Below are 72089 nucleotides of genomic sequence, written 5' to 3' on the forward strand. Positions count from 1 at the left end.
TTTTTCTGTTCAACGTGTTGACGGATCAGTATTTAACGAATATAACTGACCCAGGCCGTTAAGTGGCGGATCCGTGGTCTTGAGATAACACACTTGACTATCAATCCAGGGGTCGCAGGTTCGATCCCCCGTCGCATCTCTAAAACACTAATCGTCTTCCGAGAGGGACGTTAAATGGGGTCCCGTGTGACAGTGCTATACAATGGTGCACGTTAAAGAACCAGGGTGGCTCTAACCAGGGTAACATTCTGTCTATGCACTATGCTTCAAAAACCTAAAATGACTAACAATCTTAACGGAACACTCGCCGAATGGACAAGGCCCGAGTGCGAGTGTAAATAAGCTTACACACACACACACACACACACACAGGCCGTTAAGTAATGTCCCTTCGTTGAGTGAAAAATGACCTTTTGAAAGTTGATCAAGGGTTATATTCACTATTTAACTTCAATCAAATGGTGTTACATTGCATTTAAACGCTGGTAACGGATTTGTGTATATTTTTGTGTAGAAGGGAGTTAATTTTTCCTGTTTAATTTGTTTCTTTTGGTAAAGTTAACCTGGTAATCTTATAATTACTTTCGCGAGCTTTAAATCAGTCACGTGTTTGAAGGTGTTTGGTCATTTTAGAGGGAAAATTTAAACTGAAAGTCAAATGTTCAGATTGAAGAATATCTTACTTGTACTTGCTTTATCCAATCTTCGGAAAGTAAGTGTTCGTTATTTTAATCATTTATGTCATTATTTCTAATCGCATTGATGTAAATGTGATGTGCATTTGGCAGATTTTAATTTATTTTCCATGATTTGAGGCAATGAATTAGCAGTGGTTTCTAAAAAGCTGCACTCTGACAGATTGAACGTTTTGACAGCTTTTTTATTTTTGTCTTGGAACGAGCCAATTTTTGCGGAAATCCACTGAAACCAGTTATATAAGACTGCTGACAAAAATTAAGATAGATCATAGATTTTTATATTTAAATTCAAAAATTGATGTTTTACGCATTTTTCTTAAACCGTTAGTAGCCATAAAACATTATTTTTCGAACGGAAATACGAAAATCTACGATCTGATTTTATGTCAGCAATCTAATATCACTGGTTTGTAGATATTTACGCAAACATTTGCTCTTTACAGGACAAAAAAAAGTTGTAAAAATGGTAAATCTGTGAGAGTGCAGCTTTGATAACTGAGTTATACTGCCTAACATATAGGTAATGCAAGGCACAAGTGTAAATAAGAAGGACGAGAGATGTTCGAGCAGGGAGCAACATAGTTCCATAAACTGGCACGCCAATCATCCTCTTATACATTGTACATATTAAGTTGAAATACATATTTATTAACTATTAGATATAAGGTTTTACTAGAATTAAACATACATGTTCATGAGTATAATCTGTGATTTATTGTATAAAAATGTTGAAGGTCTGGTTTTAAATGAATTTAAAATTACTAAGTAGAAGTATCATCCTTTATCTTTTTCAGAAGATCTGGGTATTTCTGCACAAGGGGCACATTGGTGGTAGCAGTGACGTCTGGCGTCCAGTGAAATGTTCTTGCGTATTAGATATACAGTTTTCAACAGATATGTGAGTAAAACAGCCTATTGTAATTGATCAGGATTCAAAAATTGCAGTCAACTTTTAAATTTATTTTATTTCCTTGTGTCAATTTTGTTCTTGAAATACCTGCAGTTTTGTTATATCATTTGTACATGGATGTTGATCTTATTTGAGAAGTGCAGTTGTTGTTTTTTCAGAAAGACGAAAACGACAATATATTTAATAATACACGTAATACACATTTCATGAAGACATATATATTCATATATGTATGTGTTTTGTACTGCTGTATGTACTCTGATATACTCGCGTTAATTTCCGATGTTGAAGTGGTGGGACATTTTATTTGCTTTAACCAGTCAACACCAGGTTCGAACCCGGGATCTTTGTACGGACGTATGCACCTTGTGTTATCATTTGTCGATGCCAAAGTGGATACCATTAGAGACTCACTCGCAAGACTTTGGGTTTATATGCATTTGTGGCAGTAACAGAGAAAAACAGTGACTTATTGTGTAAGGACTTGGCAAATGAAAATGGATTTTAAGGTGGTGGAAAATTCCATTCGTTTTAACCATCCCGTTGGTTATGCTATACAGAGACTCCCATTTTGGCCATATCACAATTAAAGTGGTCACCAGATTCGAACCCGGGCTCGTTGTGCGGACGTTCGACCGATGCATTACCATGGTAACCATGCCGAAGAACTAAAAGTACGAGTACATTTTCAACAGATATGTGAGCAGAAATACCCTTCGTTTGTTACTTATTAAGAAACTGTAGTTACCTTCTTTGCTAGTTTTTAATTAGAGTTTTTAGATAACTGCAGTTGTACACGGACGGTGAGATATTTATTACAGAATTTGAGGATATCGTCCATAAAAAGGAAGAAATTTACAATTGCATGATTTCTCCCTGGTAAAGGTACTTAACCAACTTGACTTCCTGGTAGTGGAACATTATATTTGCCATTTTCAAATGTAAAATATATATACCGTACGGTACTCCACAGATATGTGAGTAAAATCACAATTTCCCTTTTAAATAAGTTGCAAGTATCCAAATTTGTCACGTAGGCATCTTCACACATGACATTTGTGTATTTAAGTCAACCTTATGAACATATATATAGTACAGGTTCTTGAGGCGGGTAATCAACGCCAGTTAAGTCATATGGATTTCACAAATTTAGTGTACTGTAGCCTTTTACAGTTATGCCCCTTAAAAAGTGTAATCAGTCTGGGGAAAAAAGGACACAGTCATATGTAATATGCAAAAGCACAAAGATAAACCGGTAAGTTCACGTAGAAAATGATACTTTAGCATACAAACATAAAGGACCATTATCAAAATGGTCTTTTTAACATCTTTTGTGATGTTGTTTTTGTTGTTAACCAAAAATAATCATTAGACAATGATTTACAGTTACTTACTGATTGATCAAAAATTCTCCGACCGCTCTGTTTAGAGCATGTTGGAGGTTAAAAGGGAAAATTTATTCTTTATTAAATGATGGAGGGGATTCAAAATCAGATCATGTAGAAAATGACTAATTTGTTAAATACTGGCTTTATGCATTATGCACCAGTCAATTGTAACCACCGCCCCCCAAGGTCCGGGGGTATACCGGGGATAGCCAGGGAAATGGGCAGTGTATTTACTTTTCAGGTGGCCCCGCAGTGCCAGGTGAATGCGGTGGTTTTGTCTTCACGCCAAATATAGCGGGAAATTGGCCTTACCTAGGGTCCCTGGGGTGTGGGGGCGTTTGGCGGGGGTTTTACCAGCAGTTCATCTCTGCAGGGCGGAGATTTTACCTGGGCTTGGCTGGACCGAAAATCAAAGTCCCTGCTATTCCCCGGACCGTGGGGGGCCGTGGTCACAATTGACTGGTGCATAACTATATGGGATCCAGTTTTGATATCTCTAAAGCCATGAACACATATTGAATAATAGTCTTAAAGAGATCCAATTTGGGTAAAAATATCATTTTCCATACATTAAAATGGAACCAGTTTTGATAACTTGATTTTAAAAAATCCAATTTTGGTTTATTGCTTGAAAGAACACAACATTTACGTATAAGATCCATTTTTTATGACTCATACATGCCATATCCCCCAGTGGGGGGGGGAAAACCATCCCGCTGTCCCCCGGAATTTACAATAAAATAATAATGCATGAGATGAAATATTTTTCATGCAAGTGAATCATATGACATATACTAATAAATGTCTCATAGAAATATATATGCCTTGAAATATGCAGTTCACTTACAGGGATTCAGTTTTCTGGTAAAAATATATAGTACTATAGTATAAGGAACCCTGTCTCCAAAATATGAGTCATATTATCAGAGGGTTGATTAAAAGGGGGGGGGGCTGCAAATGACATATAATACACTGGAACATCAACTGGCAGCTTTTTAATTCAGAGATACCTTTAATGTTAAACATTTGCAGGTGGATTATAAATTAAATTGTGGTTTTTATACTGACAAAAGAGTTGATGTATAAGAAGTGAAAGGCGATTAATTAGCCTTTGTGATATATAACTAGATATAACCAGTATTGTGTTAAAATCTATGATGCAATTCTTATGTCATATGTGTTTGTGTGGATAATAAGTTATTTTTTTATATGTGATTAGATTATGTTTGACTTCAAGTGGAGTTTCTAAAGTGATTGAAATTAGCACAACCCTTTAAGCCCGATGTAAAATGCCTGTTAAGGGCTTGTTCATTTTCAAATAAAGCAAGCCCATCTGGATAATTGACCTGGCTGAGATTAAAATTCCATTTTTATCCATTTTCCTGTCTTTTTAATCTTGTTTATAACTTTCAACAGTTACCATTTTACAATATTACTAAACAGGCTACCTCAGTATTTGATATGCCTCAAGTGTTTTCTTTTCAATTTACCATAGTTGAATTAGTCATGATTCCTCTCACTAGTTTCTGTGATTTATCTTTGACAATTTTTGATTTGGGATTGATGATTACAAAGGCCTGAAACAGTATTTGTTTGCATTTTGAAGTTACAATATTTAAAAAAGCTCGGACCTGCAGTTTGTGTTATGACAGAAATTGGTGGACAGCATTTTAGTACTGTCTGATTTTATCGAGTGGTGAGTTTGAAAAATTTGATGTTGGAAGTTTGAAATAAACTTACCGGTATGTATCAATTAGGTGGAAGTTGTTGATTACTTTTGCTAATTGAGTTAAAGCCTCATTATTGTGTACAAATAGAAACATAATACTTGTGTTATGTGTATCATAAATTGAATTGTGGTACTGATACTTAGAAACAACTTCATGTATTAGTGGTTTTGAATTGACATAGTGATTTAGTGATTTAGTGATTGAAGATGGCAGTTTTAACAGTTTCTGCTTGCATTGGGAGTTGGAAGTTTGAAAAAAAACTGTTACAGTATATACATGTATATCAATGAAGTGGAAGTTGTTGATTTCTTTGGCTCATTGTTAAAACCTCATTATTAAGTACAGAAAGGAAAGTAATACTTGTGTAATGTGGATCATAAATTGAATTGTTGTACATGTACTTATACTGACAAACAACTTGATTTATAAGAGGTTTGGACTTTACATAGTGATTTAGTGATTGTGGGCGGCAGTTTAAATAGTTTCTGCTGATATTGGGAGTTTGAAGTTTGAAAAAACTGTTATATATCAATGAAGTGGAAGTTGTTGATTACTTCTGCTTATTGAGGTAAAACCCCATTAGTGTGTACAAAAAGGAACATAATACTTGTGTTATGTGTATTATAAATTAAATTGTGGTACTTATACTGACAGACAACTTGATGTATAAGAGGTTTGGAATTTACATAATGATTGTGGACGGCAGTTTTAATAGTTTCTGCCTATATTAGGAGTTTGAAGTTGAAAAAATCTGTTACCGGGTATATATCAATGAAGTGGAAGTAATTTTTTATTACTTTTGCTAATTGAGTTAAAACCCAATTATTGAGTACAAATAGGAACATAATACTTGTGTAATGGGTATTATAAAATGAATTGTGGTACTAATACTGACAAACAACTTGATGAATAAGCGGTTTGGAATTTACATAGTGATTGCGGACGGCAGTTTTAATAGTTTCTGCTGATATTGGGAGTTGGAAATTTGAAAAAACTGTTACTGTATATATCAATGAAGTGGAAGTTGTTGATTACTTTTGTTAATTGAGTTAAAACCCCATTATTGTGTACAGATAGGAACACTATACTTGTGGTATGTGTATTATAGATTGAATTGTGGTACTAATACTGACAAACAACTTGATGTATCAGAGATATTGGGAGTTGGAAGTTTGAAAAAACTGTTTTTTATTAATAAAGTGGAAGTTGTTGATTACTTTTGTTAATTGAGTTAAAACCCCATTATTGAGTACAGATAGGAACACAATACTTGTGGTATGTGTATTATAGATTGAATTGTGGTACTAATACTGACAAACAACTTTATGTATCAGAGATATTGGGAGTTGGAAAAAACAGTTACTGTACATATCAATGAAGTGGAAGTTGTTGATAAATAAAATTTGCTTATTAAGTTAAAACCCCATTATTGTGTGCAAATAGGAACATAATACTTGTGTTTATTTGTGTATTATAAATTGAATTGTGGTACTTACAGTGTTCTCAATAAGAACCGGCTGCCGGCCAAAATGGATGGTTCAAATGGCAATTGGGCCGGTTAAAATTTTGAAAAATAAATTAATTTTAAATAGAATAAGTAGAAGCAGGTCGGTTACTTTACTCTTTGAGACGGTTCAACTGAAACTTATTGAGAACCCTGACTTATACTGACAAGCAATTGGATGTATAAGCGGTTTGGAATTTACATAGTGATAAGTGAATGCGGCAGTTTTAATAGTTTCTGCTGATATTTGGAGTTGGAAGTTTGAAAAACTGTTACGGTATATACATGTATATCAACGAAGTGGAGGTTGTTGATTACTTTCGCTAATTGAGTTAAAACCCCATTATTGTGCACAAATAGGAACATAATACTTGTGTAATGGGTATTATAAATAGAATTGTGGTACTAATACTGACAAACAACTTCATGTATAAGAGGTTTGGAATTTTAATAGTTTCTGCTGATATTTGGAGTTGGAAGTTTGAAAAAACTGTTACAGTATATATCAATGAAGTGAAAGTTGTTGATTAATTTTGCTAATTTAGTTAAAACCCCATTATTGTGTACAAATAGAAACACAATACTTGTGTTATGTGTATTATAGATTGAATTGTTGTACTTATGCTGATAAACAAATTGATGCATAGGAAGTTTGGAATTTACATAGTGATAAGTTATTGTGGAAAGCAGTTTAAATAAGTTTCTTCTTATATTGAATGTTGGAAGTTTAAAAAAAACTGTTACAGTGTTTACATGTATTTCAATGATGTGGAAATAGTTGTTGATTACTTCTGCTTATTGAGTTAAAACCCCTTTATTTAGTACAAAAAGGAACGTTATACTTGCAAGTGTTATGTGTTTTATAAATTGAAGTGTGGTACTTATAACTGACAAAAAATTTGATGTATAAGAGGTTTTGAATTTACATAATGAGTACTGATTGCGGGAGGCAGTTTAAATCGTTTATGCTTAAACTGGGAGTTGGAAGTTTGAAAAAACTGTTACAGTGTATACATGTATATCAATGAAGTGGAAATATATGTTGATTACTTCTGCTTATTAAGTTAATACTCAATTATTGGGTATGTATAGGAACATTTTACTTGTGTTTTGTGTATTATAAATTGAATTGTGGTTCTTGAACTGACAAACAACTTCATATATAAGAGATTTTGAATTTACATAGTGATTTAGGGATTGTGGACGGCAGTTTTAATAGTTTCTGCTGATATTGGGAGTTGGAAGTTTGAAAAAACTGTTACTGTATATATCAATGAAGTGGAAGTTGTTGATTACTTTTGCTAATTTAGTTAAAACCCCATTATTGTGTACAAATAGGAACACAATACTTGTGTTATGTGTATTATAGATTGAATTGTTGTACTTATGCTGATAAACAAATTGATGTATAAGAAATTCGGAATTTACATAATGATAAATTATTGTGGAAAGCAGTTATAATAGCTTCTGCTAATGTTGGGAATTGGAGGTTTGATAAAACTGGGTTTAAATGTATCAACTTGATGTAAAAGCATTTTGAATTAACATAGTGATTAGTGATTGTGGACAGCAGTTTTAATTTAATTTAGATTCTGCTAAACTGCTCAAAAAATTCAATAAAGTGGGAGTTGTTGATAACTGTTTTAACAGTTTCTGCTTATATCGGGGGTTAGAGGATTGAAAATACTGTACAGTATATATATCAATAAAATGAAAGTTATTGATTACTTTTGCTCATGTATTGTTATGATAACAGAATATGCCTGGGTTTGTTATAGAATGTGCATGGGCCGGGGTTTTGTTACTTAGTGTTATTCACTTTTAACCATGTATTGTTATGTTTACAGAATATGCCTGGGCCAGGGTTTTATTGCTTAGTGTTGTTCTCTTTTAACCATGTATTGTTATGTTTACAGAATATGCCTGGGCCAGGGTTTTATTGTTTAGTGTTGTTCTCTTTTAACCATGTATTGTTATGCTTACAGAATGTGCCTGGGCCAGGGTTTTATTGTTTAGTGTTATTCTCTTTTAACCATGTATTGTTATGTTTACAGAATGTGCCTCGGCCAGGGTATTAGTGTTTAGTGTTGTTCTCTTTTTATCATGTATTGTTATGTTTACAGAAAGTGCCTGGACCAGGGTATTATTGTTTAATGTTGTTCCCTTTTAACCATGTATTGTTATGTTTACAGAAAGTGCCTGGATCAGGGTTTTATTGTTTAGTGTTGATCTCTTTTAACCATGTATTATTATGTTTACAGAAAGTGCCTGGATCAGGGTTTTATTGTTTAGTGTTGATCTCTTTTAACCATGTATTGTTATGTTTACAGAATATTTCTGGACCAGGGTTTTAGTGTTTAGCGTTGTTCTCTTTTAACCATGTATTGTAATGGTTAAGGAATGTGCCTGGGCTTGGGTGTTGTTACTTAGTGTTATTCACTTTTAACCATGTATTGTAATATTTACAGAATATAACTGGGCCAGGGTTTATAATTTTAGTGTTGGTTGCTTTTTACGATGTATTGTTATGTTTAAAGAATGTGCCTGGACCAGGGTTTTATAGTTTAGTGTTGTTCTCTTTTAACCATGTATTGTTATGTTTACAGAATGTGCCTGAATCAGGGTTTTATTATTTAGTGTTGTTCTCTTTTAACCATGTATTGCTATGTTTACAGAATGTGCCTGGGCCAGGGTTCTAGTGTTTAGTGTTTTTCTCTTTTAACCATTATTGTTATGTTTAAAGAATGTGCCTGGACCAGGGTTTTATTGTTTAGTGTTGTTCTCTTTCAACCATGTATTGTTATGTTTACAGGATGTGCCTGGGCTGGGTTTTATTGTTTAGTGTTGTTCTCTTTTAACCATGTATTGTTATGTTTACAGAATGTGCCTGAATCAGGGTTTTATTGTTTAGTGTTGTTCTCTTTTAACCATGTATTGTTATGTTTACAGAATGTGCCTGGGCCAGGGTTTTAGTGTTTAGTGTTGTTCTCTTTAAACCATGTATTGTTATGTTTACAGAATGTGCCTGGACCAGGGTTTTATTGTTTAGTGTTGTTCTCTTTTAACCATGTATTGTTATGTTTATAGAATGTGCCTGAATCAGGGTTTTATTGTTTAGTATTGTTCTCTTTTAACCATGTATTGTTATGTTTACAGAATGTGCCTGGGCCAGGGTTTTAGTGTTTAGTGTTGTTCTCTTTAAACTATGTATTGTTATGTTTACAGAATGTGCCTGGACCAGGGTTTTATTGTTTAGTGTTGTTCTCTTTTAACCATGTATTGTTATGTTTACAGAATGTGCCTGGGCCAGGGTTTTAGTGTTTAGTGTTGTTCTCTTTAAACCATGTATTGTTATGTTTACAGAATGTGCCTGGACCAGGGTTTTATTATTTAGTGTTCTCTTTTAACCATGTATTGTTATGTTTACAGAATGTGCCTGGGCCAGGGTTTTATTGTTTAGTGTTGTTCTCTTTTAGCCATGTATTGTTATGTTTACAGAATGTGCCTGGGCCATGGTTTTAGTGTTTAGTGTTGTTTTCTTTTAACCGTGTATTGTTATGTTTACAGAATGTGCCTGGGCCAGGGTTTTAGTGTTTAGTGTTGTTCTCTTTAAACCATGTATTGTTATGTTTACAGAATGTGCCTGGACCAGGGTTTTATTGTTTAGTGTTGTTCTCTTTTAACCATGTATTGTTATGTTTATAGAATGTGCCTGAATCAGGGTTTTATTGTTTAGTGTTGTTCTCTTTTAACCATGTATTGTTATGTTTACAGAATGTGCCTGGGCCAGGGTTTTTGTGTTTAGTGTTGTTCTCTTTAAACCATGTATTGTTATGTTTACAGAATGTGCCTGGACCAGGGTTTTATTGTTTAGTGTTGTTCTCTTTTAACCATGTATTGTTATGTTTACAGAATGTGCCTGGGCCAGGGTTTTAGTGTTTAGTGTTGTTCTCTTTAAACCATGTATTGTTATGTTTACAGAATGTGCCTGGACCAGGGTTTTATTGTTTAGTGTTGTTCTCTTTTAACCATGTATTGTTATGTTTACAGAATGTGCCTGGGCCAGGGTTTTATTGTTTAGTGTTGTTCTCTTTTAGCCATGTATTCTTATGTTTACAGAATGTGCCTGGGCCAGGGTTTTAGTGTTTAGTGTTGTTTTCTTTTAACCGTGTATTGTTATGTTTACAGAATGTGCCTGGAATAGGGTTTTAGTGTTTAGTGTTGTTCTCTTTTAACCATGTATTGTTATGTTTACAGAATGTGCTTGGGCCAGGGTTTTAGTGTTTAGTGTTGTTCTCTTTTAACCATGTATTGTTATGTTTACAGAATGTGCCTGGATCAGGGTATTATTGTTTAGTGTTGTTCTCTTTTAACCATGTATTGTTATGTTTACAGAAAGTACCTGGATCAGGGTTTTATTGTTTAGTGTTGTTCTCTTTTAACCATGTATTGTTATGTTTACAGAAAGTGCCTGGACCAGGGTTTTATTATTTAGTGTTGTTCTCTTTTAACCATGTATTGTTATGTTTACAGAATTTGCCTGGACCAGGGTTTTATTGTTTAGTATTGTTCTCTTTTAACCATGTATTGTTATGTTTACAGAATGTGCCTGGTCAGGGGTTTTATTGTTTAGTGTTATTCTCTTTTAACCATGTATTGTTATGTTTAAAAATATATGCCTGGGCCGGGGTGTTGTTCCTTAATGTTATTCCCTTTTAACCATGTATTGTTATGTTTACAGAATGTGCCTGGACCAGGGTCTTATTGTTTAGTGCTGTTCTCTTTTAACCATGTATTGTTATGTTTACAGAATGTGCCTGGAACAGGGTTTTATTGTTTAGTGTTGTTCTCTTTTAACCATTTATTGTTATGTTTACAGAATGTGCCTGAATCAGGGTTTTATTGTTTAGTGTTGTTCTCTTTTAACCATGTATTGCTATGTTTACAGAATGTGCCTGGGCCAGGGTTTTAGTGTTTAGTGTTGTTCTCTTTTAACCATGTATTGTTATGTTTACAGAATGTGCCTGGGCCAGGGTTTTAGTGTTTAGTGTTGTTTTCTTTTAACCATGTATTGTTATGTTTACAGAATGTGCCTGGATCAGGGTTTTATTGTTTAGTGTTGTTCTCTTTTAACCATGTATTGTTATGTTTACAGAAAGTACCTGGATCAGGATTTTATTGTTTAGTGTTGTTCTCTTTTAACCATGTATTGTTATGTTTACAGAAAGTGCCTGGACCAGGGTTTTATTATTTAGTGTTGTTCTCTTTTAACCATGTATTGTTATGTTTACAGAATGTGCCTAGACTAGGGTTTTATTGTTTAGTATTGTTCTCTTTTAACCATGTATTGTTATGTTTACAGAATGTGCCTGGTCAGGGGTTTTATTGTTTAGTGTTATTCTCTTTTAACCATGTATTGTTATGTTTAAAAATATATGCCTGGGCCGGGGTGTTGTTACTTAATGTTATTCCCTTTTAACCATGTATTGTTATGTTTACAGAATGTGCCTGGACCAGGGTTTTATTGTTTAGTGCTGTTCTCTTTTAACCATGTATTGTTATGTTTACAGAATGTGCCTGGAATAGGGTTTTATTGTTTAGTGTTGTTCTCTTTTAACCATTTATTGTTATGTTTACAGAATGTGCCTGAATCAGGGTTTTATTGTTTAGTGTTGTTCTCTTTTAACCATGTATTGCTATGTTTACAGAATGTGCCTGGGCCAGGGTTTTAGTGTTTAGTGTTGTTCTCTTTTAACCATGTATTGTTATGTTTACAGAATGTGCCTGGGCCAGGGTTTTAGTGTTTAGTGTTGTTCTCTTTTAACCATGTATTGTTATGTTTACAGAATGTGTCTGGGCCAGGGTTTTATTGTTTAGTGTTGTTCTCTTTTAACCATGTATTGTTATGTTTACAGAATGTGTCTGGGCCAGAGTTTTATTGTTTAGTGTTGTTCTCTTTTAACCATGTATTGTTATGTTTACAGAATGTGCCCGGACCAGGGTTTTATTGTTTAGTGTTGTTCTCTTTTAACCATGTATTGTTATGTTTACAGAAAGTGCCTGGGCCAGGGTTTTATTGTTTAGTGTTGTTCTCTTTTAGCCATGTATTGTTATGTTTACAGAATGTGCCTGGGCCAGGGTTTTATTGTTTAGTGTTGTTTTCTTTTAACCATGTATTGTTATGTTTACAGAATGTGCCTGGGCCAGGGTTTTAGTGTTGAGTGTTGTTCTCTTTTAACCATGTATTGTTATGTTTACAGAATGTGCCTGGGCCAGGGTTTTAGTGTTTAGTGTTGTTCTCTTTTAACCATGTATTGTTATGTTTACAGAATGTGCCTGGGCCAGGGTTTTATTGTTTAGTGTTGTTCTCTTTTAACCATTTATTGTTATGTTTACAGAATGTGCCTGGGCCAGGGTTTTATTGTTTAGTGTTGTTCTCTTTTAACCATGTATTGTTATGTTTACAGAATGTGCCTGGATCAGGATTTTATTGTTTAGTGTTGTTCTCTTTTAACCATGTATTGTTATGTTTACAGAAAGTGCCTGGACCAGGGTTTTATTATTTAGTGTTGTTCTCTTTTAACCATGTATTGTTATGTTTACAGAATGTGCCTGGACCAGGGTTTTATTGTTTAGTATTGTTCTCTTTTAACCATGTATTGTTATGTTTACAGAATGTGCCTGGTCAGGGGTTTTATTGTTTAGTGTTATTCTCTTTTAACCATGTATTGTTATGTTTAAAAATATATGCCTGGGCCGGGGTGTTGTTACTTAATGTTATTCCCTTTTAACCATGTATTGTTATGTTTACAGAATGTGCCTGGACCAGGGTTTTATTGTTTAGTGCTGTTCTCTTTTAACCATGTATTGTTATGTTTACAGAATGTGCCTGGAATAGGGTTTTATTGTTTAGTGTTGTTCTCTTTTAACCATTTATTGTTATGTTTACAGAATGTGCCTGAATCAGGGTTTTATTGTTTAGTGTTGTTCTCTTTTAACCATGTATTGCTATGTTTACAGAATGTGCCTGGGCCAGGGTTTTAGTGTTTAGTGCTGTTCTCTTTTAACCATGTATTGTTATGTTTACAGAATGTGCCTGGGCCAGGGTTTTAGTGTTTAGTGTTGTTCTCTTTTAACCATGTATTGTTATGTTTACAGAATGTGTCTGGGCCAGGGTTTTATTGTTTAGTGTTGTTCTCTTTTAACCATGTATTGTTATGTTTACAGAATGTGCCCGGACCAGGGTTTTATTGTTTAGTGTTGTTCTCTTTTAACCATGTATTGTTATGTTTACAGAATGTGCCTGGGCCAGGGTTTTATTGTTTAGTATTGTTCTCTTTTAGCCATGTATTGTTATGTTTACAGAATGTGCCTGGGCCAGGGTTTTAGTGTTTAGTGTTGTTTTCTTTTAACCATGTATTGTTATGTTTACAGAATGTGCCTGGGCCAGGGTTTTAGTGTTGAGTGTTGTTCTCTTTTAACCATGTATTGTTATGTTTACAGAATGTGCCTGGGCCAGGGTTTTAGTGTTGAGTGTTGTTCTCTTTTAACCATGTATTGTTATGTTTACAGAATGTGCCTGGGCCAGGGTTTTATTGTTTAGTGTTGTTCTCTTTTAACCATTTATTGTTATGTTTACAGAATGTGCCTGGGCCAGGGTTTTATTGTTTAGTGTTGTTCTCTTTTAACCATGTATTGTTATGTTTACAGAATGTGCCTGGACCAGGGTTTTATTGTTTAGTGTGTTTCTCTTTTAGCCATGTATTGTTATGTTTACAGAATGTGCCTGGGCCAGGGTTTTAGTGTTTAGTGTTGTTCTCTTTTAACCATGTATTGTTATGTTTACAGAATGTGCCTGGGCCAGGGTTTTAGTGTTTAGTGTTGTTTTCTTTTAACCATGTATTGTTATGTTTACAGAATGTGCCTGGATCAGGGTTTTATTGTTTAGTGTTGTTCTCTTTTAACCATGTATTGTTATGTTTACAGAAAGTACCTGGATCAGGATTTTATTGTTTAGTGTTGTTCTCTTTTAACCATGTATTGTTATGTTTACAGAAAGTGCCTGGACCAGGGTTTTATTATTTAGTGTTGTTCTCTTTTAACCATGTATTGTTATGTTTACAGAATGTGCCTAGACTAGGGTTTTATTGTTTAGTATTGTTCTCTTTTAACCATGTATTGTTATGTTTACAGAATGTGCCTGGTCAGGGGTTTTATTGTTTAGTGTTATTCTCTTTTAACCATGTATTGTTATGTTTAAAAATATATGCCTGGGCCGGGGTGTTGTTACTTAATGTTATTCCCTTTTAACCATGTATTGTTATGTTTACAGAATGTGCCTGGACCAGGGTTTTATTGTTTAGTGCTGTTCTCTTTAACCATGTATTGTTATGTTTACAGAATGTGCCTGGAATAGGGTTTTATTGTTTAGTGTTGTTCTCTTTTAACCATTTATTGTTATGTTTACAGAATGTGCCTGAATCAGGGTTTTATTGTTTAGTGTTGTTCTCTTTTAACCATGTATTGTTATGTTTACAGAATGTGCCTGGGCCAGGGTTTTAGTGTTTAGTGTTGTTCTCTTTTAACCATGTATTGTTATGTTTACAGAATGTGCCTGGGCCAGGGTTTTAGTGTTTAGTGTTGTTCTCTTTTAACCATGTATTGTTATGTTTACAGAATGTGTCTGGGCCAGGGTTTTATTGTTTAGTGTTGTTCTCTTTTAACCATGTATTGTTATGTTTACAGAATGTGTCTGGGCCAGAGTTTTATTGTTTAGTGTTGTTCTCTTTTAACCATGTATTGTTATGTTTACAGAATGTGCCCGGACCAGGGTTTTATTGTTTAGTGTTGTTCTCTTTTAACCATGTATTGTTATGTTTACAGAATGTGCCTGGGCCAGGGTTTTATTGTTTAGTGTTGTTCTCTTTTAGCCATGTATTGTTATGTTTACAGAATGTGCCTGGGCCAGGGTTTTAGTGTTTAGTGTTGTTTTCTTTTAACCATGTATTGTTATGTTTACAGAATGTGCCTGGGCCAGGGTTTTAGTGTTGAGTGTTGTTCTCTTTTAACCATGTATTGTTATGTTTACAGAATGTGCCTGGGCCAGGGTTTTAGTGTTTAGTGTTGTTCTCTTTTAACCATGTATTGTTATGTTTACAGAACATGCCTGGGCCAGGGTTTTATTGTTTAGTGTTGTTCTCTTTTAACCATTTATTGTTATGTTTACAGAATGTGCCTGGGCCAGGGTTTTATTGTTTAGTGTTGTTCTCTTTTAACCATGTATTGTTATGTTTACAGAATGTGCCTGGATCAGGATTTTATTGTTTAGTGTTGTTCTCTTTTAACCATGTATTGTTATGTTTACAGAAAGTGCCTGGACCAGGGTTTTATTATTTAGTGTTGTTCTCTTTTAACCATGTATTGTTATGTTTACAGAATGTGCCTGGACCAGGGTTTTATTGTTTAGTATTGTTCTCTTTTAACCATGTATTGTTATGTTTACAGAATGTGCCTGGTCAGGGGTTTTATTGTTTAGTGTTATTCTCTTTTAACCATGTATTGTTATGTTTAAAAATATATGCCTGGGCCGGGGTGTTGTTACTTAATGTTATTCCCTTTTAACCATGTATTGTTATGTTTACAGAATGTGCCTGGACCAGGGTTTTATTGTTTAGTGCTGTTCTCTTTTAACCATGTATTGTTATGTTTACAGAATGTGCCTGGAATAGGGTTTTATTGTTTAGTGTTGTTCTCTTTTAACCATTTATTGTTATGTTTACAGAATGTGCCTGAATCAGGGTTTTATTGTTTAGTGTTGTTCTCTTTTAACCATGTATTGCTATGTTTACAGAATGTGCCTGGGCCAGGGTTTTAGTGTTTAGTGTTGTTCTCTTTTAACCATGTATTGTTATGTTTACAGAATGTGCCTGGGCCAGGGTTTTATTGTTTAGTGTTGTTCTCTTTTAACCATGTATTGTTATGTTTACAGAATGTGTCTGGGCCAGGGTTTTATTGTTTAGTGTTGTTCTCTTTTAACCATGTATTGTTATGTTTACAGAATGTGTCTGGGCCAGGGTTTTATTGTTTAGTGTTGTTCTCTTTTAACCATGTATTGTTATGTTTACAGAATGTGCCCGGACCAGGGTTTTATTGTTTAGTGTTGTTCTCTTTTAGCCATGTATTGTTATGTTTACAGAATGTGCCTGGGCCAGGGTTTTATTGTTTAGTGTTGTTCTCTTTTAGCCATGTATTGTTATGTTTACAGAATGTGCCTGGGCCAGGGTTTTAGTGTTTAGTGTTGTTCTCTTTTAACCATGTATTGTTATGTTTACAGAATGTGCCTGGGCCAGGGTTTTAGTGTTGAGTGTTGTTCTCTTTTAACCATGTATTGTTATGTTTACAGAATGTGCCTGGGCCAGGGTTTTAGTGTTTAGTGTTGTTCTCTTTTAAGCATGTATTGTTATGTTTACAGAACATGCCTGGGCCAGGGTTTTATTGTTTAGTGTTGTTCTCTTTTAACCATTTATTGTTATGTTTACAGAATGTGCCTGGGCCAGGGTTTTATTGTTTAGTGTTGTTCTCTTTTAACCATGTATTGTTATGTTTACAGAATGTGCCTGGACCAGGGTTTTATTGTTTAGTGTGTTTCTCTTTTAGCCATGTATTGTTATGTTTACAGAATGTGCCTGGGCCAGGGTTTTAGTGTTTAGTGTTGTTTTCTTTTAACCATTTATTGTTATGTTTACAGAATGTGCCTGGGCCAGGGTTTTAGTATTTAGTGTTGTTTTCTTTTAACCATTTATTGTTATGTTTACAGAATGTGCCTGGACCAGGGTTTTATGGTTTAGTGTGTTTCTCTTTTAGCCATGTATTGTTATGTTTACAGAATGTGCCTGGGCCAGGGTTTTAGTGTTTAGTGTTGTTTTCTTTTAACCATGTATTGTTATGTTTACAGAATGTGCCTGGGCCAGGGTTTTAGTGTTTAGTGTTGTTCTCTTTTAACCATGTATTGTTATGTTTACAGAATTTGCCTGGACCAGGGTTTTATTGTTTAGTATTGTTCTCTTTTAACCATGTATTGTTATGTTTACAGAATGTGCCTGGTCAGGGGTTTTATTGTTTAGTGTTATTCTCTTTTAACCATGTATTGTTATGTTTAAAAATATATGCCTGGGCCGGGGTGTTGTTACTTAATGTTATTCCCTTTTAACCATGTATTGTTATGTTTACAGAATGTGCCTGGACCAGGGTTTTATTGTTTAGTGCTGTTCTCTTTTAACCATGTATTGTTATGTTTACAGAATGTGCCTGGAACAGGGTTTTATTGTTTAGTGTTGTTCTTTTTTAACCATTTATTGTTATGTTTACAGAATGTGCCTGAATCAGGGTTTTATTGTTTAGTGTTGTTCTCTTTTAACCATGTATTGCTATGTTTACAGAATGTGCCTGGGCCAGGGTTTTAGTGTTAAGTGTTGTTCTCTTTTAACCATGTATTGTTATGTTTACAGAATGTGCCTGGATCAGGGTATTATTGTATAGTGTTGTTCTCTTTTAACCATGTATTGTTATGTTTACAGAAAGTACCTGGATCAGGATTTTATTGTTTAGTGTTGTTCTCTTTTAACCATGTATTGTTATGTTTACAGAAAGTGCCTGGACCAGGGTTTTATTATTTAGTGTTGTTCTCTTTTAACCATGTATTGTTATGTTTACAGAATTTGCCTGGACCAGGGTTTTATTGTTTAGAATTGTTCTCTTTTTAACCATGTATTGTTATGTTTACAGAATGTGCCTGGTCAGGGGTTTTATTGTTTAGTGTTATTCTCTTTTAACCATGTATTGTTATGTTTAAAAATATATGCCTGGGCCGGGGTGTTGTTACTTAATGTTATTCCCTTTTAACCATGTATTGTTTTTTTTACAGAATGTGCCTGGACCAGCGTTTTATTTTTTAGTGCTGTTCTCTTTTAACCATGTATTGTTATGTTTACAGAATGTGCCTGGACCAGGGTTTTATTATTTAGTGTTGTTCTCTTTTAACCATGTATTGTTATGTTTACAGAATGTGCCTGGACCAGGGTTTTATTGTTTAGTGTTGTTCTCTTTTAACCATGTATTGCTATGTTTACAAAATGTGCCTGGGCCAGGGTTTTAGTGTTTAGTGTTGTTCTCTTTTAACCATGTATTGTTATGTTAACAGAATGTGCCTGGGCCACGGTTTTAGTGTTTAGTGTTGTTCTCTTTTAACCATGTATTGTTATGTTTACAGAATATGCCTGGGCCAGGGTTTTATTGTTTAGTGTTATTCTCTTTTAACCATGTATTGTTATGTTTACAAAATGTGCCTCGGCCAGGGTTTTATTGTTTAATGTTATTCTCTTTTAACCATGTATTGTTATGTTTACAGAATGTGCCTTGATCAGGGTATTATTGTTTAGTGTTGTTCTCTAATAACCATGTATTGTTATGTTTACAGAAAGTGCCTGGATCAGGGTATTAGTGTTTAGTGTTGTTCTCTTTTTATCATGTATTGTAATGTTTACAGAAAGTGCCTGGACCAGGGTATTATTGTTTAATGTTGTTCCCTTTTAACCATGTATTTTTTTGTTTACAGAATGTGCCTGGACCAGGGTTTTATAGTATAGTGTTGTTCTCTTTTAACCATTTATTGTTATGTTTACAGAATGTGCCTGAATCAGGGTTTTATTGTTTAGTGTTGTTCTCTTTTAACCATGTATTGCTATGTTTACAGAATGTGCCTGGGCCGGGGTTTTAGTGTTTAGTGTTGTTCTCTTTTAACCATGTATTGTTATGTTAACAGAATGTGCCTGGGCCAGGGTTTTAGTGTTTAGTGTTGTTCTCTTTTAACCATGTATTGTTATGTTTACAGAATATGCCTGGGCCAGGGTTTTATTGTTTAGTGTTATTCTCTTTTAACCATGTATTGTTATGTTTACAAAATGTGCCTCGGCCAGGGTTTTATTGTTTAATGTTATTCTCTTTTAACCATGTATTGTTATGTTTACAGAATGTGCCTTGATCAGGGTATTATTGTTTAGTGTTGTTCTCTAATAACCATGTATTGTTATGTTTACAGAAAGTGCCTGGATCAGGGTATTAGTGTTTAGTGTTGTTCTCTTTTTATCATGTATTGTTATGTTTACAGAAAGTGCCTGGACCAGGGTATTATTGTTTAATGTTGTTCCCTTTTAACCATGTATTGTTATGTTTACAGAAAGTGCCTGGACCAGGGTTTTATTATTTAGTGTTGTTCTCTTTTAACCATGTATTGTTATGTTTACAGAATTTGCCTGGACCAGGGTTTTATTGTTTAGAATTGTTCTCTTTTTAACCATGTATTGTTATGTTTACAGAATGTGCCTGGTCAGGGGTTTTATTGTTTAGTGTTATTCTCTTTTAACCATGTATTGTTATGTTTAAAAATATATGCCTGGGCCGGGGTGTTGTTACTTAATGTTATTCCCTTTTAACCATGTATTGTTTTGTTTACAGAATGTGCCTGGACCAGCGTTTTATTTTTTAGTGCTGTTCTCTTTTAACCATGTATTGTTATGTTTACAGAATGTGCCTGGAACAGGGTTTTATTGTTTAGTGTTGTTCTCTTTTAACCATTTATTGTTATGTTTACAGAATGTGCCTGAATCAGGGTTTTATTGTTTAGTGTTGTTCTCTTTTAACCATGTATTGCTATGTTTACAGAATGTGCCTGGGCCGGGGTTTTAGTGTTTAGTGTTGTTCTCTTTTAACCATGTATTGTTATGTTAACAGAATGTGCCTGGGCCAGGGTTTTAGTGTTTAGTGTTGTTCTCTTTTAACCATGTATTGTTATGTTTACAGAATATGCCTGGACCAGGGTTTTATTGTTTAGTGTTATTCTCTTTTAACCATGTATTGTTATGTTTACAAAATGTGCCTCGGCCAGGGTTTTATTGTTTAATGTTATTCTCTTTTAACCATGTATTGTTATGTTTACAGAATGTGCCTTGATCAGGGTATTATTGTTTAGTGTTGTTCTCTAATAACCATGTATTGTTATGTTTACAGAAAGTGCCTGGATCAGGGTATTAGTGTTTAGTGTTGTTCTCTTTTTATCATGTATTGTTATGTTTACAGAAAGTGCCTGGACCAGGGTATTATTGTTTAATGTTGTTCCCTTTTAACCATGTATTTTTATGTTTACAGAATGTGCCTGGACCAGGGTTTTATAGTATAGTGTTGTTCTCTTTTAACCATGTATTATTATGTTTACAGAAAGTGCCTGGATCAGGGTTTTATTGTTTAGTGTTGATCTCTTTTAACCATGTATTGTTATGTTTACAGAATATGCCTGGACCAGGGTTTTAGTGTTTAGCGTTGTTCTCTTTTAACCATGTATTGTTATGTTTACAGAATGTGCCTTGATCAGGGTATTATTGTTTAGTGTTGTTCTCTAATAACCATGTATTGTTATGTTTACAGAAAGTGCCTGGATCAGGGTATTAGTGTTTAGTGTTGTTCTCTTTTTATCATGTATTGTTATGTTTACAGAAAGTGCCTGGACCAGGGTATTATTGTTTAATGTTGTTCCCTTTTAACCATGTATTTTTATGTTTACAGAATGTGCCTGGACCAGGGTTTTATAGTATAGTGTTGTTCTCTTTTAACCATGTATTATTATGTTTACAGAAAGTGCCTGGATCAGGGTTTTATTGTTTAGTGTTGATCTCTTTTAACCATGTATTGTTATGTTTACAGAATATGCCTGGACCAGGGTTTTAGTGTTTAGCGTTGTTCTCTTTTAACCATGTATTGTTATGTTTACAGAATGTGCCTGGGCCAGGGTTTTATTGTTTAGTGTTGTTCTCTTTTAGCCATGTATTGTTATGTTTACAGAATGTGCCTGGGCCAGGGTTTTAGTGTTTAGTGTTGTTCTCTTTTAACCATGTATTGTTATGTTTACAGAATGTGCCTGGGCCAGGGTTTTAGTGTTTAGTGTTGTTCTCTTTTAACCATGTATTGTTATGTTTACAGAATGTGCCTGGGCCAGGGTTTTAGTGTTTAGTGGTGTTCTCTTTTAACTATGTATTGTTATGTTTACAAAATATGCCTGGGCCAGGGTTTTATTGTTTAGTGTTATTCTCTTTTAACCATGTATTGTTATGTTTACAGAATGTGCCTCGGCCAGGGTTTTATTGTTTAATGTTATTCTCTTTTAACCATGTATTGTTATGTTTGCAGAATGTGCCTGGGCCAGGGTTTTAGTGTTTAGTGTTGTTCTCTTTTAACCATGTATTTTTATGTTTACAGAATGTGCCTGGGCCAGGGTTTTAGTGTTTAGTGTTGTTCTCTTTTAACCATGTATTGTTATGTTTACAGAATGTGCCTGGGCCAGGGTTTTAGTGTTTAGTGTTGTTCTCTTTTAACCATGTATTGTTATGTTTACAGAATATGCCTGGGCCAGGGTTTTAGTGTTTAGTGTTGTTCTCTTTTAACCATGTATTGTTATGTTTACAGAATATGCCTGGGCCAGGGTTTTATTGTTTAGTGTTATTCTCTTTTAACCATGTATTGTTATGTTTACAGAATGTGCCTCGGCCAGGGTTTTATTGTTTAATGTTATTCTCTTTTAACCATGTATTGTTATGTTTACAGAATGTGCCTGGATCAGGGTATTATTGTTTAGTGTTGTTCTCTAATAACCATGTATTGTTATGTTTACAGAAAGTGCCTGGATCAGGGTATTAGTGTTTAGTGTTGTTCTCTTTTTATCATGTATTGTTATGTTTACAGAAAGTGCCTGGACCAGGGTATTATTGTTTAATGTTGTTCTCTATTTATCATGTATTGTTATGTTTACAGAAAGTGCCTGGACCAGGGTTTTATTATTTAGTGTTGTTCTCTTTTAACCATGTATTGTTATGTTTACAGAATGTGCCTGGGCCAGGGTTTTAGTGTTTAGTGTTGTTCTCTTTTAACCATGTATTGTTATGTTTACAGAATATGCCTGGGCCAGGGTTTTATTGTTTAGTGTTATTCTCCTTTAACCATGTATTGTTATGTTTACAGAAAGTGCCTGGACCAGGGTTTTATTGTTTAATGTTATTCTCATTTAACCATGTATTGTTATGTTTACAGAATGTGCCTGGATCAGGGTATTATTGTTTAGTGTTGTTCTCTAATAACCATGTATTGTTATGTTTACAGAAAGTGCCTGGATCAGGGTATTAGTGTTTAGTGTTGTTCTCTTTTTATCATGTATTGTTATGTTTACAGAAAGTGCCTGGATCAGGGTTCTAGTGTTTAGTGTTGTTCTCTTTTAACCATGTATTGTTATGTTTACAGAAAGTGCCTGGACCAGGGTTTTATTATTTAGTGTTGTTCTCTTTTTACCATGTATTGTTATGTTTACTGAATGTGCCTGGACCAGGGTTTTATTGTTTAATGTTGTTCCCTTTTAACCATGTATTTTTATGTTTACAGAATGTGCCTGGATCAGGGTTTTATAGTTTAGTGTTGTTCTCTTTTAACCATGTATTGTTATGTTTACAGAATGTGCCTGAATCAGGGTTTTATTATTTAGTGTTGTTCTCTTTTAACCATGTATTGTAATTTTTACAGAATATGCCTGGGCTGGGGTGCTGTTCCTTAGTGTTATTCTCTTTTAACCATGCATTGTTATGTTTACAGAATGTGCCTGGTCAGGGGTTTTATTGTTTAGTGTTATTCTCTTTTAACCATGTATTGTTATGTTTAAAAATATATGCCTGGGCCGGGGTGTTGTTACTTAATGTTATTCCCTTTTAACCATGTATTGTTATGTTTACAGAAAGTGCCTGGACCAGGGTGTTATTGTTTAGTGCTGTTCTCTTTTAACCATGTATTGTTATGTTTACAGAATGTGCCTGGAACAGGGTTTTACTGTTTAGTGTTGTTCTCTTTTAACCATTTATTGTTATGTTTACAGAATGTGCCTTGGCCAGGGTTTTATTGTTTAGTGTGTTTCTCTTTTAGCCATGTATTGTTATGTTTACAGAATGTGCCTGGGCCAGGGTTTTAGTGTTTAGTGTTGTTTTCTTTTAACCATGTATTGTTATGTTTACAGAATGTGCCTGGGCCAGGGTTTTAGTGTTTAGTGTTGTTCTCTTTTAACCTTGTATTGTTATGTTTACAGAATGTGCCTGGGTCAGGGTTTTAGTGTTTAGTGTTGTTCTCTTTTAACCATGTATTGTTATGTTTACAGAATGTGCCTCGACCAGGGTTTTATTGTTTAGTGTTATTCTCTTTTAACCATGTATTGTTATGTTTATAGAATATGCCTGGGCCAGGGTTTTATTGTTTAGTGTTATTCTCTTTTAACCATGTATTGTTATGTTTACAGAATGTGCCTGGATCAGGGTATTATTGTTTAGTGTTGTTCTCTAATAGCCATGTATTGTTTTGTTTACAGAAAGTGCCTGGATCAGGGTATTAGTGTTTAGTGTTGTTCTCTTTTTATCATGTATTGTTATGTTTACAGAAAGTGCCTGGACCAGGGTATTATTGTTTAATGTTGTTCCCTTTTAACCATGTATTGTTATGTTTACAGAATGTGCCTGGACCAGGGTTTTATAGTATAGTGTTGTTCTCTTTTAACCATGTATTATTATGTTTACAGAAAGTGCCTGGATCAGGGTTTTATTGTTTAGTGTTGATCTCTTTTAACCATGTATTGTTATGTTTACAGAATATGCCTGGACCAGGGTTTTAGTGTTTAGCGTTGTTCTCTTTTAACCATGTATTGTTATGTTTACAGAATGTGCCTGGGCCAGGGTTTTATTGTTTAGTGTAATTCTCTTTTAACCATGTATTGCTATGTTTACAGAATGTGCCTAGGCCAGGGTTTTAGTGTTTAGTGTTGTTCTCTTTTAACCATGTATTGTTATGTTTACAAAATGTGCCTGGGCCAGGGTTTTAGTGTTTAGTGTTGTTCTCTTTTAACCATTTATTGTTATGTTTACAGAATGTGCCTGAATCAGGGTTTTATTGTTTAGTGTTGTTCTCTTTTAACCATGTATTGCTATGTTTACAGAATGTGCCTGGGCCAGGGTTTTAGTGTTTAGTGTTGTTCTCTTTTAACCATGTATTGTTATGTTTACAAAATGTGCCTGGGCCAGGGTTTTAGTGTTTAGTGTTGTTCTCTTTTAACCATGTATTGTTATGTTTACAGTATGTGCCTGGACCAGGGTTTTATTGTTTAGTGTTGTTCTCTTTTAACCATGTATTGTTATGTTTACAGATTGTGCCTGGGCCAGGGTTTTATTGTTTAGTGTTGTTCTCTTTTAGCCATGTATTGTTATGTTTACAGAATGTGCCTGGGCCAGGGTTTTAGTGTTTAGTGTTGTTTTCTTTTAACCATGTATTGTTATGTTTACAGAATGTGCCTGGGCCAGGGTTTTAGTGTTTAGTGTTGTTCTCTTTTAACCATGTATTGTTATGTTTACAGAATGTGCCTGGGCCAGGGTTTTAGTGTTTAGTGTTGTTCTCTTTTAACCATGTATTGTTATGTTTACAGAATGTGCCTGGATCAGGGTATTATTGTTTAGTGTTGTTCTCTTTTAACCATGTATTGTTATGTTTACAGAAAGTGCCTGGATCAGGATTTTATTGTTTGGTGTTGTTCTCTTTTAACCATGTATTGTTATGTTTACAGAATATGCCTGGGCCAGGGTTTTATTGTTTAGTGTTATTCTCTTTTAACCATGTATTGTTATGTTTACAGAAAGTGCCTGGACCAGGGTTTTATTATTTAGTGTTGTTCTCTTTTAACCATGTATTGTTATGTTTACAGAATGTGCCTGGACCAGGGTTTTATTAATTATTGTTGTTCTCTTTTAACCATGTATTGTTATGTTTACAGAAAGTTCCTGGATCAGGGTTTTATTGTTTAGTATTGTTCTCCTTTAACCATGTATTGTTATGTTTACAGAATGTGCCTGGTCAGGGGTTTTATTGTTTAGTGTTGTTCTCTTTTAACCATGTATTGTTATGTTTACAGAATGTGCCTGGTCAGGGGTTTTATTGTTTAGTGTTGTTCACTTTTAACCATGTATTGTTATGTTTACAGAATGTGCCTGGTCTGGGGTGTTGTTCCTAAGTGTTATTCACTTTTTACCATGTATTGTAATGTTTACAGAATGTGCCTGGGTCAGGGTTTTAGTGTTTAGTGTTGTTCTCTTTTAACCATGTATTGTTATGTTTACAGAATTTGCCTTGACCAGGGTTTTATTGTTTAGTGTTGTTCTCTTTTAACCATGTATTGTTATGTTTACAGAATGTGCCTGGTCAGGGGTTTTAATGTTTAGTGTTATTCTCTTTTAACCATGTATTGTTATGTTTAAAAATATATGCCTGGGCCAGGGTGTTGTTACTTAATGTTATTCCCTTTTAACCATGTATTGTAATGTTTACAGAATATGCCTGTGCCAGGGTTTTTTTGTTTAGTGTTGTTCCCTTTTAACCATGTATTGTAATGTTTACAGAATGTGCCTGGACCAGAGTTTTTTTTGTTTAGTGTTGTTCCCTTTTAACCATGTATTGTAATGTTTACAGAATGTGCCTGGACCAGGGTTTTATTCTTTAGTGTTGTTCTCTTTTAACCATGTATTGTTATGTTTAAAAATATATGCCTGGGCCGGGGTGTTGTTACTTAATGTTATTCCCTTTTAACCATGTATTGTTATGTTTACAGAATGTGCCTGGACCAGGGTTTTATTGTTTAGTGTTGTTCTCTTTTAACCATGTATTGTTATGTTTACAGATTGTGCCTGGGCCAGGGTTTTATTGTTTAGTGTTGTTCTCTTTTAGCCATGTATTGTTATGTTTACAGAATGTGCCTGGGCCAGGGTTTTAGTGTTTAGTGTTGTTCTCTTTTAACCATGTATTGTTATGTTTACAGAATGTGCCTGGGCCAGGGTTTTAGTGTTTAGTGTTGTTCTCTTTTAACCATGTATTGTTATGTTTACAGAATGTGCCTGGATCAGGGTATTATTGTTTAGTGTTGTTCTCTTTTAACCATGTATTGTTATGTTTACAGAAAGTGCCTGGATCAGGATTTTATTGTTTGGTGTTGTTCTCTTTTAACCATGTATTGTTATGTTTACAGAAAGTGCCTGGACCAGGGTTTTATTATTTAGTGTTGTTCTCTTTTAACCATGTATTGTTATGTTTACAGAATTTGCCTGGACCAGGGTTTTATTAATTATTGTTGTTCTCTTTTAACCTTGTATTGTTATGTTTACAGAAAGTTCCTGGATCAGGGTTTTATTGTTTAGTATTGTTCTCCTTTAACCATGTATTGTTATGTTTACAGAATGTGCCTGGAACAGGGTTTAATTGTTTAGTGCTGTTCTCTTTTAACCATGTATTGTTATGTTTACAGAATGTGCCTGGTCTGGGGTGTTGTTCCTAAGTGTTATTCACTTTTTACCATGTATTGTAATGTTTACAGAATGTGCCTGGGTCAGGGTTTTAGTGTTTAGTGTTGTTCTCTTTTAACCATGTATTGTTATGTTTACAGAATTTGCCTTGACCAGGGTTTTATTGTTTAGTGTTGTTCTCTTTTAACCATGTATTGTTATGTTTACAGAATGTGCCTGGTCAGGGGTTTTAATGTTTAGTGTTATTCTCTTTTAACCATGTATTGTTATGTTTAAAAATATAAACCTGGGCCGGGGTGTTGTTACTTAATGTTATTCCCTTTTAACCATGTATTGTAATGTTTACAGAATATGCCTGTGCCAGGTTTTTTTTTGTTTAGTGTTGTTCCCTTTTAACCATGTATTGTAATGTTTACAGAATGTGCCTGGACCAGAGTTTTTTTTGTTTAGTGTTGTTCCCTTTTAACCATGTATTGTAATGTTTACAGAATGTGCCTGGACCAGGGTTTTATTCTTTAGTGTTGTTCTCTTTTAACCATGTATTGTTATGTTTAAAAATATATGCCTGGGCCGGGGTGTTGTTACTTAATGTTATTCCCTTTTAACCATGTATTGTTATGTTTACAGAATGTGCCTGGACCAGGGTTTTATTGTTTAGTGTTGTTCTCTTTTAACCATGTATTGTAATGTTTACAGAATGTGCCTGGACCATGGTTTTAGTGTTTAGTGTTGTTCTCTTTTAACCATGTATTGTTATGTTAACAGAATGTGCCTGAATCAGGGTTTTATTGTTTAGTGTTATTCACTTTTTACCATGTATTGTTATGTTTACAGAATGGGCTTGGACCAGGGTTATATTGTTTAGTGTTGTTCTCTTTTAACCATGTATTGTTATGTTTACAGAAAGTGCCTGGACCAGGGTTTTATTGTTTAGTGTTGTTCTCTTTTAACCATGTATTGTTATGTTTACAGAATGTGCCTGGACCAGGGTTTTATTGTTTAGTGTTGTTCTCTTTTTTACCATGTATTGTTATGTTTACAGAATGTGCCTTGTCAGGGGTTTTAATGTTTAGTGTTATTCTCTTTTAACCATGTATTGTTATGTTTAAAAATATATGCCTGGGCCGGGGTGTTGTTACTTAATGTTATTCCCTTTTAACCATGTATTGTAATGTTTACAGAATATGCCTGGGCCAGGTTTTTTTTGTTTAGTGTTGTTCCCTGTTAACCATATATTGTAATGTTTACAGAATGTGCCTGGACCAGGGTTTTATTCTTTAGTGTTGTTCTCTTTTAACCATGTATTGTTATGTTTACAGAATGTGCCTGATCCAGGGTTTTATCGTTTTGTTTTTTTCTCTTTTAACCATGTATTGTTATGTTTACAGAATGTGCCTGGTCAAGGGTTTTATTGCTTTGTGTTGTTCCCTTTTAACCATGTATTGTTATGTTTACAGAATGTGCCTTTGCGGGTGTGTTGTTGTTTAGTATTTTTTTGCTTTTAAGCATATCTTGTCTTTATTTAAACAATATGTACATGGTTTTGTTTTTGTTTTCATAATATTCTTGGGTTATTATGGAAACAAGAACACAACCTTTTGTTTTCCAACTGTTGTTTGTTTATAATCATGTCTTGTTGGTGGTGGGTGTTGTTTTTAAAGGTCGTGTTTTTGTTTGCATATTATGCTTGGGTTATTATGTAAACAAAAACACGACCTTTTGTTTTCCAACTGTTGTTTGTTTATAATCATGTCTTGTTGGTGGTGGGTGTTGTTTTTAAAGGTCGTGTTTTTGTTTGCATATTATGCTTGGGTTATTATGTAAAGAAAAACACGACCTTTTGTTTTCCAACTGTTGTTTATTTATAATCATGTCTTGTTGCGGTGGTGGGTGTTGTTTTTAAAGGTCGTGTTTTTGTTTGCATATTATGCTTGGGTTATTATGTAAACAAAATCACGACCTTTTGTTTTCTAACTGTTTGTATATAACCATTTCATGTTGGTGGTGGATGATGTGTAAGACCACATTTGTATTTCTCAAATATTTTATTCTTACAGTTTCAGATTGTATACTTGATATTTTACAAATGTAAATGTGAATGTTTTTTATAAAATATGTATTAAAGTATTAAAGTACAATTTTTTACAATCTGAATATTTCATCTTATAATTTTTCAAAAAATTTATAATCGTCCAACATTTGCAATTTACTGTCCAGCGGGATTTGGACAAGGTCATCCAAGAGGTGGATCCAGGCTGATGGACATTAGCTCTTCAGTCTATGGAAAAGTAGATTAATGATGATACTAACATAATATTTCCATTAAAATTGTTTGCTTCAGATTTTCAAAAGTATTTACCCAAATTGATGGAAATCTCTTGTCGTCAAGCGTGTGAATTACAATCATTTTGATATTTTGTTGCGGACATGGCACCGTTCAGTAAATATGTTCCATTGCATTAAAGATTATACCACTCACCATACCAATCATACAAATGTTTTTCGCACAGCAATACAACCGGGAGTCATCTACGCTACGAGCTTGTGAAAATTTGAGGAAAAAGATGGAGGAGCGGGATGTGGACCAGCTTATCCGAGAGAAGGATTCAGACTGATGGACAACTCACCTAGTAAGATTTGATTTTTAGGTCTGTAACAGTATCTCTTTGAAACTACGGTACACCATTATGTGGCAATGTCTGATGATGATGATGATGATGATGGTCTACCGTTTTCTGTGTTATGTTTTATGCCTGACCTCAACCGTTGCCTAATAGACTGATTTTTTTTGAAGAATATCAGAATGCATTCTGTTGTCTGTAAATATGGAATATGTAATTGTTTAATGCATAATGCATTTTATAAATTCCACTCACTCCACTACAGTTGGGGACTTGACCCAGCAGCTCTTCTTCCCCCATCATGCCAAGCAGACTGGTCCAACATTTTTCAAAACTCCGGAGAAATGTGCTGCCTGGAAATTGGCTGCCTTCGGAGAATTTGCATAAGGCTCAGGTATATTGTAGATCTTAAAAACTGAGTTCATGTATTATTCAACTGTGTAAATCGTCGTTTTTTCCGACTATTTCATTTACTTTGTGTCATTTTTTTTACTTACTGCCTGTTGTTCTTAAAATGAGATGAAATACATGTATACATGGCGAATATTATGTCAGCCGGTTGGTCTGTGGGGTTGTAACATTTCAAGTTGCTCTCGTAAAGTCCATATCCCACGAGACCATAGTTGAGTGCAATGTGTCTTTACACAAACAACGAGAAGTGATGCCACAGATAAAGCAACTAACATAGTATTGTGTTTAATTTCATGCCTTTAAAGTATCTTTAAAATAGAAGTTACAATAATTTTCGTTATAAAAGAGGTTAAATAGGACTATATGTGTCCTACTTATTTCCCATAGTATTGCAGGGGTGGATTTGTGGATGCGCACTAGACTACCGTGTTATAGGGAATTGGAAAAAAACACGTGTTTTATGTTGAAATCATTCAGTTCTTTTGACAAAATCTTAACATGGATGAAATACAGATGTATATTAAATGTTACAGGACAGCAGGTGTTTTATTTGTTGGATGTGACAGAGGTGCCAGGGAAGGGAGCATAGACAGTTGTGAGCTTGGTGCGTTACTACTTCAAGTACCATGAAAGATTGTTTCGATCATTATGCCAGCAAAAAAAAATCATATCATTCTTTGGTATCTTCTCTTTGGACCTTTGGAGAAGAATGACAGGTTTAAATTGAGCATTCCTTCATCTAAATTGCATACATGTATCCAAAAGTTAATTCTACTAGTTCTATGCTGTAAATAAATGCACAGATAAGTCACCCTGGCAAATACTGGTAAATTCAAAACATTTGTATCTATAAGAGACTGGCAGAAATGAGTCAAGAAATTAATTTATCATTTGCTACACAGTACAGTTCAATAGATGAATGTCATAATGTTAACTGACTAACATTTTTTTTCACAGTACAGTACCATATAGGTCAACATCATTATGTTAATGTTGTAACATTTGATTAACATTTTTTAAAATTACATGCACATGTATCTGTTGTAGGACAACATATGCGGATTGAGATATCTAGGATAACCATTGGGAGCTCCTTGGCCATTTTCCATCGAAAACAACCTCAGATGTTTATGGATGGTTTACAAGGTCAGATATCTTTACATTTAACTACGCTGCAATAAGATTGCCCAGTAATTTAAATTTTCAATTTAGCAGGTAAATTTTATAACGTTTCTTATGGGAATCATAATTTTTATGTAATAATGCACTTCAATCAATTTAAACGTAGATATACAAAATACACATTTAAAAACACTACAATTCATTTAAACTATTATATAAATTGTTAACAAACCACTTCTACAGATGTACTGGCCGAACTACTTCTACAGATGTACTGGCCGAACTACTTCTACAGATGTACTGGCAAAACTACTTCTACAGATGTACTGGCTGAACTACTTCTACAGATGTACTGGCTGAACTACTTCTACAGATGTACTGGCTGAACTACTTCTACAGATGTACTGGCTGAACTACTTCTACAGATGTACTGGCTGAACTACTTCTACAGATGTACTGGCTGAACTACTTCTACAGATGTACTGGCCGAACTACTTCTACAGATGTACTGGCCGAACTACTTCTACAGATGTACTGGCCAAACTACTTCTACAGATGTACTGGCCAAACTACTTCTACAGATGTACTGGCAGAACTACTTCTACAGATGTACTGGCCGAACTACTTCTACAGATGTACTGGCCGAACTACTTCTACAGATGTACTGGCCAAACTACTTCTACAGATGTACTGGCCGAACTACTTCTACAGATGTACTGGCTGAACTACTTCTACAGATGTACTGGCTGAACTACTTCTACAGATGTACTGGCTGAACTACTTCTACAGATGTACTGGCCGAACTACTTCTACAAATGTACTGGCAAACATCAAGGTTTATCATTTTCGATTGAAAATGGCCGAGAAGTTCCAAATGCAAGCAGGATCTACCCTGGGGCACTTCAGTCCATTGTAGGTTAATAGTAATACTTACTGAATAATTCCCTGAAAGACTTTTGCTTAAGAATTTTAAAAGTATTTACTTTTGTTTTAGCCTTGGTGTTGTTATTGTTTTTTATATAGTGTCATGTAGAAAACTAACCTTGGCCATAACTTAAATACTGTTGAAATTATTTGAATACAATTTTGTTGACATGTTGCCAGAGGAATTATGTAGATATGTAGCAAGAACCTTAACTGTGTTTTTAGTAATTTTTGTGTTAGTTTAATTCTTAAAATGAACAAAATAAGCAAACCCTCCTATGATTTCAGATGGAAAATCAAATGCTGAGATGATAGAAGAAGCAGCTGCGACTGTGACCAGCTCATCAAGGAGTGACCAACTTGTAGCTGATGCCTGAAAACCAGTCCAGCTCTTCCATTGGAAACACTACCTACCACTGTTTTTCTAGCTATTGAAAAACATCTCGAAGTAACACCATTTTGTACTTGAAGGTATGATAACATAAAATATGTCATATCACCATTTCTTTAAGCTTACATTTATTAGCATTCAATATTAGATTTTCAATTTCCCAAAAATGTTTAAATGAATATACTCTAACATCTTTAACATCATTTTATTATAACTAGTCAAGTCATTCCCTACCTGGTCAAAAATTCTTCCATGATTTTTGTTTTATTACTGGAACCTGGCCAGTATATAAATACAAATAAGTAATACCGGTATTTTGCTGTTTTACACAAAAATTATCAATTTGTCTTGAATTTGACTCTTCCTAAATCAACAGTATGAGCCATTTTCCTCTTGCCCTAAGACGTCATTGGACCTTCCAAATCTTATTTTAAAACAGCATCTCATTTATGTTTTTTGTAACACTTTTTTTAATAAGATTTTGATCAGCTTGTAAAACAAGTTATCTCCTTTTTTGTTTCGATAAACTTTTAACGAAGTAATTAGACTTATTTCATGGTAGTATGGTGTACGGGATGACATTCAGCCTATTTGCTTCAGACAACAGTTCAGATGTCACCCCCTTAACCTTGGGACAGCAGTTTTGACTGTAACCCAAATAAACATGAAATTACTGTATACTGAACACTAGTTTTTGTTATTAATTTGTAGATTTTTTCGGTTTTAAATATATTTTATCAATCCATAATTTCAGCAGATGGACCCAGATTTGTGCAGTGCAGAGAGATCGCTGAATCAGATGCTGCGGAGTACAACTACTTGACTATGCTTCGTTGCTGAAAATTGGAGGAGTTGTCTCACCTGAACTCCCATGCGTATCTGCACCTAGGGCATGGATCTTGAACAACAGTGATATTCACATGAGAAGATAAGGAAATACTTCAGAATTGACATTAATAAAGACAAAGCTTACCCTGGACCATCTCAACCAAAGCAATGAACACATTGTAACCTTTTTCTTCTACAATTTCTTTTGATATGTCTGTCATACAACTGATGTATGGTAGGGTGAAATATGTTTTCAACTATAATATATGTTCTCTATTGAAGGTTGTTTATTGTAATCAACAATTGACATTCATTGTATTATTCGCCTGTGAACTTTTACAAAATTCCCTTGATAGCTTTACTTTAAAGATGCTCTCTTACTCCCAAATAAGATGTACCACAATTAATACAAATGTTTTTCTATACCAGTGGTAACCATAAAGGACAAAAACATGTCAAAAACAAAATTTCTTTTTGAAGGATACACAGTTAAAGTTTTTGGAAATGTAGAAAACACGATTTATACATTATGATTGGATAGTAGATCACAATCTTTTAGCACCCACCAGTAATTTAATATTTTTCCTTTATAAGCTATTAATACATGGTTATAATTATGTTATTAGTAATTTATATCTTCCATATATATGCATTATGTAGTATAAAGTAGAAGTTTAATTACTAATAATTGCATATGTTATTCATGTGTTTAAATTGAATTTTAATAAGATTGTCACTTTAAAGGGACTGTACACCAGATTGGCACTAAAAAAAGTTTTTTTCTGTAACAAATCTCAGGACAATTATTTAATAAAGTGTTTTACTCTTTGATATCATAATTGTATTTTTCTTTATCAAAATGCAGTCCAGTGTTGTATCCACTGTGCTACGAAGACTTACCCTAATGATTGGAATATTTTAGCTGTATACCTAATTTGGTAATATCACATGATGACATCGACTAGCCAATCATGCATAAGGAATGAATTCTACTAGGTAGACATACCCTATAATCTTTTTTAATGGAAAAATACTAAAAAACTGCGAAAAATAAATTATTTGTAAACTATGAGGTACTTCAATTAGTAAGTTTTAATGCATTGTTCACATCGATAACAAGTTTAAGTCCGGTTTTGACAATTTTCATTTTTTTTTCGCAATTTCATCATTATGGAGTACAGCCCCTTTAAACTTATTTTTGTTAACTTTTAATGTCTGCCTGAATCATCAATTTGAAGTCAAATGTTTGATCTGGTTTATAAGAAGGCTGAACTGCAATGTCAAAACAAAACATGAACTATATATTTAGATGTATATTTAGTTTTATCATGATAATATTTCAGTTTGTTTTCTTTATCATAATTATTACTTACTATAATTTTGTATCTTGGTAAAATAGGTATGTAAGAAAAGAACACAGTTTATTATAAGCTTTCCTGTAGTTGATAGAGGTTTATCAGTGAAATAAATACATAAAATAAATACCAGAATAAAACTGTTAATTGTATCAGGGTTCCCACGGTCAGGAAAAAGTAAATTGGGAAAGGTTTTTTTTTCAAGGTCAGGGTCATGTCATGGAATTTTGAAATTGGTCAGGGAAAAAAGATTTTTTGGCAAAAGTAGGGAATTTTATAATGAAGGGGCATTGGTCGTACAACTACTCTCATTTATTGACCGATAAGGCAGTTTCTTCCATTTTGTATTATTGTTGTCATTATAAATATATACGCACATTTTGTACCTTATTAATCAATAGCTTTATATTGCTGTATATGCTTGTGTAAAAGTACTTGTGGTATTAGCTCATGCACTTTATTTTTATATCACAGGATGTTTTTTTTAATTTGTGAGCAGTTTCTATGCATATAACACTTAAATGCTAATATTAGAGCATTGTTATGTCATGTATGAGCTTGATTTGTATGTTTATGATTCTCCTAATTCATTCCTAAGTATTAATATCAGTATTTAATAGCTTTTACTGAAATGACCATTTAAGGAGAATTTCTATGATTATTATTTGTACAAGTTTTGTGTCGAATCCATTTAAAAATCATACAGGGAAAAAAATACAATGAAGGGCAGGGGATTTGTTTTCTTATTTGATTGTCTTGTTTTATACTACCAGTAGATACAAAAACATTTCATTGGCTAGATTTTTATACAATACTTATTGAAACTGTGATATTTTTTTAGATAATACTTAGGATGAAGAGGGAGATTACAAAAAAGAAAGAAAAAAAAAGAATAAACATAAAATTTATTGAAATAGTACAAGGAGGTAAGGGTTGGCTATGGGGAAGGAAGGAGGCCAATATCTTAAGTACATTTCATGCTCATATATGACCTGTATGTGTGGTTTTTAGCATGTGAATTGGTCAGGGAAAATTGAATTTAGTCAGGGAAAAGTCAGGGAATTTTGAAATTGGTCAGGGAAAAAAGATTTTTGGCAAAAGTCAGGGAATTTTATGATGAAGGGGCATTGGTCGAACAACTACTCTCATTTAGTGACAAAAGGCTAAGGCAGTTTCTTCCATTTTTTATGAATGTTCATTATTAAAATATACACACATTTTGTACCTTATTAATCAATAGCTTTATATTGCTGTATATGCTTGTGTAAAAGTTCTTTTGGTATTAGCTCATGCACTTTATTTTATATCACAGGGTGTTTTTAAATTTGTGAGCAGTTTCTATGCATATAACACTTAACTGCTAATATAAGAGCATTGTAATGTCATGTATGAGCTAGATTTGTATGTTTATGATTCTCTTAATTCATTCCTAAGTATTAGTATCAGTATTTAATAGCTTTTACTGAAATGACCTTTAAGGAGAATTTCTATGATTATTATTTGTACAAGTTTTGTGTTGAATCCATCTAAAAAAACATACAGAGAAAAAAAAGTTAAGGGCAGGGGATCTGTTTTCTTAATTTGATTGTTTGTCTTGTATTATACTACCAGTAGATACAAACATTTCATTGGCTGAATTTTTTTTACAATACTAATTGAATCTATGTCATAATTTTTAAGATACTACATTTACTTAGGATAAAGAGGGAGATTACAAAAAATAAAGAAAAAATAAAGAATAAACATAAAATTTATTGAAATAGTACAAGGAGGTAAGGGTTGGCTATGGGGAAGGAAGGAGGCCAATATCTTAAGTACATTTCATGCTCATATATGACCTGTATGTGTGGTTTTGAGCACGTGAATTGGTCAGGGAAAATTGAATTTAGTCAGGGAAAAGTCAGTGAAGTCAGCGAATTTTGTTTTGCCATCTTTGTGGGATTTTTCCCTGCTATTTCTGAATCTTTGGAATGTCTCAACATAATGTTCATCACAAAAGTAAAGTTTTTGCGTGTTATTGAAGTGTTTTATGTGATGTGGTGTGTGGTCAGTCGAGGGGAAAGGCCCGAATATGCACGGGGTTTAATAGTATCAGTCATTTCTACGCTAGACTTAAGGGGTTAACTTAATTTTATTCAAATTTGAGTCGATTGATGTTTGGCACAAAGATGTTTTATGCATTAATGTTATTATCATATTCTGAAAATTGTTAAGTTCATTTGGAACGTTTATAGTAACATGTAAACCGTTAGTTTAAATAGAAAAAAGAAAGGTCACGAAATTGAAATGTTTCAAAAGGTATTGATGAATAATGAATTAAATACAGATACATTTTGATGTCATAGAAAATATGAATGAATTTTGAAGCATTATGGTATTCTGAGGTACAGTTTTCCAGAGTTATTTTACAAACAGTTGAAGTTTTGATCTCTGGTTTTTACCCTGTCTTGGAATATCATAATTTGTACAACGTTGTATAATTAGAACATTGTACATAGATGTTGTATGTTAACAATTTTTGGTAAATATGTATATTTGTTATTTGTTTAAAGTCTGTCCGAGAAACATAAATTGATCGCAAGTCTTGCTCAAAGCAACAAGTGTTTGTGTTTAGTTGTGTTAAGACATTACCATAACAACATAAGTATTATTACACATGCTCTTAACTTTTAGAAGGTAATTCTAAAATGACTGTCTATACTTTTGTAATTTAAGTAGATTTTTAATGCTTATACTTTGTAATTTGAGTGGTTTTTAAATTCCATTAATTGAGTAGATTTTTTAATGCCTAGCTAGTCCCAATTTCTCGAAACTTCTCAAGCATAACAGACTTAAGTAGCTTAAAATAGTTAGCCAAAATGCATACGCATACTTTAATTGGAATTTGATGCATGAAAAATGGTTTATTGTAATTGACAATTCATAGTATAACAGTACTCAAAAGAAGTAAATATAATGCACATTATTGAAAAACAAAAATAGTGAGCTTAGCTTAGTCCTGTTATAAAATAAAATGAAAGTGTATATCCTTTAATTATAAGTTTATTTATACACACGCTGTTTTCTCATTTAACCGCTGAATGTATAATGAAGTTTCAAAATGGGGGCGATCATGTTTGTAATTAAAGTATTTATTTTAATGCCTTTATTTTTGTTAAGTAGTTTTTTATCCACTAGTTGTGTTGCATATTGTATTGCATTTTATTGTCATTGCCATGGTAACATTGTTAATATCGATGAAAGTATTATCATGATATTACTAGAAATTTGTAATCACTTAGATTATGTTATTTTGTGTATGATATAATTATATAAATACATGAAAAAGACATGTTTTCTTTGATTATTATCTCTATAATTCGCCACATATAACACACTTTGCATTAGGTATGTAAAAGTCTGCACCATGTGTTTTTTGGGCCATGCACCATTTATAAAATGACCCAAGTTGTGCCTTCCATCAGCAAGATTTCCATGTCCAAAACCTTTGGCCGAATCTGGACTCTTATAATTGTATAAGGCCCAATGATGCATGTTGTCGGCAGGGTAATCTTGGACTAGAGTAGTGTACAAAAACTCATGGCCAATTGTTCTTTTTAATAATGTTTCGAAAACCCCAGGTTATATTATTAGGGTATGATGATCTTGGCCTTCGTATGTTCGCATCTTCGTCACCATCCATAATTACAAAGCATTTACGTTGTGTACTCAAGATAACATGCCATTTTATTAATCAGAATACACAAACACGCAATGATGCTAAAAAAGAGGTGTTACACAAATTCTTACTAAACTGTAAGTGGCGGCAGCTGTTTTTGGTACAATTTTTAAGATGACAACTCTTGAAAAATAACAGCATTGCTTGTTAGTTTATCAAGCCTTGGGTCAGTTTTTAGGGTCTGTCTGCACCCGCTGGCTGCATTATGACTTGACCCCACCGTGATGCCATAACGACTTAGACTTAGAAATGCCATATGTGACATGAAATAGAAGTGACACTTATTCGCAGTCAAATCCAGACATTGGAAGACTAGAAGGAACAGAGTATGATACAGGAGATCAGGTTGCAATATCCTTAATCTTTGCGGTGAGTCAATAGATTAAAGCAGAACATTGTATTACCACCCTTTTCACTATACGGGGCGTGGTGGTGGTGTTAGTAGTTTATACTCCGGGTCCGGCGTGAGCACATTGAAGGGTCCCAGAGTGACAGTTCAACCACCGCACACCTATCCTGGGCAGAACCAGTACTAGGTGCCTTCACCTCTGCAAGGAACTGACAACTTCTGTACATGCCAGGGGCAGTGGTACAGTGTGAATGGATTCATAACCAATCACAACAGAGGTGACCTGGTCCGCCCGGAATTCGAACCCGGGTTGTCCAATTCAGAGTCCACTATACGGGGCAGTCAAACTCCCGGCTTTTATACTTGGCGTGACGTCATAATCAATATCATTAGATGCTTGTAATGCGTCTATGCGATACTTTTGAACGACACAATTATAGATTTTTCTTCATTAAAACAAAGAGTGAAAACGTAATAATTGGTAAATAAACTAATAAATATCGTATACTTTAAATGGGTTACAAAAAGTATTGAAATTTGGGTAGAGAATATGTTGATAGTCGATCATTTATAATGTGCACTTGGCTGAGACATCAAAACACCAAAAAGTCCAAATACAGCGGAACGAAAATAAAAGCAGATTATAAAATTTCATCCACCGAAGACAATTTCAGATTCCGACTGAAAGGGTAATTACTGGTAAGATTATCTGTTCAATACACCTAATCATAAAATATGATCTCTTAAATTATTTTGTATTATTAAATTATTAATAAAAAAAAATGAACTTGTGGAGTTCATCTGTTTGCAACTGTCATATTTAACATTAAGCTACAGTACTGAAACAGTTCCAATCAAAGGGTGATGTACCCCTTTGGTTCCAATCAATGTTAAACATATTTTCAGACATCAGTTGAAAATTGAAAAGTTACTGTATAAACACCTGTGACTGCAAATACCTGGACTTAAAGCGTCATAGTCCAAATCACAAATAATTGTACGTTGACAGATTATTTTACGATTTTTGATATGGCAAATCCTAAGGATTAGAAGCGAATCTGGACACCTCTGTTATTTTAGACTGAAAGCCTCAGTGCCACTTAGAAATTATTAAATGATTAGAGAGGAAACTAAAAGTGAGCATATAACTTTTGAGAGTCTAATATAATGCACTAATCAATTGTAACCATGCCCCCCCCCCCCAGGTCTGGGGGTATAGCGGGGGAAATGGACCGTGTTTTTACCTTTCAGGTGGCTCCACAGTGCCGGGTGAATGCGGTGGTTTTGTCTTTGCGTCATAAATAGCAGGGAATGGTCCTTACCAAGGGCCCTGGGGTGCGGTGGCATTTGGCGGGGATTTTACCAGCAGTTCGTCCCCGCAGGGCAGAGATTTAACCCAGGCTTGGCTGGACCAAAAGTCAAAGTCCCTGTTATTCCCTAGACCTGGGGGGCCTGTGGTTGCAATTGACTGGTGCATAACATCTGATAGACTCCTGAGGTTTAGGATTCATGATTAAGTGAAAAAGAAATGATTGGGAAATACCAGAACAAAGATCCAAACTGGGCCACTGACACACAGTAGACACTATATGCTTATGCACCAGTCAAATGTCATGACCCTGAATTGACTTACTTGGTTTTTTTCCAATAATTTGGTACAAATACAACCGCCATTTGCATTTATCAAAGTCAGTACTATTTTTCGTCTATTCTGATTCGTAGCGGTTCTGTTCCCCACTTACACCTTTACTTGAGAGAAAGGGGTGTCACTTTTAGTGATTCTAGGAAGCCTGCATTAGTAGAGCTGTGTAGTTTTACACAAGAGCTAAGGATAGAGTTTGATCCGGATGGATTATCCGAAGATCAGCCTGAAGTTGTCAGTCAGAAGCTAATGCTGAGTGATATGTGCCTTATGTCTCCACAATGGCTGTCTTGGACTACTGATTTGTCTAGCATGTCAATTTTTTACATTTATAATAACTTAATTATATTTAATGACTTATGACCACGCCTCCCTAAGGGCCTATCACCAGCTTGAGGGATATTCAATGTTCTTACAGCTGTTGTATCATGATGATGAACAGTGACAAGGGAGCCATTCATTCTGCTTATTGCAGTTGCAAAAGAGGGTAATTGTCTAATTTACTATTCCTTTACTTCACTTCATGTACAATACTCATTATTTGCCACAGATTCAGCAAAGTATGTGGCTAGTCCTAGCTGGGATCGAACCAGGGACCACCTGCTTGCAAGTCATATGGTCTACCAACTGAGCTGATCAGCCCCGGATAACTCATATACTCTGATACATGTATGTACAGTTCAGTACCTTGACATACATCCCCTCTATCTTAGAATTTGTCCCTGAATTCCCATACTGGACCATACATCCACTGGGTATATTTGTTTAACTGCAGTGTCTTAGTCACACCATTGTGACCAACATGCAGGGCACTAGCCACGGTCCCTTGTTGAACTCATTTTCTCACATACTTAAAAAAGTTTGCAGCCAGTCTGGAGATCAAGGACCTCCTGCTTGCATGTCAGTTGCTCTACCAACTGAGCTAAAGGGCCCTGGATAACTTGTATAGTCTGATCTGTATAATGGTTCAGTACCATAAGCATTTTCTGAGTTCTACAAAAAACATTCAAAGATATAATATAATATTTAATTTGTTGTTCAGTCCTATTTTTATCATAGCTTAATTATTGATACTGTTATATATACAGCTTGATAAACCGGCTCCAAATTATAAGATATTACTTGATGCCATATATAAATATAAGTTTGTTTAGGCATGGTTGTACTGTGGCTGCTCAACTTAATAAGATTACTTTTAAATTATAGCATTGCTGGATGCTGTCGACATGTTGTGGCAACCCTCTTCGAAGTCCTTGGCTTTGTACAAGACTTCAAGAAGACAAGCTGCACTTCAGGGCCATGTATGTGGGTTCAGCGTGCTTCTCATCAACTTGGCAAACCTATCCCTGCCTCACAATTTGAGACTTCAATTATTGCGGAGCCCAGGTATATTTCATTTGGCTTCAGTTTCATTTCCTGTATAAGTTCTATATCACCCACCATCTTGGTCATTGAAATTGTCAGCACTATGTGTGCGTGTACAATTGAAGTCAGAGGTTATAGATGAAATAAATGTTTTCTAAAATAACCAGGCTGTGTCTGTATTAGTGATTGGCTTAGGCTATGTACCTATCATGAGTTAATGTAAATATTGAAAACTAAGATAAATTTCTGCTGCATTGAATATCTATTGATGAATGTGTGTATATAAATTATCTGCATAATACTACCAAAAATGCTCCCCTATTACTGTAAACTGATGTACGTGTACTATGATTTTTGTAATGTGTTAAAGATTAAACTGAATTATAATGTAATGAAATATTAAAGGCCAGACAATATTAGATTCTCATCCCTGAGACTAACGCTGTCTAAAACCTAATCAATTAGTTGATATATATATATTTGTATAAATAGATGTATGTTTAAAGATGAAAATAAACTGCCCTCCCGCTCCATCTTAAGACGACCATCTAAACATTTCTTTCTCTGGCCATTTCTTATATGTTTTCAGTTGAAGTTTGTGTTTCCTGTTTGCAGCACACAGACATATTATGCCAATGTATATATATGCCATTGTCTGAAGAGTTGCCAACGCCTGATCCAAATATTTTCCTTCAAAAAGTGAAAAGTCTTCACCCGACAGGATGCGGATTATATGCCGTGTATGACGGTTCAAATAATATGGTAAGAATATGAGAATTATAATTTATCACCTTCAAGCGTCAAAACATTGATGGAAAGAGCCGAAAAACTTCTGAAGGAACATCAATGTGAAAGTATATCTTGTAACTGTGCTAATATATTTATTTATTATAATCTTATTTACGGTATTCAGAGACTGAATGTGAACATTAAAGAATTAACAAGAGGTCAATCTAAAAATAATAACCGGCATGGGATGAGAAAAGGACTATTAACTGCATCTAATTTTCATAAGATAACACATTTAACCAATTTAATTGAACAGCAATTGCATTACAAAAAAATCAGTGTTTGCAGAACACTCCATACCAGACTCCATATTATTTGGAGAGCAATTTGAAAATAGAGCCTCTGACATTTTTATAAAGACACATAGGTTTAAGCATAAACATTGGTCTGTAAAAGTTCCTGGGCTAGTAATGTTTCTGATGAAGACCCAGTTTTGGCTTCTTCACCACCCAGATGGAATAGTTGATTGCAAAATATGTGGGAAATTTTTTATTGAAATAAAGTGTATGTATAAATAGAAGTGTTTTCAACCATAAACTTTCAAATATCTGTGTTGAAGATAAAAACAATAATTTGACATTGAGGCATCCACATGCATATTTCGACCAAAGTAATGTTAATTTTTTTGTACTGTGACTCCTCAGAACTATTTAAAGAACGATTTGTCTATTCACGTAATCTGAATCACTGCGCGCATATCCATGACAACCACGAATTATTACATTATAATAATAATAATCTATACGCACATTATTTCCATTATGCACAAAAGAGTTCCAGCAAAAAAAAAAAACATTTAAGTTTTGTTTAACTGGGTTGGAATGAACCTATCTTACACTCTCAGCTATGGAATATACTTATAATCTATTGAAAGTGTTCAGGTATATGTTATTTATTAATATCATTATTCTTTAAATAATATAGACCTGTTACCAGTATAAAAACAATTTAATGTTGTTATAATCACCAGGTGAATGTTTATATTTCACTTTCTCGACAGTCACTGAATCCTTTCTGTGAATGGTGATGCTCATATAATGATTTCCAGTTTGGTCCTTGTTTTCTGTCTAGCAGGTTTATGCAGCATCCCGCTTGTTACAATTTTCTATAAAAATCAGTTGAAATGACTGAACAAAATAACAATGGCTTTACAATCATATATAGGTAATATATATTGTTGCATGCAACTCATTAAAGTTTTATAAGAAGCATATACAGTGTGTGTATACCATGTGATAAATTACGTCATATATGCTACGTCGGAAGGCAATATTTTGCTTAAAATGAAGACTTAAATCAAAGATAACTTTTCATTTACAACACCATTTTAAATGAAACAAGGGGCAGTCTATGCCGCTTAAGAGCCCCACATTTGTTTTATTTCCAAAATTTGATGAGGTCATTAGTTTCATCAAACACTTCGACAAACCTGTTTCCAAAATAATGTTTTGACAGTGCTCCGTCAGACGGCTGTATTGTGAAAAGGTTGGTCGAAGTGTTATAAGAAACTAAACTCGCAATCAAACTCTGGTAAAAGACCGAAGGTGGTGCTCCGTAAGCGGCGTAGACTGCGCTATGTTTCATTTAAAATTGTGAAGAAATAGTGAATTTATCCTTGTTTAAAGTCCTTTTTCAAATCAAAATATTGCCTTCTGACGTAGCATTTATGACGCAATTTATCACGTGGTATACACACACTGATATAACTTTTATGAACTTTTCTAAAACTGTAAACATTCATTCATTGTTTCTCTGACCATGCTATGAAATAATTAATTTTAAAAGAAATTCTAAAGCATAATGCTAATGAACAAGAGAACGGTATTTTTTCAATTATTTTCTGTTCTCTCTTTTATCCCCTACATAAAATTGTAATTTTATCACATTGGGAAACAATTATTAGACGTTAGTCACTTTAAGTGTCAATTTCTTACTGTATTCCTGTTAAAAAAAAGAAAAAAAAAGTTAAAACAAAAAAATATTTAAAGCACAGCTTAATTTTGCATATTCTTTTTTAATCTTTGGAGGAAAAAAAGCAACAGAAAAATGTCCAAGTATCATATTATGCCTGGTGTGGAAACAAAAAATATCTAATTATCTCTTATTTCCCTTTCCTTAAATTTTTTTATGATTTAAAGGTAGTAAATACATTGTTTTTTCCTGTCTTTGGCCTTAAAAATAGTGTTTTTTTCTGGTAACCCAATGGACAACATTTTTTTCATCAATTTTTTAATTGCCAAAAATGAAATAAAAAAACACTTTCCAAAACAAGTTGGTATCTGAATTTTTTCTGTCCAAAATATGGCATTTGGGTTGGCCCAAAATGAAATGCTTCCGGGTCGTTGCATCTCAGTAGCATCTAAGGCTTTTTCTGAACATACATTCCTAGTAAATTTGTTCAGTTGCAGACTGTCTTTGACACCAGAGAACCAGAACACATCCATTAGACAAATACACATGTTTCGGCATTTATGACAGTACTGCAGTATTGGACGCCTCACAATCATAGTGTGGAAGTGTCATCAGATACACTCATAACTGGCTGTTTACTGAGGCGTATTTCTAGTATAGTTTCCATAAGTGCATGGTCATTCTGTGTCATTTTCAGGTACTGGGTGTTATGTATGGGCAGAAATGCAGAGTGGTACAATCGGTCACCTAAGACACCATTCCCCTCACAGACTAGCAACTCCTGTGGACAGTCGATGCAGTTAACAGCAAAGCTCTGAATTGTAACTCAAACTTCAGGTAAGTGATAAATCTGGGCAACCAAGCTATATACGCTCCCACTATAAGTCTGTACTTGTTTTAAGGGAAACTCACCGTTTAAGCATCAAAATTCATGTTTTGATCCCAGACCAAACCTTGTCTACTTAAATTCAGATGTTCTATAAGCTACATACATGTCCACTACTTTTGATAATTAGAACTAAATTGATTATAAATGTGTTTTCCCAGATTTACACCCTCCTCTTGCAGATACTGCCAAAGATGTAGATCCAGTGCACTTCTGCCAGTTTTCCAGCCGTGTGGAATTTACATCTCCAGCCGAACTACTGTTAGGATTAATATCAGACTCCTTAACAGCATGGTGAGCTTCTTCGTATTTACTTCGAGGCTAGTAAACAATGCCAGAAGTCTGGCGTTTAAGCTTTCCTTTCTTCATTTTTACAAAAAGTACCCAGAGTTTCTCAAAATAAAACTGTGACAGTTTTGAAGACAATTTACTCATTGGAGTTGTTCTTAAGAAAGCCTTTTTGATGCTTTAAAATAGTATAAACGGGATTCTCATTGATTTTGAGAGGCCTTGTGGACCTTTTATTCTTTACTGGGTGTAACGGCAGATTTTATGTGTAAGAGGGTGGGGTGAGGGGAGTGTAAGAATAAGAAAGTAAACACAGGTTTATAAGGACTTTTTGTTTTTCTTTACCAGTAGTCACCATTTTGAAGCTAATGATTGGATATCTATAATATATAAATAAGTTTTGCATTTTTTATTTATTATTCAAATATGGAAATGCAAAACACATTTGAAATAGAGTAAAGGGACTTAATCAGGGATATGGAACAAGAATACCGTAACACAAACACTGTATCATGTTTTTTATTTCATGTAGATCTAATTGCCAACACCTGGAGAAACATCAAATTTAGTCTGATCTCCATTTCTCAGAAAATGTAGCTGTCTGGGGGCCTATTCCATCAATGACTGTCACTGTCTTTCAATTTCAATGTTTTATAGCGAAACAATCATTGAAATTAGACTTTTGGATGAACAAGCCCGAATTCATATACTATAGCTTGGCATCAAAATTTCGAATAAGCCCTGCTATATAAAATACAGAATTTGAGCAAGCCCGGAAGACATTTTACCAGTGCAGGGCTTACAGGCTTATGTTAATTTTGACCACTGGCAAAAGGAGAAAAATTGTATTTCTGTCTCAGATACACACTTATTAAGGTGTTGGCGTAAAATGAAATGCTTCTGAGTCATTGTATCCTTAGAATCCCTTCAGGTAGTTCTAAAAACAATGTTTCTCTCCATTTAGGTAGCATTTGATGATGTGTACATTGCATTCTGTATGTATTTTAAAGTTCATACATGATTGATATCATATTTAAGGATATAAATGTGGTTTTGAATGATATTTTGCAGGACCTCTTTCTTGTATGGATGGTTTCAGAAATGACCCCAGAGAGCGGCCATGACTGTGTCACATGGACTGTATGATGATATTGTGTGAAGACTAGCACAAGAACCGTATCTCTGATCCATTAGTACTACCGGTAATTACTGTCATTTATTGTGTCAACATAGTTTTTTATAAATACTAAATTATTTTATCTGGATTGAAATGAACGCTGATGGCTTATAGAATCTCTCTCGAGTCAGTTATGTGGGTAGAAACCTGAATAGTGGTGTCCGTTTTGAGAGGCACAAAGTACTCCTTAAGTGTGAACAAACAAAAAACTGGCACTCTAACCCTATGTTTAAATGAGTATTCTTATAACTTTTAAGCTATAGTTACAGCATCACCAAAACTTTCCGCAGACAGTATTAGCGTGTTAATTATCAGGAAGAAATCTTCAGAGTACTTTTTCTCAAAAACCTACCTTATTGTTTATAAGGGCTATTCCAGTAAAATATATAACCCACAGGGGGAAGGCAATTATTCAAATAGTATATATAATTATGTGGGTGTCTTTTTTCACTAATTTGGACCCTACAAGGGTAAATTTGCTTCTGTTACAGGGGGGTGGCATAATTTAAAAGTGCCTTCGCCCCGGGGGTTATATGTTTAAATGGAATACCCCTAAGTTGTTTTAAGTTTTTTGTATGCTGTATAGTTATGCATTCTGTTATCTCAGATGCTGTACAATAAGTAAAAAAATTATGAAAATTTTGAATTTTTTTATGATCCCCAACCAAAATTTAAATATGGCATAGCATCTTTGTCAGTGTGTCTCAGTTTTTTGATATCTAGGTTGTAAACCAGGATATTGACAAACTTGACATATCAGAAGGAAATTTCCTTGTCTGGTCTGCAATGCACGTGTATTATGTTTTCCAATTTAGCTTGAGTACACGATCGCCCATCAGCAGACAGAGATAAAGGGTTTGAAGAGAAGCTGTCGTCACATGATGTCTCCGCCAATCGTACAATGGCCTCCCTGCTGGGCGAGATGAAAGTCAGGGTGGAACAGGTATGTGTTACAGTAGTAGACTGTAGGGGAGGGGAGAGGAGAGGTATTGTCATACATTTAAAGTGCTGGGCAGTATTCATAAAACATCTTAAGTCATTTCTTAACTGAGATTCATTTTTTTAAATTTTCATAGTCAAATTAAAACAAAAGTATAAAGGTTTTTAAAATATTTAATATTTATAATAAATAAAATCAGTAACAATAAAGAATGTCAGATATTATCTATATCATATTATACTTAACTGAAGAAAATGACTAAAGATAGGAAATGGCTTAAGATGTTTTATGAATATGGCCCCAGGAATCTGTGACCTCATTGACAGAGTTGTCATTGATGCAGAAGTTATACATGCCATATCCCCCGGGGGGAAATCCCCCCGGAATTTCTACCCATCCCCTGATCCCCCACCGGGGAATCCATATCCCCTGGATTTAAAAAAAAAAAAAATTTTTTTTTTTTTCAAAACTTGCTTAATGTTGACAGTGGAAAGCATCAATAATATTATGAGTGTGAAATTCCATCAAGGACCAAAACTAAGTCCAAAAATTATTGTAATTTGAATGTATTTCTGTATTTATTCTTATATTTATAAATGCAGATATTGCGCAAATTTTCATCGCGTGAAAATCCCCTGGTGTAATATCAAAAAACCCTGGAATTCAGACCAAAGTCCCCTGGGAAGCCTCTCAGAAATATGGCATGTATGTTATGTGAAACTGTATCTTTTGGATAAAGAGTATTTAAAGGCCCATTTATTTTTTGGCATTAGCTGCTGTTTTGATATAATCATGTATAAAACTTTTGTGACAAGTTTATCAAACATGTCAAGGTGGTACAAAGTCATGTGTAAGTGAAGACATGAGACTGATTTTTATAATATAATATTATAATGAAAAGAAAAGTAGGAAATAAAGATTAGAAATAAATTTTTCGCCAGCAGCATGAATCAAATCCCTGTCCTCTAGGTTGTCTAGTCAGGAACCATATCCGTTACAACAAAGTACACAGATACCTTATGACGGTTTTATGTGTCATACATGTATCATAAAAGTAACAATTTGGGAGGAACATCGAAATGAAAGATGTCAACATTTGAATGGTAATTGTTATTGTTTTTATTAGAACATTTTTTAAACAGCAAAAAGTTTATAACCAGATTACTCAACAATTCGAAGAAGCCAATCGTGAGAAAGACTTGATGGTTATGAAATATGCACAGGCTGAACACAAAAATCTTGAGTGCCTCAACAGAGCAAAACGGGCAGAGAGAATACTATGTGAGGTGGAGAAAGAGCAGGCACAGTTTTTGGAGAAGATGAGGATCATTAAACACCATAGGTCAAAAATTTCTGCCAATCTCGAGGCCAAGGTTGGTGTTTGAATCTGTCATCAACTTATTTTAACAAACCCTGCTAAGTTAAATCCATAATTTGAGCAAGTCCTGAAAGCAGTTTCCAAGTCAAGGACTTGCATGCTGGTTGCTAATTTTGACCAATGGTGAATTGATACTTTTGAGAGCGTTTCAGTAGGGTTTGTAGGGTTTCTCTGGCAATGATGGTTCTAAAAGTGATCAATAATTATTATCCTGTCATAATATCCCCTATATATATAACATCCATGTGCCTGAACTGTATGTTACAGATAGTGGAGATTGCCAACCTAAATTGGGAACTCGACAAAGGTCCGGAGATGGTCTGCTCTACGGACACTTGTGTCAAGTGGGCGCAGAACAAACTCAAGGCTGAGCTTGATGCTCACCAGGTATGCATTGGCTGATTTATGCTATTGAAAAAACATTTCTATATTGTGGCCAGACTGATTGACAGAAAGGTGGGTCCCAGTGATCACAATTGTTGTAATTTGCGACAATATATTTTGTTAAAATGACGTTTAAGCTGCCAACTCAGCAGTCAGTCTCTGCAGTTAATCAATTTTGTCACTGTTGACACGACAAGGTTAATTAATTCGGATTTGTATGGGTTTCGTGGATTAACAATGACATCATTTAATGATAATGGCTCTTCGTAGCAAAAGTGTGAAAAAAATTACATGAGAAAAAGAAGACAAATTTGATATCACTTTGATGTGATAAAAACAGCAAAGTCAATTAACACAGACCCTTAACACAGAAATTATCATGTGTATTGCACTCAAGGATGTGCCCTGGTATTTGGGTGATGTGTGAATAACAAACACTGTTAGTGGATTACAATTTTTTATTGATTTCACCGTTTTGGACCAAATTTAGAAAAAAGTATATTTAAAATAATATTTTTTAGCTCGATTATTCGAAGAATAAGGAGGGCTATACTACTCGCCCAAGCGTTGGCGTCAGCGTCCGGTTAAAGTTTTAGGGCAAGTTGGGATGTTCACTTATAGGTCCAAAACCCTTCATTTAATTGACTTAATACTTCACACAGTTGTTCAGGGCCATCACATAATGAGGTTAGGTAACTCCATATTATCCTTTATACAAATTATGGCCCCTGATTGACTATGGAACTTAGGTTAAAGTTTTAGGGCAGGTTGGAATATTTATTGATAACTTCTATACCCTTCATTCAGTTGACTTAAAACTTCACACACTTGTTAAGAACCATCACACAATGAGGTTACATAACTCCAATTTATCCTCAATACAAGTTATGGCCCCTGATTGACTTAGGTGAAAGTTTTAGGGCAGGTTAAAGTTTTAGGGCAAGTTGGGATTTTAAAAAAAACTTCTATACCCTTCATTCAATGCACATAATACTTCGCAGAATTATTGACGACCATCTTACAACACGGAACATAACTCCATTTTAACCCTAATACAAAGTATGGTCCTTGAATGATTTTTTTTTCATCCCCCGCCTTGAAAAGGCGAGGGGATATAGTAATGGTAGGCGCGATTCCGTGTGTGTGTGTGCGTGCGTGTGTGCGTCCGTCCGTCCCACATTCATTATTTTGCATCTCCTCATGCGATTTCTACCAAACTTTCACAGATTGATGATCATAAAGTGAAGCAGCGCATATTTTTGGGCTTTTGCGATTTAACCATTTTTGAAAGAGTTATAGCCCTTTGTTTATTTTACATTTAAAATTGGTTTCTTTGCATCTCCTCGCATGCGATTTCTACCAAACTTTCACAGATTGATGATCATAAAGTGAAGCAGCGCATGTTGTCGGGCTTTCCTGATTTAATCATTTTTGAAAGAGTAATTGCCCTTTGCTTATTTTACATTTAAAATTGGTTTCTTCGCAACTCCTCTTATGTTTTTCATGCGATTTCTACCAAACTTTTACAGATTGATGATCATAAAGTGAAGCAGCGCATATTGTCGGGCTTTCTTGATTTGACCATTTTTGAAAGAGTAATTGCCCTTTGCTTATTTTACATTTAAAATTGGTTTCTTCGCAACTCCTCTTATGTTTTTCATGTGATTTCTACCAAACTTTTACAGATTGATGATCATAAAGTGAAGCAGCGCATATTGTTGGGCTTTCTTGATTTGACCATTTTTGAAAGCGTAATTGCCCTTTGCTTATTTTACATTTAAAATTGGTTTCTTCGCAACTCCTCTTACTTTTTTCATGTGATTTCTACCAAACTTTTACAGATTGATGATCATAAAGTGAAGCAGCGCATATTGTCAGGCTTTCCCAATTTGATCATTTTTAAAAGAGTTATTGCTCTTTGCTTATTTTACAGTTAAAATTGGTTTCTTCGCAACTTCTCTTACGTTTTTCATGCGATTTCTACCAAACTTTCACAGATTGATGATCATAAAGTGAAGCAGTGCTTATTGTCGGGCTTTCCTGATATGACCATTTTTGAAAGAGTTATTGCCCTTTGCTTATTTTACTTTTAAAATTGGTTTCTTCGCAAATCCTATTACGTTTTTCATGCAATTTCTACCAAACTTTCACAGATTGATGATCATAAAGTGAAGCAGCACATATTGTCGGGCTTTCCTGATTCAGCCATTTTTGAAAGAGTTATTGCCCTTTGCTTATTTTACATTTAAAATTGGTTTCTTCGCAACTCATCTTATGTTTTTCATGCGATTTCTACCAAGCTTTTACAGATTGATGATCATTAAGTGAAGCAGCGCATATTGTCGGGCTTTCCTGATTTGACCATTTTTGAGAGAGTAATTGCCCTTTGCTTATTTTACATTTAAAATTGGTTTCTTCGCAACTCCTCTTACGTTTTTCATGCGATATCTACCAAACTTTTACAGATTGATGATCATAAAGTGAAGCAGCGCGTATTGTCAGGCTTTCCTGATTCGATCATTTTTAAAAGAGTTATTGCCCTTTGCTTATTTTACAGTTAAAATTGGTTTCTTCGCAACTTCTCTTACGTTTTTCATGCGATTTCTACCAAACTTTCACAGATTGATGATCATAAAGTGAAGCAGCGCTTATTGTCGGGCTTTCCTGATATGACCATTTTTGAAAGAGTTATTGCCCTTTGCTTATTTTACTTTTAAAATTGGTTTCTAAGCAAATCCTATTACGTTTTTCATGCGATTTCTACCAAACTTTCACAGATTGATGACTATATAGTGACACAGCGCATATTGTCAGGCTTTCGCGATTGGGCCATTTTTGAAAGAGCTATTGCCCTATTTTTTACATTTAAAATTGGTTTCTTCACAACTCCTCTTACACTTTTCATGCAATTTCTACCAAACTTTCACAAATTGATGACTATATAGTGACGCAGCGCAAATTGTTGGGCTTTCTCGATTTAACCATTTTTGAAAGAGTTATTGCACTTTCTTTATTTTACATTTAAAATTGGTTTCTTCACAACTCCTCTTACGTTTATGACTATATAGTGACACAGCGCATATTGTCAGGCTTTTGCAATTTGACCCTTTTTGAAAGAGTTATTGCCCTTTCTTAATTTTACGCATTTTTTATGTTCCTGAGAAACTACCCTTACCGTTGATTGGCCTTCGTTACAAAAAATGTCCCCATGAGGCGGGGGATATAGCTGTCTGTGACTGCTCTTGTTTTTTTTTTTAAATTCTTTTTGCTTCTTGTGAAAGGCACATTTTTATATTCTTAACCACATTTTCATAAAGGGAAAACAAGATATTTGAATGACTTGCGTCATTGTTCGGGTGGGCAGGTGGGAGGGCAGCGCCAAAGTCACCATATGTATCGAATAATTTTAGCTAGGTTTGACATAAAGAGACTCAACTTGGTATATACAAAGAGTTTATGGAGACCTTTTATGGGAATGCGTTTGAGGCCCCTAGGATCAATGTCAAGGTTCCTATTAATAGAAAAAGGGTAAGTATTGAATAACTTAAGTAAGGATCTACATATTGTGACCAAATTTGGTATATAGGAAGAGTTTATAGAGACCTTTCCTAAGATTGTGTTTTTGGCCCCGAGAGTTATGGTCTAGGTCAAGGTCACTGTTGCTAAAAATAGAAATATGGTTAGTACTGAATTACTCAAGTAAGGATTGACATAGTGTGACGAAACTTGGTATATTGGACAAGTTTATGCAGAGCTTTCATGGATTGCATTTTGGCCCCCTAGGGTCAAGGTCACTGTTACTGATATAAATTACTGTTTCAGTTATGGTTGACATACTGTGACCAAACTTGATATGTAGGAAGAGTTTATGGAGGACTTCCATCAGATTATGTTTGGGGCCCTTAGGATCAAGGTCACTGTTACAAAAAATAGAAGAAAGCAAATGAAATTGAATCTCTTCTGCCAATCATTAAATACCTGGTTTTGTCACATCACGATTCTTGTTCACTTTTTAATTTGATTGTTTTATTGCTTTTGACAGGCACATATAACATCGTTATTGTATTCACTTCTAAGTCAAAGTGGCGTAGTCGAGTGCGCTATCTTACAACAGCTCTTGTTAAGGAATTATCATATATCAAAAAGTGTAGTATCTCATGTTCCTTCGTATTACTTGTAAATTATCCAATTAATGTAAAGTTATATTCCTTTACTTTGAGAAATATGTAAAGTAATGAGTTTCCAACAAGGGGACTGCATCATCAAGAATCCAATGAATACTTTGGTACCTTGGAGACACTTTAACAGTGCAGCACTACTGCTGAAAATCTCTCTAAGGAACGAAATATCTCCAAGGATCCTAGAAAAAATGGCTCCAAAAGCTACAAGTATCCTCCCATTCGGAGCTCCTCAGCCATTTTATCGAAAACAACTTCGTATGTATGCTGGTAAATCAGTTGTAGTCCGTAAATTTTTAAATTATGTCATTAATTAAATGTGTTTTAGAGTTGTATTTTTTTATCTAAGTTTAAATTGATTGCCAGTTAAGTGTATTATTGCAAACATATTTAAGATTCCCAAGAGTTCAAAAGTCATGAAGTTTAACTGCTAAATAAAATTACTATGCGATCTACTTCCAGCGGACTTAAATGTACCGCTTTTTGAATATGTAAATCGTCCAAATACATCCGAGGTTGTTTTCGATAAAAATGGCCGAGGAGCTCCGAATGCTTTCCTCCAAAAGCAAAGTCTCTTGTCTGTTGTTTTATTTCCATTGTCCATATCTGTAACAGGATACCAAATCTCAATTGGACCAGATAAGTGTGATTTAAGCTTAAAGAAGCCAAGGAGGAAACTCAGCAGATCCGCCATGATTGTCAGGGCATCGTTTAACAGTACCAGGTACATACATGTGTAGCATTAGTTAGGATTTTAGCCAGGTTTTAAAAAGGGCAGGGTGCTGCAGAAAAGGGGAAAGGATGAAATATGTTATTTGTTGCCATAGAGAAAGTGTTTAACTTTCTACTGCATGTTAAATTGAATGTTATTGAATCTTATTACATGTTTCTTTTTTAATTGAAAGTTTCTTCATGCACAATTAACTAAACAACCTAAAAGAGCTAATCCTATTGTTGTTGGTTTCATTTTGTTTACAAATTGTTACTTTATAATCAAGAAAAAAAAACATTTACTGTATTAAAGCTGTTTTTAATGCAAAAGAAGCACATTCTGTCAGTTGCATTTTAGGCTGTTTTGAATTAGAGATTATGGCTTTTACAGATTATATGAGTTACTGAAATGAACACTGCAATAACAGTAAGGATTTCATATGCTCGGAAGCAAAATATAAAGTTTAAAAGTGAATAGATACAAAACATTTGAACATTTCTTTGCCTAAAATGGAGGCATAAAGGTGTTTTTCCATTTTTGCAAGTTTAAAAATCTTGTCAAAGCTTATAATAGAATTTTCTTAAAAATTACAGAAATGTGAACAACATGAAAGATGTGTGTTTCAAACATATGTGTTGTCTAAAAATTGTCAAAGGCAGACAAAGAACACTGACCCAAGGTGAAATGTCACTTTTCGCTATGTCGACCTCTTATATCAGTCGAATTTCATACATTTCCCTTGTTCCTTATGTCGAACTGTAGATCGAGCTGTAGGTGCGGCATGTCGCTAAATTACAGTGCGTGTCAAAATAACAAACTGTCATAATTGGAGGTTATTTAATAAGTGTAAATAATTCAAGTTTTTGTTTATGTTTTAATTAAAGAGACATTTATGCTCAAGAGACATTAATTGAAATGCATGAGGACGCCGTTGACATCATTGGAAAATTCAACAATGAAAGTTACGTGACAAAGAAATTTCTCTACACTACAATTACTTGAGTTGAATGAAATAAATTTGACACAAATAAATATTTTTTTTCACTTTATTTTTCAATAATACGTTTGCTGTTATCACGACGGTTATATGTAACAAGAGTGTTCAATTGCAGAAGTCGGACATAAATCGAACTCAATATGTGTTGGGATTGGTGATATTTTTTGTAATCGGATGTGTCAAATGTTTGTTATGTCGACTTTTTTCCCTATGTCTCGACTGTATATGCGAATAGTGGTTATTTTTTATTTTCTATTTTAAAATACTTGAACCTGTGGCATATAAAATGTTTTGTCTGTAAGTCTCTTTTTACATAATTTATTTTTGTCTTTCATGTATTTTTTTGTGGCATATTCATGTTTTCTCTTCTCAAATGGGTATTTTAAAGATATGGTTGAATATATTCATGTCCATTTACAGGAGTCTTAAACTAACCAGGCCTTTTCTAGACTTTTTAAAATAAACTGCATGTCAAATTGTGGAAAATACATCTGGATGCAAAAAACATTTATTTGGTAAATAAAACTCTGAAAATTATTTTTTGAAATAGTACGGAAAATCAGTGTTTTTTACGCACGTAATCTTTCGAAATTCCTGCTCAGAAATTCCGGTTCATTTAAATATTACATCCGCTTTTACAATCAGATCCCGTCCGTTTAGCACACGTATTCTATTCTTTAGCTCCATTTACTTCTAGGCGTAATTTCTCAAATTCCTTACAGAGTATATGAAATGTTTACGTGTGTTTTACGGTTGGAAAATTTCATGTTTGGGAACAACAGATACTTTGAATCCAGCCTTACATCCTAAAAGATGTTTGGTTTGGACAGCTGTGACCCATTGACTTATCGCTAAACAAGAGTATGTATGTATGTATGTATTTCTTTAGACCTTGCAGTCAAGGATAACCTGTGAAAGTGCAAGCACTTATTTCTAACGGGTTCTTTTGTTTTTGCTGCACGGGGAAGAGACAGTGGTGGGATACAAGGAAGTCTGGTGCGATACCCTAGCTCTTTTATGAAGAGACCCCTTGGTTCTTTTATGTAAAGCACCGATACATGGGGGTACATCTTTCCTGGGTAGACTAGTACTGAGTACACCACTTTTCCAAGCACTACCCTTTAAATGCAGAGCACCAGGCAAGGGAGCTACTTGTACCAACTTTAAACTTCTTTCGGTATGACGCAGCCTTAACCACTAGGCCAGGGAGACGGTAGGAGAGCAGCTTATAACCAAAGATTGTTAAGCTATATTCAGTCGTCATGATATAATTAGAGTTGTGCCATTTTCAATGAGTAGCTTGGTCAACTGTTAACAAAATGATTTCAGATCGTAAAAGTTGAGTTATTGTCATAGCCTTGGTGTCATCGTTGTGCAATTACTTTAACCTTGGCCATTTCTTGAAAAACATTTAAGATATTTGAATGTGTTACTCAATATGCATATTTCCAGACACAATATGCATGTTTGCAAAAGCCCCTAATGCCGGCTTTAACATTTGTTGAGTTATGCCCCCTTTGAGCTGAAGAAGATCTATCGATAAGCGTTGCTGAAGGTTGGACTTTTGTTGTTTGTTTGCGGAAGTTGGATGGAGTAAAATCCACCAGCCAGGATAAAGAAACTGATACAGAGGAAACCTGACCTACATGTACATACATGTGTATACACTGTTAGGTAGAGCTCCAGCTTCAATCGATTTCTTTTGTAATTTGTAGGAGGTAAAATCCAAAGCCTGCACCAGGAGCTGGAGTGTTAACCTACTTGCACATTTTTTGGAACACCAGTTGATTTTGAAACCATCCTCATATCTATGATGTGCATGTACAACTTTATTGCAGGAATCCGAGGAGGTGAAATTCAACAGTCTTGACAAGGAAATCAAATAGAAGGAGTCTTTAATAGCTGCTGGAAAACCAGGTCCAGAAGACCAACTTTGAGCTGGTACATAATTAAATTTATAACATAACTTACCACGCAGGAGTGATATAACCCCATGCAATGATTTTCATATATAACGTAAGTGTAATAACTATGGAAATTAGGTAACCGCATCACAGAAAAATGTATTCATACGCGCTGTCAAGAAATGTAAACAAACATAAGAAAAGATGTTTCAAAAGTAATAATGTGGGTGTCAACAAACTCAATTCCACAATGAAACGAATGGTGAAGAAGGCTGGGCTTAATCCAAACAAACACCTCCCTGATCACAGCGCCAGAAAATATCTTGTCTAGAAATTGTTCCTGCGAACCAGATTATGCAAAAATCGGTACACAAGAACATTGCATCTATAAACAATTATAGCCACATAAATCCAAATCAACACAAGGAAATTTCCAGCATCCTGTTCTCGAGTGAAAATACCCTGTCTTTTTCCTTCAAACCTTGCAAAATGTTCATTCTAGGCTGTTCGCCAGAAATGCTCAAGTTCACACACTGTCATAGTCACTGATTCCACATCAAATCTAATTTTTCCCATGGATTTTACATTTATGGTGCTTCAATTCACTGAGGCAATGTCCTTGTGCACATCCATCAAAATGAAAAAAATCCATGCTGTAAATGACCAGCTACAGAGCGAATTCGCACTATTGAAAACAACTGTGACGCTGACTTATGTTCTTTTTAAACTCAAACCGCCCAATGACATGTACACGCGCGCGTGATAACTAATGATGTCATACAGTTATGACATTGGTCTTTTTATTGTATTGCTTGATTTAAATGGATTGAAATATGTATTTTTGTTGTTTTTGAATACCGGTTCATAAATAAAACATGATTTATGTTTTTTATTCTTAATAAAAAGTTTTTATGTCAGGCCATTTCCTTATAACACAAAATGTAAATACTTGGCACTATGACAAGAGAAGTGACATATTGAAGAACTTTGACCTAGATTTTGATCGTAAATGAGTTATGTTATAAATAGAATCTTAAATTCATGTTTTTTTTTCTATCAAATTTATTAAACTTGTCATTTAAAAACGATAAAAATGAGGTAAATGAACTCATTTAATAAATTCGATAGAAAATAATCACTCATTTGAGATCCTCTATGTGTCAAATATACAGGAACATGGTCTCAAAAACAATATTCATGTTGGTTGTCTCACTGAAAAACTATTGGAACATTGCAAACACTGTGTATTATGATCAAAATGAAATCAACCATAAGCAGGTATGTGATTTTTCTGCAGATTTCCACTGATCCAATGGCTCCAGGGACCAAAAATTAAATGGAAATTGAAAATATAAGAAATGTGTTTAGCCCTTCAGCTGCCAGGTCAATCACATCCCTGTAGAAGCTAGTTTAATTTCTTGAATACTTTTCAGAGACGGTGAAGGATCAACTGAAGGACTCCCAGGCCAAGTTATCTGCCCTTCTAGAGAAACTCTCGAAGAAACTGTCGGGAAACAGATAAACTTGAACTGACGGCAAAACTGAGCAGGAAAAACGCAGAACTGCAGTCAGAGAACATCACTCTTAGTAATAAGGTACTTGCATCTCTCTAAAGCATCACCAGTTGAACTCCGAGCTTAGGTACATCCATATGGGAATTTAGATATCATAATTGTAAAAAAAATACAAAAATGTAAAAAAAAATTGAGTTGAAGACCGGGTTTGAACCGGTGTCGCCAAAATTGCAGCCCAGTGTTGTATCCACTGTGCTACAAAGGCTTACCCTAAACGGTTGGAATATTTAAGCTATATACCTAACTTGGTAATAACATGTGATAACTTTGACTAGCCAATCACTCATAAGGAATGAATTCTACTAGGTTGACATACCTAGTAATATTTTTTAATGGGAAAATATGAAAAAACTGCGAAAAATAAATTAATTGTAAACTACCGGATGTGGTACTTCAGTTAGTAACTTTCAATGCATTGTACAAATCAATACCAAGTTTATGTCAGTTTTGGACAATTTTCTCCCTTTTTTTTGCTATTTCATCATTCGGAGTACAGTCCCTTTAAATCTTGATGGAAGCACAATGTCATGATGATTATTGAATTAAATTTGTTTAGCTTGGTCGATACTGTTACAAGAATGATCAATACCATTCAGTGATACTGTTACAAGAATGATCAATACCATTCATTGATTGGTCAATACTGTTACAATAATGATCAATACCATTCACTGATTGGTCAATACTGTTACAAGAATGATCAATACCATTCACTGATTGGTCAATTCTGTTACAAGAATGATTAATACCATTCACTGATTGGTCAATACTGTTACAAGAATGATCAATACCATTGACTGATTGGTCAATACCATTCACTGATTGTTCAATACCATTCCCTGGTTGGTCAATACTGTACCATTTCCTGATTTCTCGATGCCTTTCCCTGATTGGTCTATACTTTGATAGTGGCATATCCGTGGTCTAGTTGTAAAACAGTTGACTGTCAATCCAGGGGTTGCAGGTTCGATTTCCCGCGGCACTACTAAACAAAATACTAGTCATTTTCCAAAAGGGATGTTAAATGGGGGTCTCTTTGTCGGTGCTATACGCTGGTGAGCGTTAAAGAACTAGAGCAGCTCTAACCAGAGTTTAACATTCTGTAACAATCTTATTAGAACACTCGCTGAATCAGCCTTTCCCGAGTGCGAGTATAAATAAGCTTACACACCTACCCAATAGGTCAATACCATTTCCTGACTGGTTTCAGGTGATGAAGCTGACTTAAGACCTACAGAAGGTCGAGATGGAGAGCCAGTTTGTTGAAACCAAACTGAAGGGGCTGGTTAGCATATATTATGTTTGTGGCCAAAATAATTATATACTAATGTTGGGTCAACAACCCATTATATTTTAAAACTGCACCTTTACAGATTGAATGTTTTGATAACCTTTTTATTTTTTGTCTTGGAACAAGCCAATTTTTGCTAAAAATTATGGAAACCAGTCATATGAGACTGTTGACAAAAAAATTAGATCGCAGATTTTTATATTTAAGAACAAAATCTGATGTGTGATGCACTTTCCTTAAATCGTTAGTTACTGCTTAAGCTATAAAACATTAATTTTGGAACGGAAATATGAAAATCTGTGATCTTATCTTTTGTCAGCAATTTTTAGCTCACCTGAGCACGAAGTGCTCAAGGTGAGCTATTGTAATCGCCCTGTGTCCGTCGTCAACAATTTGACTGTTAACACTCTAGAGGTCACAATTTTGGCACAATCTTAATGAAACTTGGTCAGAATGTTACCCTCAATAAAATCTTGGACGAGTTCGATATTGGGTCATCTGGGGTTAAAAACTAGGTCACAAGGTCAAATTAAAGGAAGAGCTTGTTAACACTATAGAGGTCACATTTATGACTGTATCTTCAGGAAACTTAGTCAGAATGTTAATATTAATAATCTCTAGGTCAAGTTTGAATCTGGGTTGTGTGCGGTCAAAAACTAGGTCACCAGGTCAAATTAAAGGAAAAGCTTGTTAGCACTCTAGAGGTCACATTTATGACTGTATGTTACTGAAACTTAGTCAGAATATTTATATTTATTAGCTCTAGGCCAAGTTTGAATCTGGGTCATGTGCGGTCAAAAACTAGGTCACCGGGTCAAATAAAAGGAAAAGCATGTTAACTCTCTAGAGGCCACATTTATGACCATATGTTCTTGGAACTTGATCAGAATGTTATTCTGGATTATCTTTAGGTAGAGTTTGAAACTGGGTAATCAGAGGTAAAAAACCAGGCCACTAGGTCAAATCATAGGAAAACTTTGTAAACACTGTACAGGTTACATTCTCTCTTTAATCACCATGAAACTATGTCAGAATGTTTGTGTTTATGAAGTCTATTTCAAGTTTGAAACTTGGTAACCTGAGTTCAAAAACTAGGTCACGTTGTCAAATCATAGAAAACATTGTTAAAATACTGTTGAGGCCATATTTTCTACTTTATCTATATGAAACCTGGTCAGAATGTACTTATAACAGCAAGGTAAGGTTTGCAACTGGGTCATCCGTGATATTAAAAAATTCATCTGTGATATTTAAAAAAAACCTTGGTCACTAGGAAGGATCTAAGTAATATATTTTTTTAATTCCAGCAGGTATAAATGTTTTGATTCCGTACCTCAGGATTATATTTGGATGTGAATGAGATATGAAACCCAAATCTTTAGTCCTGTTTGGCACCATATAACCTGATTTGGTATGCGGTAAAGCCCATATAACCAATACACCATCTTACTTTCACTTATATGATCTAAAGTAGCTGAAATGAAGATGATCCTTTAAAATTGTGGTCTAAGGCTGATAGGAAAGAGTTATGTTACAATTGCCCTCGCCCTGAAAAAACTTATTCCACACTTGAATTGGATCAGGTGAGCGATACAGGGTCTTCAGGGCCCTCTTGTTTATTATTGGTTTGCAGATATTTACGCAAAAAATTGCTCTATCCTTGACAAAAAATAAAGACTGGGCCTTTTCACCTTCTTTGCTAGGGGCTGAAATTAGGCTACTTCACAATTGGGAAAAATGGCATATTTTCCCAATTTCCAGATATTTTTATCCCTTTTCCCAGATATTTGTCCCAAAAAGGAAGATCTTACCTCAAATATTTACAGTAAAAATTTGTTCTGTTTGCGCAAATTATTCTGTTTATCTTTTAAGTTAACATAAGAAGAATGCTGTATAATTTAAACATTATTCGATGACCATCTAGTCCATATATTGTTATCAATTCTTTCCCTCGATTTAGAATCAACTCTATGAAGATTAAAACTAATCTCTCTCCCTCTATTGTCATTGCGTCATGTTAAAAAAGGGAAGTCAAAGACATGATTTCTGCCCCAATAAGATCTACATGTGTATTAATTGGAAGTCCATACATTTTAGACTTTTCATGCTTGGCCCTGTGGAGTGTTTGTACACATTTCATTTAAAAAAGGTCATAATTGAAAAAAATCAGCTAGAAGTAGACTCACATGTAAGCTATGAGCCTGATTTTTCATATGGATACCTTGACCCATGTTTAAAAGGTGTCTTCAATCCTCATATGTGGAATTTCCCATTTTTAGAAGTTTACGCATTTAAATTTCCAAATTTGCAGAATTTCACGCGTTCAAATTTCCCAAAATGAAATGGCTAGGCCTCTTCACAATTTTTGGTGAAAAAGCCCTCAAAGAAGTTGTAAAAGCATTATATCTGTGAGAATGCAGCCTTAAGATGCCATAGGGCTGTTGAAGTCTTCGACCCACTAAAAGGTGGAAGTTCAATTAACAATAGTAAATGCTTAATTGTGACATCTGGTGACCCCATTGTTATGTTCATATGATTTGAATGGGATATTGCTGGCTGATTTATGTTAAGCAAAGTGAAATACTTAAAACTTCATAGATAAAGTGAACTTAAATATGTGTATCCGGAGGAGAGACTGTAAGGCCACTGAGAAAAATGTACGGGAGGAGGAGGAGGCGCAGAGATACTCTACTTGGCAGGCTGGCAGGCAAGTTAAAGGCCAGTGAAAGACTAAAACATATAAGTAAAGGTTGAATGCTTGTATTATAGTAGTCAAACTTTTAGGAGAGGCTGGCCACTGAGAAAAAAACTTCTCTACATGTCCGACAATCAAAGGTGGTTGAAGTATAAGAAGAATAAAACAAATTAGAAGAACCTAAGGGCATATTTTATTGATTCCAAACTTTAAGGTGGAGAGCCTGGCCACAGAGAAAAAGCTACAGGAAGAAGAGGTCCAGAGTTTCTCTACCCGGCTTGCTGGGATTTAAGCCAAGGCTGTGGAAACCTGAGCTGGAAGTTTGATGATGAGAGGGATAGGATTAAAACACTGAAACACAAACATGCCAACAATGTCAAGGTCAGTTGTCTATTCAGTATTTACTTGATAAGCGCTTAAAAGTATTCTCAGTAAGAACCTGCTACTGGTCAAAATGAACAGTTCAACAGCAATTGGCTCAGTTCATATTTTGAAAAATAAGTTAATTTTAAGTAGAATAAAAAGTATCTTTCGATAGATTTACTATTTGAAACCGTTGAACTGAAACTTATTTATAAGAACCTTGGCTCAATAAATACAACAGATTTTATCCGATCTTTTTAAAACTTGGTCAGAATATTTGTCAGCATGATATCTAAGACTTTATGCTAATCATTCATACGATCATATTCATTTATTCACTCATTTATTCAGTTTTATTCATTGAAAAACTTCTCAAGGCAAAAGAAGTTTGCTTGGTTTCATTTAGATTAGAGTATTTTCCCTTCATGCATTAAAAAACACCCTAAATACACTTAAAATGCCTTAACAACACTAATTTATTGTTTATTTCTATAGCCAGCCTGGTTGCTGAAGCCACGGAGGTATTTTCAAGAATAAGAACCGGTGCTGGTCAAAACGTGGTCTTGTATGGTATTCCATACCAGCTCTCGGCAAGGATTTCCGAAAAAAGGAATACTGTTTCCAAGTAAGAAGAAATTCTAAGCATGTCTGGTTTTAATGCTTTCAAAATGCATCTGGGATTCTGGGTAATCAAATTAGTTGAGATTAACATTGAAATTGTTAAAACTGATAGCAAAATGTCACATGATAACTAATTTTCAAGGAAAACTTTACATGGTCAGATTATTCCTATGCATAAGGAAATAATTGCTCTTCAAAGGTGTGCGGCTTACCATTTGATAGAAATGGCTTTTTTTGCTTTTTATGAAAATACCACAGGTGCTCAGTACTTGTCTCATTCTTTAAGTGTTTAATATATATCATTGCCAAACTTTCAGTATGTGTTGGATATAGCCTGAACTATAGAAGTTTTTGAAGTCTGTTTTTGGCAAAGAACCTTAAGACCTCAGGGTCATGTATAACTACTCAATTTTGTGAGACACTGCATGGGTCAACCGTATGTTTTCTTGTGTTTAAATTTTGTGTCTTAATGGATTGTTCTACAGCAGCCAGTTACTTGTTTTTCAATTGGGACTTAGTCTTATTTAAAGTGAAAGCCAGGTAAGTGTCTATATGAAACTGTGGATATACTTCATACTTGGTTGAGGGGGCTGTTTTGAATAGGCTAGAGTTTAGATTTTAATCTTGAAATGGTTCGGAGTAATGAAAAAATAAAAACCATTCTTCCAAATTAAAAAAATTAAAAATGGATGGAGTGAAACAATAATGGTAAATTTTTCACTTTCGGTGACAATATGCTTTAAAACTACCTTTGTTAAATGTTATTTCAATTTCGTTTGCCTTTTGATAAGTTTTTAACAAAATGGGTTACAATCTGTCATGTAATTTTTTTTATTCAATCAAGCTGGCACCCCTTTCAGTGGAGACCAGACAATCAGAGAAGCACCTTCTGGCAAACTGCGCAGCAAGTGGCTGCAACACCGACCTGACAAACTGTGCAGTAACTGGGGGCAACATGGACCTGGCAAACCGCGCAGCAAGTGGGGTCAACATGGACCTGGCAAACCCCACAGCAAGTGGGGGCAACACAGACCTGGCAAACTGCGCAGCAAGTGGTGGCAACACAGACCTGGCAAACCGCACAGCAAGTGGGGGCAACACAGACCTGGCAAATCGCGCAGCAAGTGGGGGCAACACCGACCTGGCAAACTGCTTAGCAAGTGGGGGCAACACAGACCTGGCAAACTGCGCAGCAAGTGGGGGCAACACCGACCCGGCAAACTGCGCAGCAAGTGGGGGCAACACAGACTTGGCAAACCGCACAGCAAGTGGGGGAAACATGGACCTGGCAACTGCTTAGCAAGTGAGGGCAACACGGACCTGGCAAATCGCGCAGCAAGTGGGGGCAACACCGACCTGGCAAACTGCTTAGCAACTGGGGGCAACATGGACCTGGCAAACTGCGCAGCAAGTGAGGGCAACACGGACCTGGCAAATCGCGCAGCAAGTGGGGGCAACACCGACCTGGCAAACTGCTTAGCAACTGGGGGCAACACGGACCTGGCAAACTGCGCAGCAAGTGGGGGCAACACAGACTTGGCAAACCGCACAGCAAGTGGGGGAAACATGGACCTGGCAACTGCTTAGCAAGTGAGGGCAACACAGACCTGGCAAATCGCGCAGCAAGTGGGGGCAACACCGACCAGGCAAACTGCTTAGCAAGTGGGGGCAACACGGACCTGGCAAACTGCGCAGCAAGTGGGGGCAACACGAACCTGGCAAACTGCGCAGCAAGTGGGGGCAACACAGACTTGGCAAACCGCACAGCAAGTGGGGGAAACATGGACCTGGCAACTGCTTAGCAAGTGAGGGCAACACGGACCTGGCAAACTGCGCAGCAAGTGGGGGCAACACGGACCTGGCAAACTGCGCAGCAAGTGGGGGCAACACAGACTTGGCAAACCGCACAGCAAGTGGGGGAAACATGGACCTGGCAACTGTGCAGCAACTGGGGGCAACACGGACCTGGCAAACTGCGCAGCAAATGGGGGCAACTGGACCTAACAAACTGCAAAGCAATTGGGGGCAACATGGACTCGGCAAACCCCCAACAAGTGGGGGCAACACGGACAAGGCAAACTGCGCAGCAAGTCGGGGCTGGACGGACTCATTAAATAAAAAGGTTAAGTTTATCAGTTAAATCATTCTCATTTTCCCATGACAGTTTGGCCCTGGTTTTAGAAGAAATATTTCAAATGAGACACAAATATTGTAAGAACATTTATGCAGTATTGTGCTGCTCAAAATGGGTATTTCTTCTTGCTGTCTCAAAACTATCGGTCTATAAAGGCCCAAATATTAATGGTTATCTGTCCTATACTGTCCTTTATTTCTTGTGACAGTTAATGGTTTTCTTTAATGGCTTCAAAAAATTGTTTGTTCCGGATAAACTGACCCTACCTTATAAAAGCTGCTGACCCACAGTGATCTTTTCCGTATTTAAGGAAATGTAGGCAGGGCATTTTTATAGGGGAATTGTGTGATTTGGCAAAGAGGGAATGATCCTTGTTTGTTTTAACTTGTTTCCAAACCTTTTATTCAATAACCAATGTACATTATTCATGGATGGCACTACCTATATTGCAACATTTGCTAAATCCTCCTCTAAAAAAACCACTGACCCTAGAGAAATTATAAAAAATACCATACAAAAACATACCGTTAAACATAAAGTGACATTATTTTTTGACATAATAAAGCTCCATACCAAAAGCAATACTATTTGAGTGAAATTTGCAAGAAAAAAGCACTATTTGCAAGAAACTGATCTTGACATTAAATACATATATTATATGAGTGAAATTTGAAGAAAAGGCGCTATTTGCAAGAAACTGATCTTGACATTAAGTAAATATATTATATGAGTGAAATTTGCAAGAAAAAGCGCTATTTGCAAGAAACTGATCTTGACATTAAGTACATATATGAGTGAAATTTGCAAAAAAATCTTCTTTTTGAAAGATATTGATCTTGCATAAGTACATATAAAAAAGTCCTACCTAATCTAACTAGTAGTTTTGGGGATGTTACCCTAAACAAACATATGTTATGCTTTCTCCAATGAATGGGAGATAAATATAGTTTTTGCCCTATTGTCAGTCAGTCCAGGTGTCAGTAGGTCACACTTCCTTTCCGCTCAATATCTAAAGAACACTTAAGCCCAGGAACTTCATACATGGTATGCAGATTTGTCATGATTATAAGATGATCCCTATTGATTTTGAGATCATTTGGTTTAAGGTCAAGGTCACTGTGAGCCCCGCTTGAGCCTAGGAATTTCATACTTGGTTTGCTAGTTTGTCTTGATTAGTAGATGACCCCTATTGATTTGAGGTCAGAAGGTCAAGGTCACAGTGACCTTCAAGTCAAGTTGGTCACAAGTCAGTATGTGACACTTCTTTCAGCTCAATTATAACTGAAGAAGGCTTTGAAGCAGGACCTTCATACTTGGACCCAGGAACATCATACTTTGTATGCGGGTTGGTCATGACAACCAGATGACCCTTATGTTTGTTTGTCTCCAGTCCAAAAGTAAAAATTTCATGTCCATCATTGATTATTTCTCACCTTCAACTTTTTAACCATTGTTTAGTGTTGGTAATTTCAGTGATGTTCATAATTAATTCTAAAATCACTATTGAGAGCTTTCATTTTGGCATTAAAATAGTAATACGAAATGGAATTAGATGGCATTGGATTATGTGTGTGTAATCATCGTTTTATTTTGTGATGCATGTTTCAGAGTGTTGCAGTACCAGTACAGAGTATTGACCCACTGGCCATCCAACACACAGGCACACCTTTATAGCAGTGTATACCGCAAACAATGTCGGTCTTCTTGGCTTGTCCACAGCTCTCCTGGACCAGATAACGATTAAGGTTTAAGATGTTTTGTTCTGATAACGGTTGGAAAGCTTAAAATGCTGTTTTGATAATGGTTTAAATAGGATGTTTAAAAAAGTTGAGTTTTGATAATTGTTTGAATAGGAAGTTTAAAATGAGAAATTCTTTTAATGGTTTAAATAGGATATATTTTTTTAATTTTCAGTTCTGATAACAGTTTGAATATATAGTTTAAGATGTTCAGTTCTCATAATGGCTTGAAATATGAAGTTTCAAGTGATGAATTTTGATAACGATTTCAATATGAAATTTAAAATGATCAGTTCTGATAATGGTTACACTCACTAGGAAGTTCTTGTTCAGTCCTGATGAAAATATTATGAAAAGTAAACATTTTTGCTTTAATTGCCTGAGCAACCGTCACGAGGTGTCTGTCTGTGAATCGGGATCTTGGTGTCATCTGCGTACTTGACAACATCACATCAGTATCTGGAACTGTTGACAGACAATTCTGCCATACAGAACAACACTGGAAGTTCAAGTAACCCAGCGTACTGGCGCCACCAGTAGTTACAGTAATTCTACCCTTCTACAGATGAAAGCTATGGCTATATTGTATACATCAACAAAGACATGTCATTCAGACTCCCTGCTCAAGTAAGCTGAAAGTATTTCCATTGATACAAATATTCTAATGATTGAGAGAGCTCAGAGATCATTCATATCAAAGTAGTTGGCCGATACTGCAACTACAGTCTCAAAGATTAAACTGATGTCATTCACCTGTCATTGTTCTGTGACCCAGGGCTCGAATTTTCAACTTGCAAAACCTGAAACTCACTTCAATTTTTTAAGTCAACCCTTTGTGTTTGCCAGGAAAAATATATGTTGTAATGGAAAACACTGATTTAAGGCATAGTTTTATTGTATTAATGAATAATCATGTAATTGACCATTAAATGATATCATTATGTATGTAAAGTGACAGTCCAACATTACTCTCTCTGCCCATAGGGTTATTCATATGGCCTCCGGCCACGCTGCAATTTTAAATCACTACGTGTGAGAAAAACTTGTTATCCTTTTGCTTGTCATCATTATACAGACTGTGTCTCAATACGATTATCGCTAAATACGCTGCCAAAAATGAAAACAAAAGACCAGGCTACAAAACTGTATACATAGTAATGAAGACATGCCACATATAGTAACGAATTCCTGCCTTAGCACAGAATGTTAATCATGGTCATCACTTTCTGTGTGTTTATCGGAAAACAAAAGTAGGCATTTCTAAAATTAGTTTTACATCTATTGTGCAAGAATTGATCACTGATTATGTTTATATCTCTTTCGAGGATTGCATATTTTCTGCAAATTTTTGCAAGTGTCTTAATTTAATTTTGCGAGTGTGTGAGTGCAAAATTCGAGCCCTGCTTACTCTGCACATACAGTCCATCAACTTGATACCCAAACAGTGAACATAGTGGCAGATAACAGACATATGATTCCAGTCTGTGTTTTAATTGTCATTAATTGTCCAATAGATTGCAATCCCCAACAATAGATTTTGAAAATCCATACTGAATTTTCCATATCTCAGAGGATTGAAGCTGGCTCATCCAGTCACCATATTTCTGTCTTGGTTGGAGCTGAGTTTAATTGGAAAATTGTAAGTCATAAGATCATCGGAGGCGACATCCCTACTGCGATGAGCTCCCTTATTGGGTACTTTATGTCTGGCCCAACACTGTCACAGCCATGGAATTATTCCCTTCAACGGTCATGGACGTCAAAGCAACGCTTGTATCAGAGACCACAGGTTTTGGGACATTGAAGCGTGGGGCATTCCGCCAGAAGAAGGCATGGACACATTTTCTACCTGAAAGACAGCCAAGAAAACTGTTTGATATTCACTGATGGCAATTACACAGCAAAATTGCCATGGAAAACAGATCACAAACAGCTGCCAGATAATGATAAAATTACGAAGAAGGGGAAAGAAAATACCATCCTACATTGATTTGTAGCTGCTTCAAAGTAACAGAGAAGTCCTACAATGCACTGGACCATCCACCACTTTCATTTATGAGAGTCAGTGAAAAGTCTCTCTTCTTTATCACAGGTGTAGACTTTACCAGAACCTTACATGTGAAAGAGAGGCATGGACAGCAACCAAAAGTTTACATTTGTCTGTTTATATGTGCAACCACTCCAACCGTCCATTTAGAAATAATAACCGATCTCACTGAAAAGTTTTTCTGCTGGCTTTCAGATGTTTTGAAAGCGTATGATTATTGCCCAGACTAATGATCTCCGATAATGCCATCACCTGCAAGCCGATGCAAATCAGAAAGAAGACTTTTGCTTCATAGAAACTAAAATCAGATAGAAGAATTTTGCTTCGTAGAAACTCCAAACTGCCCTTCCATAGAAAGAGAAACAGGAGCAGTTCATTCTAAAATGAAAACCGTAGTAAGGCAGTTGTTGGGAAAGACTCATTGATGTTGCCAAGGCAACAATAAAGAAAATTATTGACATAGCTTCCATTGATCTCCAAATGCTACACAGTCATAACGGAAGATGAACGAGCGGCGGTTAACCTACACATCTTGCTCTTGAGACACACTGCAAACCCTCTCACCTTAAAATACACTTACTTACTTAAGCAGAGCTTTCAATTGAAAACACTTGCTAGGCCTTTTGAAATCTCGATGCTTTATGAATTGTGCCCAAGATCCATGTTAAATAGTATTTTATTGGTGGAGTAGTGTTTCTTTGTGAAGTAGTGTTGCTATCATCAATTCAGTAATGAAGTATTAGCTAGTTCAGTAGGTCCATACTAGAAATTTATTGCATAGAGCAGTTACATATGATCTAGTTTTAAACAAGACTTTCTGACGAATTTTACTTTCCGAATCACTTTGAATGCTACACTTAATAAATCTACTTGTTGTTACTTATGTAAATGAAATAAGAAAAAATGTAGGACATTTTGCTAAGATATTCTGGTAATCATTTGTGCCAAATGGAAACCTCTTTGAAAATTTTAGTCAATAAAGTTGTTGTGTTTTCTTTTATTTTTTGTAACAAAACCCCTGTATGAAATTGTGGGATATTCAATTGTCACACGCAGTTTCTGATTACATTGGAAAGAGAATTTTCTCCCTAAATACCTCAGTCATAGTTTTTAATAATTACAATTTATTTTGCATTTACTTTAATGTTTTCCCCATTGTAACATTCCAGACACAGCTCATGGAGCAGTGCCTTCCGCAACAAAAGGGCTGACAAGAGGACTGTAGCCTTGTAAGTTATCTTTCTTACTTAGCCACAATATTTAATTCCATAACCAAGAGGGCTGTCAAGAGGTAAGATATCTTTCTTACTTAGCCACAATATTTAATGCCGTAACCCAGAGGGCTGTCAAGAGGTAAGATATCTTTCTTACTTAGCCACAATATTTAATGCCGTAACCCAGAGGGCTGTCAAGAGGTAAGATACCTTTCTTACTTAGCCAGAATATTTAATTCCATAACCAAGAGGGCTGTCAAGAGGTAAGATATCTTTCTTACTTAGCCACAATATTTACTGCTATAACCAAGAGGGCTGTCAAGAGGTAAGATATCTTTCTTACTTAGCCACAATATTTACTGCTTTAACCAAGAGGGCTGTCGTGAGGACTGTAGTCTTGTAAGCTTTCTTTCTTACTTAGCCACAATATTTACTGCCATAACCAAGAGGGCTGTCAAGAGGACTGTAGTCTTGTAAGTTACCTTTCTTTCTAAGCCACAATATTTACTGCCATAACCAAGAGGGCTGCAATGAGGACTGTAGTCTTGTAAGTTATCTTTCTTTCTAAGCCACAATATTTACTGCCATAACCAAGAGGGCTGTCAAGAGGATTGTAGTCTTGTAAGCTTTCATTCTTACTTAGCCACAATATTTACTGCCATAACCAAGAGGGCTGTCATGAGGACTGTAGTCTTGTAAGCCTTCTTTCTTACTTAGCCACAATATTACTGCCATAACCAAGAGGGCTGTCATGAGGACTGTAGCCTTGTAATTTATCTTTCTTTTTAAGCCACAATATTTACTGCCGTAACCAAGAGGGCTGTCAAGAGGACAGTAGTCTTGTAAGTTATCTTTCTTTCTAAGCCACAATATTTACTGCCATAACCAAGAGGGCTGTCAAGAGGACGGTAGTCTTGTAAGTTATCTTTCTTTCTAAGCCACAATATTTACTGCCGTAACCAAGAGGGCTGTCAAGAGGACTGTAGTCTTGTAAGTTATCTTTCTTTCTAAGCCACAATATTTACTGCTGTAACAAAGAGGGTTGTCAAAAGGACTGTAGTCTTGTAAGCTTTCTTTCTTACTTAGCAACAATATTTACTGCCATAACCAAGAGGGCTGTCAAGAGGACTGTAGTCTTGTAAGTTACCTTTCTTTCTAAGCCACAATATTTACTGCCATAACCAAGAGGGCTGTCAAGAGGACTGTAGTCTTGTAAGTTATCTTTCTTTCTAAGCCACAATATTTACTGCAATAACCAAGAGGGCTGTCATGAAGACTGTAGTCTTGTAAGTTATCTTTCTTTCTAAGCCACAATATTTACTGCCATAACCAAGAGGGCTGTCAAGAGGACTGTAGTCTTGTAAGTTATCTATCTTTCTAAGCCACAATATTAACTGCGGTAACCAAGAGGACTGTCAAGAGGACATCCATTTGTCTTGAAAATCAATCTGAGAGTCTCAAGCATATATATGTGCACATTGAAAATAATGCATTCTG

The 72089-nt window shown here is 35.0% G+C and overlaps 1 protein-coding gene and 1 long non-coding RNA gene across 3 annotated transcripts in view; both read left to right on the forward strand.

Annotated features, from left to right (window-relative positions):
* The first annotated feature begins 5165 nt into the window (after positions 1–5165).
* LOC128231111 (uncharacterized) lies at positions 5166–37618 on the forward strand. 2 transcript variants are annotated; one of them, XR_008260293.1, is made up of 8 exons: positions 5166–5294; positions 29155–29274; positions 29531–29659; positions 30210–30280; positions 30724–30822; positions 31042–31710; positions 32011–32193; positions 32868–37618. XR_008260293.1 is itself a non-coding variant. In XM_052943534.1 (7 exons), the coding sequence occupies exons 1-5, from the start codon at positions 29222–29224 to the stop codon at positions 31182–31184; spliced, it is 495 nt and encodes a 164-aa protein (XP_052799494.1). In that variant the 5' UTR covers positions 29028–29221; the 3' UTR covers positions 31185–31710; positions 32011–32193; positions 32868–37618. The 2 variants fall into 2 exon arrangements, 1 of the variants encoding a protein (XP_052799494.1); XM_052943534.1 differs by lacking the exon at positions 5166–5294 and having other exon boundaries at positions 29028–29274.
* A 29617-nt stretch (positions 37619–67235) lies between these two features.
* The window catches only part of LOC128231123 (uncharacterized), a 5330-nt gene continuing 476 nt past the window's right edge, over positions 67236–72089 (forward strand). The window contains exons 1-2 of the long non-coding RNA XR_008260294.1: positions 67236–67337; positions 70548–70607. This is a non-coding gene — a long non-coding RNA (uncharacterized LOC128231123). The remainder of the gene's footprint in view (positions 67338–70547; positions 70608–72089) is intronic.

The sequence above is a fragment of the Mya arenaria genome, chromosome 1 (assembly GCF_026914265.1).
Source record: "Mya arenaria isolate MELC-2E11 chromosome 1, ASM2691426v1".
NCBI classification, from domain to species: Eukaryota; Metazoa; Mollusca; class Bivalvia; order Myida; family Myidae; genus Mya; species Mya arenaria.

Excerpts from the sequence above, each read along its gene's own strand:
- LOC128231111 (XM_052943534.1), top strand. The coding sequence starts at position 29,222 with ATGTGGACCAGCTTATCCGAGAGAAGGATTCAGACTGATGGACAACTC. Across the intron at positions 30,281-30,723 it reads CATAGACAGTTGTGAGCTTG|GACAACATATGCGGATTGAG; the intron begins GTGCGTTACTAC and ends TATCTGTTGTAG. Across the intron at positions 30,823-31,041 it reads GTTTATGGATGGTTTACAAG|ATGTACTGGCCGAACTACTT; the intron begins GTCAGATATCTT and ends CCACTTCTACAG.